Source organism: Dermacentor andersoni, chromosome 2 (genome assembly GCF_023375885.2).
Source record: "Dermacentor andersoni chromosome 2, qqDerAnde1_hic_scaffold, whole genome shotgun sequence".
In the NCBI taxonomy this organism is placed as follows: domain Eukaryota; kingdom Metazoa; phylum Arthropoda; class Arachnida; order Ixodida; family Ixodidae; genus Dermacentor; species Dermacentor andersoni.
Genome location: NC_092815.1, coordinates 205,561,863 through 205,633,951, shown reverse-complemented (window position 1 = coordinate 205,633,951; position 72,089 = coordinate 205,561,863). Strand labels below are relative to the sequence as shown.

At 47.9% G+C, this 72,089-nt stretch overlaps 1 protein-coding gene and 4 long non-coding RNA genes across 6 annotated transcripts in view; 4 read left to right on the top strand and 1 right to left on the bottom strand.

Annotated features, from left to right (window-relative positions):
• The window catches only part of LOC126540127 (nod factor export ATP-binding protein I-like), an 80,654-nt gene extending 75,492 nt beyond the window's left edge, over positions 1 to 5,162 (top strand). Inside the window, exons 4-6 of the mRNA XM_072286215.1 lie at positions 161 to 314; positions 2,529 to 2,683; positions 5,045 to 5,162. Coding sequence (XP_072142316.1) covers positions 161 to 314; positions 2,529 to 2,683; positions 5,045 to 5,162 — 427 coding nt within the window. The remainder of the gene's footprint in view (positions 1 to 160; positions 315 to 2,528; positions 2,684 to 5,044) is intronic.
• Positions 5,163 to 16,564: 11,402 nt separating this feature from the next.
• LOC129387155 (uncharacterized) lies at positions 16,565 to 18,831 on the top strand. 2 transcript variants are annotated; one of them, XR_008614443.2, is made up of 3 exons: positions 16,565 to 16,582; positions 17,732 to 18,651; positions 18,720 to 18,831. It is a non-coding gene; the product is annotated as an uncharacterized lncRNA (long non-coding RNA). The 2 variants fall into 2 exon arrangements; XR_008614445.2 differs by lacking the exon at positions 16,565 to 16,582 and adding an exon at positions 16,716 to 16,963.
• Positions 17,128 to 20,365, bottom strand: LOC129387156 (uncharacterized). The gene is made up of 2 exons (XR_008614447.1): positions 20,108 to 20,365; positions 17,128 to 17,331 (listed from the first exon to the last, which is right to left on the bottom strand). It is a non-coding gene; the product is annotated as an uncharacterized lncRNA (long non-coding RNA).
• Positions 20,366 to 43,293: 22,928 nt separating this feature from the next.
• LOC129387157 (uncharacterized) lies at positions 43,294 to 47,175 on the top strand. The gene is made up of 3 exons (XR_008614448.2): positions 43,294 to 43,401; positions 45,677 to 45,819; positions 46,784 to 47,175. It is a non-coding gene; the product is annotated as an uncharacterized lncRNA (long non-coding RNA).
• Positions 47,176 to 47,606: 431 nt separating this feature from the next.
• On the top strand, positions 47,607 to 52,666 carry LOC126540217 (uncharacterized). Its single transcript, XR_007601487.3, has 2 exons — positions 47,607 to 47,988; positions 50,519 to 52,666. It is a non-coding gene; the product is annotated as an uncharacterized lncRNA (long non-coding RNA).
• Positions 52,667 to 72,089: the final 19,423 nt, after the last annotated feature.

Sequence of the window (72,089 nt, the reverse complement as noted above, 5' to 3'; positions counted from 1 at the left end):
GTCGACCAGCCCCGTATATTTCTTTTGTCTATGTTTTTATACTCCGTTTGACCTCGAGCGTGTCTAGTACGCGTCTGCAGTCAGAGATGCAGTTGTGCCAAACGTATATTACTGATCGTGGCGGCCTCTCAATCGCGCCTTGGAAACCTCGCGCATGCAGCTACGGCCTCCTAGGCGCCAGCGGCTGCGGCAAGACGAGCCTGCTGAAGTGCCTGGTCGGCCTGTGCAAGCCGAACTCTGGCATGGTGCTGGTGTTCGGCAAGCAGCTGCACCGAGGACTCGTGCCTGGACCGGCCGTGGGGTTTATGCCGCAGGTGCGCTACTAGACGCAAGTCCACAACCCTTTACACGAAGCGTGCCTGTTCCAGTGTGTACGACATGCGTGGTTTCTGCGAAAATCAACGCTGACACTTTTTTTTTTGCAGCTGATGAGTTCACGAAAGAAGCCGTAACCGCGGGTGTTACCAGACTTAAGGTTAGACGCGTGTTTCGTGTCGACCGCGAGCCTCTTCGACAGCATCCTCTGCGCAGAGCAAGCCGTGTTGGTCTACGAAGAGCCGCTAGACTAACTGGTGCACGTTCAGCATGGCGAGCAGTGCAGACGCGACGGACGGCAGGATAACTGATGGAGAACAAAGTACAATGCATGTATTGTCTGTATAGCATGTTCCGCAGTCTGCGCTGTTCGTCATGCTACAGTTAAAACTCGATGGGACGAAACCCGATTTTATGAAGTTTCCTATCCAACGAAGAAATTTACAATCTCGGCAGGTATCCATAGGATTATAGGGTTCAGTGTTATCATCAACCCGAATGAACGAAACAAACTTGGCCAAACTCGATTTAACGAAGTTTTCCCTGAAATAAGTGAGTAACAAAGAGGTGACTTCTTTCTAATTTTGACGCATACGGATTCTTCTAGCGTGTGCTCTAAAGCTATGGCGTTAAAACATCTAGGCGCCGTGGTCACATCCGTAGCTTTGTTTTATAGAGGCTGCACGCCGTGTCCATGGACGTAACAGCCGACTCAACATCGCTTCGATAAGGGTGGCGACGGTTGCTTTCGTTATTTCATGGTTTATGCGGCAGATGGCTGGATTAGTGGCAAATACAATGCCGCGCGGTAGCCTTTGCGTGTCGCTACGTCACAATTTTGAGATTTTGAAAGACCGAAAACTGACTTTCTCGATTTTATGAGCTTCCCGATTTAACGGAATAATTCGAGCGCGCTCATCCCTTCGTTAAATATAGTTTCAACTGTATTACAATTGCAGGCATCGTAATACAGAGCCATGACGCATCCAAGAAACCTTTTGGGAGAGTGATAACCACGGCTCAGTGCAACTAGAGTGCAGCTGTTTAGCGTTGGGCTTTCTGCTTCAAAATCTCAGTGCTCACTAAGCATGGTCATTGCCTTCCGACCCAAGAACGTGACGTGGCATGCGCCGATGTGCTAAATTCTTGCATGCTCAGACCTTAAGATGAACTTGAAAGCATAATGGCGGGCACAGGCGACATGCAGCCGGGTGCATTGCATCCTTGAAGCGCACCGACAAATTCGTTGCTGTTGCGGGTTCTTGCTCGCACGCGTGCTATTGGGACGAGCATCGCGAACGTCGGGCCGCCCGTTCGAAGAATTTGTTTAAACGAGTGACCAAAGGAACGCGCGAAATAGAAGGAATGGCAGGCGTGAAATTGGATTGGGTTCACAGGGCTTTTCGGTGAGCCAACAGAACTGAACATTGACGCAAGAATGCTCCTCTGTGCACTCGCACCATCCCCCGCGGTGCCACTGAGAAGCGTGAGAGGCTCTGTAGAAAACTTTCCATGCAGTAGCAAGCGTTTATTTCGGCCGCAGTAAAACGCTCCAGTAAAATCATATATCGGTGCGCCCGAGCGAGCACCAGAATAAGGCGTTGATGGTGTTATGTTCTAACGCGACTACACTGACTACAGCGCTGTTTGCGTACGGTCGAACTGCAATATATTTTTGACATTACATGACATTCGAATGTTACATGACATTTCGAATGAGTATAGTGCCGTTTTGAATTGTTCGCTTGTTTTAAAAGGCATTAGTAAACTATGCGTAAGAACACTGTGCACTCGTCGCGAGTGTTTATGTGCTGCGCATTTTGTTTATCTGCATGTATCAGACTCTCGTGCTTGAAGAGTCGGGCGAGCAATTCCTAAGACAGCGGCTCGTATGTACAACACACAAGCACGCGTGGCACAAGTCTGGAGCGCTGCAACAGAAACGATCTAACGCGCATGCGTCATACATCAAATTTCATGTCCTGCGTAGTATTCATTTAGGCGACTGCTATATGCGAGCAAGGTTTTCGTGAGAGAACGGAAACGGTAATTCTTCAAACACCTGTGGTCGGCCATCTAACGCGCGACACGCACAGTACGTGTGTAAAGTAGAACATCAGCGGTATACCTTCTGTGCCATATCGTACTCTCTAGTTTGTATATATATACAGGGAGGCTGAACATGCGCGCCATTTTGTGCCGGTGTGGTGCAGGAGCTCGCTCTGCACGAGGACTTCACCATCGCGGAGAACATGTACTTCTTTGGCCAGCTGCTGGGAATGCCGTGGGAACTCATCTACACCAGGATCAACTTTCTCTGCTCTTTCTTCCAGCTGCTGCCCGCCAACCGATTCGTCGAGAACCTCAGGTACAGCTCCACACTGGATTTTACGATGTTTGCGCTGACGCATTTCGCGATGCAGATTGCGATCACGGACTTTATCAGTTTGACGAACGCGAAGCAGTGCTGAGACGCAACAACGCCGGCATACATTGTGGGCCTTGCTTTCAACTTCTTTTCATTTGCAACTAATATCTCTCGAGTACTTCGTGCGAAAACCTGTTTCCTTGCGTAAACTATAGTCGCGCTGCTGCAAGGGCCGTGTGCATGAAGCTTTAGTTTGTAAGTGCTGTTTGCCATTGGCCGGCCGTCTTCGATTGTAATTATGTCGGACATCACGATTTGCTGCCGTCTGGTCTTGGAATTTTTGTGAGTACGGGCGCAGAACTGGTGCAAGTTCGGTGCTCTAACGCTCCATGAGCACTAGACATCGGTGCACAATGGTCTACGGGCAGTTGTAACTTTATGCATTCTGTGATACCACATCGTTAACTGTGTCACCGCGGCTGGATAATAAATAAGGTGCGGCCGGCCGTGTGCATCGAAAATGCTGTCTTCCGCCGCTTCGCCTCCAGTCGGGAACTGTAGTCTGATACATCGGCATAGAGGGATGCGTGAGGAACGCGCTGCGAACGCCGACGCCCGTGGAAACCGACACGTCCTGTCCCCGAGAGCTAGCGCCATTCGGCCTAGCCAAGTGGCCGAATATGCAACCATGGCTGAGACATTCGCTCCCATTATGTCCCGCCTGATGCACTTGATGTCCGACTTAATTTCTGCTTTCAAGGTATACCCTTACAGTATCAATAATACGTAGCAGGGACGATAATGGCACAAACGCTGGGTTTGCATTTACACAGGGTCCTGAATATTTGGCTGCGCGGTTCAAAGAAAGATGTTGCGCATGCACCGCTGCGCTGTTCTTGCTCAAATTTTGCAGAACGGTCGCATTTTGCCGTCGACTTCGTTTAGTATAATACTTGGCGCACTTGATTGCCTGATTTCTGAGAAAAAAGGGGCAATTTGCCTGCGCTCATGGGAATGCGAGCTGCTGCCACGACAGCGCAAGCATAAACATGTGTCGCCACTTGTCGCCTTCTGCAGAAGGCAGCGTTTCAGAAAAGGCACTCGCCGGTTCCAGGAGAGAACCGGTTTCACGGTCGCTGCGAGCGGACGCGCCGTGTATAGGCTCCTGATTCAAAGTCCACAGCGACCGGACATTTCGACCTGAGACTCTCAACATCGCCACCATCGTATCCGGGAAGGTGAGCTGCCCATTTTGAGCCCACCCTGTTGTCGCTATGCCACCCGGGTCGGATTTTCCGGCCTTTTCTCTGTCTCCCCGGTGCACGCCGGAGCTAGGCCTTTTTTTGGCCTCGCGTCCGTGGCGCCCCACAGTCCACTCAGCCATGGAGTAACCAAGTAAACGGCACTGGCACGGAGACCGTCCTGCGTCTCCGCAACCAGTGCCGCCCGGCGACTGCGATGACCCCACAAGGGCGGCGACGGCCGTTCAACCGCCGAGAAATACCGAGCTGCGGCGCCGCCAGCCGCGCAGCGCAATACGACGCGCGCCTCTCCCGCAACTCCCGCGGGGAGACCTCAAAATCGTAGTCCGACCACGCGGCGGTTTGGACGTGACCAAGGAGACCCCTCGCACGCTCTTCGCAGCAATCTTGGATTCGACGAAAATCACCCTGCAGAAAGAGCTCGCTCAGGACCAGGTGCGGCTGCATCCATGAAACAATACCTTGACGATCACCACTACAGAGGAGGCTCGGGCTAATGCCCAAATCACGCCAATTCGCATCGGTACAAGATCAACTGATGTCTCCGCCTACCTCGCTCCGCCCGATGATGCCGTGAAGGGCGTCATTGACATGGCCCACAGTCGTGAGTAACACGGTGAAATCCTAAAAGGACTTCTTCCCTTTAATCCTGAACTACACATTATTGACGCTCGGCCCTTCGGAAAAAAGCGATCCATTATTGTCACTTTCGCCACCGGCCCTCTGCCCAAAGCTGTCCGCTTCTGGGCGGGTATTCCCACTTGCTTTCCTCATTGACCCAAAACGGAGGCTTGCTATAACCGGCGCCGCGTCGGACACTACCAGGATGCCTGTCTCGCTCCAGCTAGCGGATGTTGCTACTATTGCGGTGACAAACACACGCCGACGGAACCCCCAACCTGTACACCCAAGTGCATAGTCTGTGCGGACGTGCATCATACTGGGAATATTCAATGTAAGTACCGGTACGCCCGCCCGCCACCACGCACTACCCAGCCAACCGCCGGACGCCAGACAAGAACCCGGGAGCAGAAGTCAGTCCCGCGAAAAAGCCATCGCGCAGTGCAAGCACTGCACGCTCCGCCTCACGTGATCGTAGCCACAAGACCCGGCAGGACCTCACCTGGGCTGACCGTGCAAGGAGATCGCCGCCTGCCCCCGCCGAGAAAGTTCTGGACCACAATGAAGGGGAGCTCCGTACCTGCGGGAGGAGGTAAGACGCCTCACAGCCCTCCCTCAGAGCTCATTTCCCTCTCCTACTCTTTCTCACTCAACTTCACCTCCTACTCTATCACAAACCAACACCGCTCCCTCTCAATCACCCCCCTCAAAAAAAGAAAGACGTATCACTCCCTTACCCCCCCCCCCCCCCCCCCCCTCCGGGCTGATCGATGTCGACTCCAAACTGAAAGACCTCTCCGAGCAATTCGACAAAAAACTCAAAGATATTGAGGTTTGCCTCGAAAGCAAATTAAATACCCTCACCTCTGACCTCACCACGAAAATGGAGGCGCACATGGAACGCTGTATGGAATCAATACTCCAGAAGAAGGTCGACCTCCTCGACGCCTCACGCAGCTCCTTCCGCTCTCTACCCCCCTTTTCCCCACAACACAACCAACCGCCACGGAACCCCACATCCCGATAGACGCCAGGCTAACCCATCTCATCCATCCCCCTACGCTCCAATATGGCGGGACGGGGCAACAATAACTCCCTTCACATCATAAACTGGAACGGACGCGTCTTCCGGGGCAAGCGCGCGCCCCTGCAGCTTCTACTTCCTACACTTTCCCCAACGCCGCAGGTCTTTCTTCTCCAGGATACCGCCAATCAGGCCACACTCCCCAGTTGCAGCTCCACACACTCTGACACCGCCAACCGACCCAGGGCGTCCAAACTTGTGCACCGCACTCTCTAACACACAAGACACATTACATCACGTCAGAGATGCCCTGTGTGATAACCGAAATTGTCCATCCCACGCATACACTCCCATCCATTTTTATTGCCAATATCTACCACCCCCCATCCCAACCGATGGCCTTGTTGGACTCTCCCCTCCGAGAGCTGCACCGCCTAACAGGGAAGCACCCCGTACTAATCGGTGGGGATTTCAACAGTCAGCACACTGACTGGGGATACAAAACAACCACATACTGAGGTCGCAGGCTATGGCTACTCATGCAGAACCTCCAACTTTCCGTCCACAACAACTTTCAGACGCCTACGCGAATCGGCAACAGTGTCAGCATGTACGTACACTAGTCCGGATCTGGTGATCAGCCGCTTCCTCCGTGATGTGACCTGGACGAAAACACAACACATACTGGGCAGGGATCATAACATGATAGAAGTCACCGTCCCATTCAACCTACCCCGGCACACCTACGTGACACACAAACTCATTAACTGGGACGCTCTCCGCACCGCGCGGACTGCCCTCCTTGACAACCCCCTAACCGACATCAACGACTGTGTAGACTCTCTTCAAACTGACATCCAACACCATACGCAGCAGATTGAAACCACCACAGACACTCCAATACAAGACACCGGACTCGCCCACCTCTGGGAGGCCTACCACAGCCTCCTAGAAATGTGGAAAAGGGGTAAAAATAACAGCACACTCAAACGCTTAGCCGCAATCCCAAATTCAACTACATTCGGAATATCTCTGCCGCTCCAATTGGGGGCAAATATGTGACGGCATCGCCGGCAAACTGAGCACCAAACGGGCTTGGCACCTCCTCCGACTCCTCATCCGACATAACAGAGGCGGAGCTCAGAGCAGCCCTCATGACTCTTCGCGCCAATTCCACGCCCGGCCCTGACCAGGTCACCAGCACAACGCTTCTTAATCTGGACAATCAATCGATTACTCGCATCACGGACTACTTCAACCAGTGCTAGAAAGAGGGCACCCTCCCCCAGTCCTGGCGACACGCGAAGGTAATCTTCATTCCGAAGCCCAACAAACCACTTACACTCAAAAACCTTCGCCCAATCTCGCTAACCTCGTGTCTCGGAAAGCTTTTCGAGCATGTGTTATCAGCGAGGCTCCCGCAGCACATGGCAGACCGTGACTTATACCCTCACAGCATGGCGGCATTCCGCCCCCATTTGTCCACACTAGACGCCATGTTGCAAATCACCCATGACATCCTCGATCCGCTCATTCCACGCTACACTAAGGCAGTCTTGGCTTGGGATTTATCCAAAGCCTTTGATCGCGTTAAACATCACGCGATCATGACTGCACTCTCCCCACTGAATGTGGGCGCACGTACGTACACCTACATTCAGGCATTTCTCACAGCACGCACGGCTGAGCTTCACTTCGGCCCGCTCACCATCCCCACATATTCTCTAAAAAGCGTAGGCACCCCACAAGACTCCGTCCTCTCACCTTTCTTATTTAATATCACTATCATCCCCCTAGCACGACAATTGGCAACCGTTCCTCACCTGAAACATACTCTCTACGCTGACAACATTACGCTGATAGCGCAATACAGGACACCATCCAAGCAGCCACCAATCTGACCCAAAACTATGCAGTTAGCATAGGACTTTTTTTCCCAGAGAAGTCCGGGCTGCTGTGCATTCATCCCGAGAACCGCAACTCGCCCTGCTCCACCATTGTTATCGAACTGGACGGCAGACCGGTACCAGAGGTCGAAACCCTCAGGACACTTGGTATGCACATCCAGAGTGATGGGAAGCACACGACTACGCTCCAGAGACTCGGGCAGGTAGTAGGGGCGATCTCGCACCTCTCTGGCTACCACAAAGGCATGAAAGAGCGTGATCTATGCCGCCTTGTTCATACCTTTGTACTCAGCCGTGTACTCTACTCCAGCCCCTGTCTCAAGCTCTCTCGCCGTGAAACTGACGCCATGGACGCTCTCATTCGCCGGCCATATAATGTCGCCCTCCACGTTCCCATAAGTACACCTACCGACCGACTCTTACAATTAGGCTTCCAAAACACAATCGGGGAACTTGTAGACGCGCACCGTCAAGCACAATACCTTCCGTCTCACACAAACCAACACCGGCCGGTACATCCTGCATTCCCTAGGAATCCGAATACGAGCCAATGATACGACATTACGCCCCATATCAAAACCCTTTGCTCATTAAGCCACTCCCCCGTAACATCCACCCCGACCACCACGATAAGCACCGCAGAGCTCGAGCTACAGTACTCCTCCGTTATTACAGCTCGGAACCGGACGCCGTATGGGTAGACGCAGCCTGAAAGGGTGATGAAGCGGTCGGTGCCATGGTGGATCACACTCTCTCTCCGATCGGAACGCACTCACTCCCCCCAGACACTTCTCCCGAAGCTGCAGAGGAAGCCGCCATTGCCCTAGCCATCATCAACACAGAAGCACGGTATATTTTATCAGACTCCAAAACTGCAAGCCTAAATTTTGCACGCGGCCGAGTCTCCGTCTCTGCTTCTTCCATACTGGACTCGTCCGTTGCACCCCCGTCCCGTCATGTGGAGCTGATTTGGGTGCCCGTGCACTGCGGGAATCCTGGCAACGAGGTCGCCAACCTCTTAGCCCGAGGTTTTTTAAACCGGGCTCTTGCGGCCTCCGATCCGGGATTCACGAAGGAACGCGCGCACACTTTCAACGAGCTGACGAATGCCTCCAAGGCCGTATCAGCTGTACCCTTGGTACCCGTTCTGTACCCTTGTACCCGTTCTCTTGGTACCCGTTCTGTAAACCTAATGGTCCAACGGTTATCTAACCGGCGCATGACATGACCTGTACAGCTCCGTTTTTTCCTCTTGATGTCAATTAGAATATCGTATATACTCGTTTGCTCTCTGATCCAAACCGCTCTCTTTCTGTCTCTTAACGTTATGCCTAGGAATCTTCGTTCCATCGCTCTTTGCGGGGTCCTTAACTTGTTCCCAAGCTTCTTTGTCAGTCTCCAAGTTTCTGCCCCATATGTCAGCACTGGTAAAATGCACTGATTGTACACCTTCCTTTTCAATGATAATGGTAAGCTTCCAGCCAGGAGCTGACAATGTCTGCCGTATGCGATCCAACCCATTTTTATTCTTTTATGAATTCCCTTCTCATGATCAGCGTTCCCTGTGAATAATTGAGCTAGGTAAACGTACTCTTTCACAGACTCTAGAGGCTGACAGGCGATCTTGAACTCTTGTTCCCTTGCCCGGTTATTCATCATTATCTTTGTCTTCTGCATATTTATCTTCAACCCCACTCTTACACTCTCTCTGTTAAGGTTCTCAATCATTTGTTGTAACTCGTCTGTATTGTTGCTGAATAGAACAATGTCTTCGGCAAATCGAATGTTGCTGAGATATTCGTCGTCGATCCTTATTCCTAAGCCTTCCCAGTTTAAGTAAAACTTCATTTGGGCCTAGTTGGTACATAATTCTGAACTTAACGTTACAGCGCAAACACCGAAGACGAACCACAAAAAGAAAGACACGACACAGCGCCAGTGTGTGTCGTGTTTTTCTTTTTGTGGTTCGTCTTAGGTGTTTGCAGAGTAACGTTAACTTCCCAGTTTAATAGCTTGAATACTTTTTCCAAGCACGCAGTGAATAGCATTGGAGAGATTGTGTCTCCCTGTCTGACCCCTTTGTTTATAGGTATCTTCCTGCTTTTCTTGTGTAGAATTAAGGTAGCTGTAGAACGTCTGTAGATATTTTCCACGGTATTTACGTAAGCGTTCTGTACTCCTTGATTAAGTAATGCATTAATGCATCTATTACTACTGGTATCTCTACTGAATCAAATGCCTTTTAGTAATCTATGAAAGCCATATAGAGAGGCTTATTGTACTCTGCGGATTTCTCCATAACCTGATTAATGACAAGGATGTGATCCATTGTAGAGTATCCCTTCCTGAAGCCACCCTGTTCCATTGGTTGACTAAAGTGCAGTGTTGCCCTTATTCCATTGGAGATTATATTGGTAAATATTTCATATATTACTGGGAGCAAGCTAATGACCCGGGCCTATAAATTTTCAATTATTTAACGTTTCCCTTTTTGTGGATTAGTATAATGTTTGCATTCTTCCAGTTTTCTGGGACCCTTAATTACAGTCGATAGACACTTCGTATAAAGAGCAGCCAGTTTTCCGAGCATTATGTCTCCTCCATCTTTGACTAAATCGACTGTTATTCCCTCATCTCCTGCCACTCTTCCTCGGTTTATGTCTTGCAAGGCATTCCTGTCCTCATCGCTAGTTATAGGAGGAGTTTCTGTATCCTGTTCATTACTGTTTGTAATGGGGGTATCCTGACTCCTCTGGGTACTGTAGAGGTCAGTATGGAATTCTTCCGCTGCTTTTACTATATCTTCGAGATTGCTGATATGATATTATCCTGCTTATCTTTCAGTGCATACACCTTGGTTTGTAATAGGCCAAGTTTCGTTCTCACTGATTTCAGGCTGCGTCCATTTTTTACGGCTTCAGTTTTTCTCACGTTACAGTTTCAAATATCACTTATTTTTTCGTTGATCAGTTCTGAAAGTTTCGCGGATTCCATCTGATCTCTTGAGTTGGACACTTTCATTCTTTGTCGTTTCTTTATTAGGTCCTTTGTTACTTGGGAGAGCTTGCCTAGTGCTTGCCTTAGTGCCTTGCCTCCCACTTCAATTGCAGCCTCTGAAACCAGCCTAGTTAAGGTTTCATTCATTATCTCTATGCCACCTTCATCTTTCTGTTCTAAGGCTGCATATTTGTTTGCAAGTACCAGCCTGAATTTGTCTGCTTTTATCCTTACTGCCTCTAGGTTTACCTGTTTCTTGTTGACCATTGTTACTCTTTGTGTTTTCAAATTGAGGTAAATCGTAGCCTCACTAACCTATGATCAGTGCACTTTACCCTACCTATCACTTCTACATCCTGCACTATGCTGGGATCGGCAGAAAGTGTGCAGTCAATGTCATTTCTTGTTTCACCATTAGGGCTTTTCCAGGTCCACTTTCTGTTGCTACACTTTCTGGAAAAGGTGTTCATTGTTCGCAGGTTCTTTCTTTCTGCGAATTCTACCAGAACCTCTCCTCTAGCGTTCCTAGAATCGATGCGTAGTTACCAATTGCTTCTTCACCAGCCTGCATTTTCCCCACTTTTGCATTGAAGTCGCCCATTACTTCAGTATACTGAGTTTGCACTTTTCTCATCGCTAATTCAACATCTTCATAAAACTCATCTACTTCATCGTCATCATGGCTGGATGTTGGAGCGTAGGCTTGTACTACCTTCAGTCTATACCTCTTATTAAGTTTAATTACGACTACGGCTACCCTCTCATTAATGCTGTAGAATTCGTCGATGTTGCCCGCTATATCCTTATGGATTAGGAATTCTACCCAGCATTTCTTCTTATCTAGGAGACCTCCATAGCAGAGGACATGTCCTTTATCTAGCAATGTATAAGCCTCACCAGTTATTCTAATCTCACTAAGGCCGATGATATTCCAAACAATGTCTGATAGTTCCTCAGAGTCCTGCTAAGCTAGCCTCACTCGACATAGTTCGGCAATTAAAGGTTGACAGGGTCAGCTGCCATTGGCGGCCTGTGCGGACCCAGAGATCCTTAGCACCCTCTGCTGCGTTAGAGGTCTGACCGCCGCCTTGGTCAGGTGCTCCGCAGTTGCTGGGGACTGAGGGCCATGGGTTTATTGAAGGAATCATTTGGGAGGTAGTGGCCGAATACTACACCAGGGAGGCCAATTCGTGTTCCGGTGAAGGAGTGTCATTGTTCAATCTTAGTGGGCCTTCCTGATTTGGTTGTACCTCGATTAGTATAGCCCCACTCGCTCTCGGCGTCTTTTGCCGGTGTCAGGCGTCACTCCAAGCCTGCAGATGTAGTGCACTGGAACAGGTGAATTTCCAAGTTCACCATTGTCTAATAATAATAAAAAAAAAGTTATAGGAGGATTCGAACTTCCGGCTATGCCAACCCAGCATTCGCCATAGCTCAGTCAGATAATCCCCTAGGCGGCGAGGCTACATTATCGCCGACAAGTACAGCCCAGAGGGCCCTACGTGTCTAAAAACTTGTTATTTACCCACGATAAATGTGTTAACGATAGATGTGGGTAACTCAATATAGAACGATTTCTAAACGGTCCTGGCCTCGCTGTTCCGGAATCGCACGTGCGCAGACGGCTGCGAACTCGGCTAGGCAAACCCTACAGGCGTACCGACGACCTTTCACAGTTGCGAATACATGCTCGTGATCTACAGGAGTACACACGGAAACCCGCGAAAACGAATAGAAGTGCAAATGTAGAAGAAATAACTGGACGCAAACTGCGACATTATTCTTCTTTTTTACTTAATGAAAATCTGTATGTGAACTTTGCAACTGTTGTCGTTACGTAATTTTCTTTCTTATTGTTTGCGTGCTGCTGCAGACCTCATCCCCTTTTCTCTTCCTTTAGCGCTACAATATTTTTTCAGGGGGAAGGGGGCCTCTCACTATAAAGTCGGCGCGAGGCATGTTGGCAGAGTCAGTTTAAGTCCATTTAGTATATCTCAAGTGCCCGAAAACATGCTTGAATTATCCGCGGTATACGGGTTTTGATGACCGCGGCAGGTGGTACGGCACAGTATTTCTCAATGGTTCTAACATCGTGGCTTCGGAGTCTCCCGTACGCAAGCGGCCATGAACGCGGCTAGATACACGATACATTTTCGGCGGGATTGAACCGCGAATAAAAGTAGTTAAAAAGAAAAAGAAAATAAGAAAACGAAAATACTTTCAGCGCTTAGTGCGAAATCACTGGTCGCGTCTGGAGTGAGGTACTCCAAACAGTTCACGGTCTAGGCTGTCTGTCTCATGCATCGCAGAAGCCTTTCAGAACGGCACGGAACTGGTACTGATGCACCGTGCAAGGCTTAGACACGCGCAGTAAAAATCAGGACCCTGTGTTGCACAAAGCAGCCATAATTACGACCATAGGCGCCGTCTACGGGGGGGGGGGGGGGGGGGGGAGGGGGCGGGGGGGGGCCCGAGCCCCCTCCGGAGTTTTCCAGGGGGAGGGAGGGGGATGAGCTCCACCGAATGATGACGAAGCCCCCCCCCCCCTCCCTCCACACACACAGACACACAGACACCTAAAGTGCCATTACCAGAACTTTGTCACCCACATAATTTGGGGTTTCTTTTGACTTTCCTAGCCCTTCTCACTTGAAATATTACTGGCGCTATTAGCTTACGGCATGATCGTTGGCGCGGACGCGCACGGCTTTTAATTAATACTTTTGCTTTATTTCTGCAAATCCTGAAAATAGGAGGGCAAGCGCATTAGAAGCACCAGCGCTGGCTACCTCGTCCGTATTTGCTCACTTCGTCATTGTTTTAAATTGCCACTGTAAACACTGTGCACATGCACAATATATTTAAATATACACACAGGACAAAGTTCATTATATTTCTGAAAGAGATAGAGGTAGCCAATTAAAAATTATTTCTAAAGGTATCGATAGCCTATGCCTAATATGTTGCTGTATGTTCACCACACGTCAAATTGCTTTGCGCGCTTTGTTGAGCATGAAAAAATACCTATAGACTTCAGTGACCCCTTCACCAGTCTTTTATGAATAGTGTGTGAAATTCACATTAATGTTGTGTGTCCCAGTGTTGCTTCTCTTTCCAGTAAGCAATGCTAAGGACTCATGAAAAAATAACACATTTCTAATTATTTACATTTCTTGGGAATGGAAACATCGTCAGTTGCACGCAAAGGTCATATATATATATATATATATATATATATATATATATATATATATATATATATATATATATATATATATATATATATATACACGATGTCCCAAACTATCATGCGCCAAGATTAAAAAAAAAGCAATGCGTTACTCGAAGAAAACCTACTGCATATTGTTTACAGTACTGCGCAGTAGCTGCCGGCAATTGTTTCGTTACTGACATGTAATAACTTAGTTGTAATGAATTATCTAACTCGAGACTTACTATCCTGATTATCAAAATGATATTGAGGCATGTGAAGGCACAGCCGAGGGACATCTACTGCGGTATTTTCAGCGACGTGCTTATTGCATACTAATTTTTTTCCCGACGGATAAATAAATGCCGCGAAATATGAAAAAATATCGCGTGACTGCGCACCCACGCGCATCTAAAGCAGTGCCCTCGAACAGGCTGCCTCTGAGTTATCCAGAACTCCGAGTCATCCAGAAGAAAGTAAAGGAAATAAAGAAAAAAATCGTGATCGAGCTGGTGCCTTATCTGCCGCGCCCCTGCCGAAGTAACACGTCGCGTTTGGTGTTAGTTGAAAATCAAGCTGTGATGGCTGTTGTCTTAGCGTAGATAAAGTGCACGGATTTCTTTTTTTTTCACAATACCTATCACCACAAAAGCGAATTGTCAACGTCAGTGCAAAGGTTTAAAGGTGGGTCGTGTTTGTTGGTCGAAACACGACCCACCTTAAAACCTAAATATATATATATATATATATATATATATATATATATATATATATATATATATATATATATATATATATATATATATATATATATATGTATCAGTCATGGAAGTGTGGCGGTATATACCAAACGCATCGACTGTCATCAGGAATTATGGAAACCTGAGTCCAACCTGCAGCTTTAAGAAACAGCGGTGGAGGACTCCCTCTTTGAGTCCTAGCCTACGCACGGATGTTCTGGCAATTATGGCCTCAAACCCTCATGTTAGCGTGCGGGTCGTGGCCGCCCAGGTACCATCGGTGCCAGTACCAGTGGTCGCTCAATGTATGGTTCGAAATTTTCGCCGGTGGTGTAATCAGTCCTATCCTCTTCGATCACACACTGACTGGACGGCGTTACCTGAACGAAATCCTTTAAGGAGTGGTGGATGAGTTTCTCAACGATGTCGCGCTGTCACGTCTTCCACTTTTGTGGTATCGGCAAGATGGGGCACCCGCACACAGCAGCTGGCGAGCACGAAAATGGCTGGATCCGACTTTTCATGCGCAATAAATTGGAAGGCACGAGCCTGTAAATTGGCCGGCTAGATCACATGACTTTTCTCCGCTCGATTTTTCTTTCGGGTTACGTGAAAGACAATGCCTCATTTACTAGATGCCCGCCGCGTTGCTCACTTTCCCATTGTAGCGGCGGTTGCCTTAGTTGAAGTTAGTTCAGCATAAATGCCGTGAGGCGGCGCTCGTTGCCTTTTCAACTTCCGGCGGATGTTGGAGCGGCGGCTGAATGCATCCGCCGGCACGTTGTATGCGCGGGCGTCTGTTAGCAAGCGTTATCGCGAGCCTCCGAGACTGTGACAGATGCCATGTTAATCTCAGAGGCCGCAGCACGTGATTGCAAGTTGCAGGCGTTCGCCATGAGAGGCGCTCGTTGCCTTTTCGCGGAGGAGAGAAAAGGGAGAGGGCCCGGAACCGAGCTACCGGACAACGCGGCAGGCATCTAGTAAAGGAGGCATTGGTGAAAAATCGTGCTTACATGGTCGACATGGACGTCAGATTAGTTCAAGGCAAGTATAACGGATGTCTGCCGTAGAATTTTGGCGTCGGTCATGAAGAAAGCCACTGAAGATGTGATAAAACGGACACAGTACTGAGTCGCTGCAAAAGGAGACCTATTCGAACACGTCCTCTAGGCAGCAGCTGGTGTACAACGGAGCATACCAATTCATAGATAACAGGGACACACTGGACTCTGATGATTTTTTTTCTTTTGTGCAGAGATCCTGATTGCCAATTCGGCTCATTTAGAAGTGGTATATTTACTTTCTTGAACGCATTGGTTTTGCATTGTCTTTACACGTTGGTCGCTTCCTGGTCTGTTTAATTCGCTTTTATTTTTTTTCACAAATCTGTTCTTGCAGCACGTACAGGCTTTCATGAAAAATAAAATGGTCACTTTAATTTGGCTTTGGTCCGGAACAAATTTCTGGCACGAAATATAACTTCACGCGCACACTTTAGATGCGGTGCGAGCAATGCCGGGATTTGGAGACATTCTATGCCTATTTCATTGCTTTTTGCCTTTCGTGCGTGGTCAAAGCGGCACTTCGTCAGCGTTATTTAGTTTTTTTTTATCTAAGTCGGCCTTGAGTGACACCACATTTAGGTGCCATTTTAGAGTGCCTACAAATGCCTCATTGACACTTTGAACATTAGGACAGTACTTCTAGAGTTAGATAATTCATCGGAATTACTGAATTAAATTTGTATAACGAAAGATTTACTGCCGGCTACTCCACTGTACTGTAACCGGTGACCGGTGTAACCGGTGTAACCGGTAACCGGTGACCTGTACTCCACTGTAACAAGTACAGGTCACCGTATGCGTTGTCATCTAAAAACGCATACCTGAGGTTTTATGAAGGTGGTGGGTTTACAGAAAGCGATCACTAAGTCCGTGACTTATGCAAATCACGAACTACGCATTCATTTAATAAAGGATGACGCGAATTTCGGTTTCGAATCTGTTTTTTTGGATGCGTAGTAGTTTCGTACAGTTTAGGTTTGACATGCGATCGCGCGTCGACATCGGACGCTATGGCACACTCGTGCCTTCTGTGCCACCGAAGCCCCGAAGTGCCCAGGCATATACCTTCACATGTAAGTAAACGAATGTATCTCCTTGTTGAGAATATCACAAAAGTAGGCAGCTCTTGCGGGGCATCACGATCGTTTGAGAAGCGTCACAGTAGAGCATTTTTCTACATGCGGAGCGGCGTTTTTATTTGCAGGTTTCCCTTCAGTAGGAAATTGCTGGACAGGCGGACCAGCGCACCGGAATTGTACTGGCGAAGCCACAAGCAACTCAAAGAATCTGTTTAATTGTTGCACTTTGAACAATCATGCTTCTACAAAGGCCACAGCAGAAAAACAGCCTGATGCCGAGTATTTCTGTGCCACGAAGTAATCAAGAGGTGAGTGCCTAATGCGGACGAAATCGAGTGCATCGAGACTTAGAACGACAGAAAGCTGAGCTAGTTGGTAAGGATTCATTATGCAAAACAGAGGTGAGGCGTGCAGACAGGACACAAGAGTAGAGAAGTGGGCGGCGCTCGTGTTGCATGTTTGCTTGTAAATACTCTATTCTTGTGTCCTGTCTGCACGCCTCACCTCCGTTTTGCATAACGAGTGTATCAACCCACATATTAATAGCGTAGGCGTTTTATTAACTGTGCAATATTTTCAACACTTCCTTGCATGCCATTTCATGTGGAATATCTTTTTTGGTCACAAATTTGTGCAGCGAATCTATTTGCATGATCGACTTCGGGCCTGTAGGTCCGTTCACTTGCACTTGATGCTGAGTCTTTTACATGTATCCATAAACTGCAGATATGCACATCAGATCCCTGCGAGCATTTTCAAAATTCAGTTATTTTAGACAACAGGCACATATGCAATACTGACATAATCTCAAATACCACTAAGCAGCTGGGACACATTTTTGTTGACCATACTCGCAGGTAAAATAAGTAGATTATGTGGACAGCTCCAGCTCATTTTCCTTAAATCAGTGTGTACAAGGGGTATGCAAAAATAATTTTTTTCTCGCGCACCGATTCTTTTGCTGTATAAGCAAGAGAACCCACCACGTTAGTGTAACATATCTTGTACATCACACTAATAAGTGCTTTAATTTACCAAGTGAGATGAGTTACTTTTATGGATCATTCAGTCATATCACACTGCAAGCTGCATTCATCGATCTTCAATTGGATTTCGCATGAAACATGTTTCCCTTTTATGCAGATATGCAATGGCAAGCCCTTCCGTGTGTTCCAAAGGTAAAATTTAAGCTCGAAATTAAAGAAGACATTTCTAGTCAGAAACAAGCAAAAATGGTGAATGCAGAGTATCAGAAGCCCAAGGTACAGAAATTATGAGAAGTGTTGAATGATTTTAAGGAAAGAATGGTATTTGAAGATGCAAGATTCTTTAGTGGAAATCAAGCAAGTCAGTATAGGTAGAATACTCTGAGAAATTATGCGAGTAATGGGATAGCACACAATGGGTCAGGAAATGCGTTGTTTTTCTGAAAAACTAAAGCTGATGACTGTCATATCATGAGTCACTTTAGCATCATGAGACTGCTGTTTGATAAATTCAGAAACAAACCAAAAAGCAAGCCATGCAAAAATAAAAAAAAAACTATTTAATGATGCTCTCTCCACACTGGGATAAATAATAAGAAACGGATCACGTCTAATGTGGACATATCAGACACCTTGTGAAACACTAAAAGAAAAATTCAGTTTCAAGCTATGGCACTTGCCGCATAGATGTGGGGGGCCTTGCACCAATAGTAATAGTTACCACTGCATCTAGAAATTTAATCATTCATGCAGACAAGGATGATTCTTTATATTTTTGGCTACCACTTCAAATGCCTCCACTAAGTGTTACAATGCTGCATGCAGCCATACTAAGGATCTCACAGCAACACTTGCAGGTGAACAGCAAAAGCAGTCAAAGTGCTGGTGTATTCTGGACACTGTCTTTGAAAACTTTTAGGCAAGAACAGTGCAAGAAACAGACATAAGAACTGCATTTATTTCTATAATTCCCCATTTGAATGGCCTTTTCTTTTTCCTTCGACAATGCCTTCGCCTAGCCACAGCAGCTCCCTCATACAGACTCCGCAAGCCAAGAGGCCGTGGAGGCAAATGCAGGTAAGAGGCAAGAAGCAATAGCACTGGTATCGACATTCATCTAATTTCTTTTTTTTTCTTTCGTTTAGACAGCCAGCACACCTCGAACAGCCACCTTGACTGCGGGTGTGTCACCCTAGTCGCCAAGGAAACATTTGAGGGAAAGCGACAGGCGATGTGAACAGCCACTTCTCCATGTAAACGATACTCTTTCTCTCGGATGATTCCTACGTTCGCCACGCCAGCACACTTCTGCACAAAGATGCCGCGGAGGCACGTGCAGGTCAGAGGCAAGAAGCAGTGGCACTGGTGTCGACATTCGCCCAATTTCTTTTTCTTACACTGAGGCAGCCAGCACACCTCGAACAGCCACCTTAACTGCGGGTGTGTTAGTCGATTCCTGTTGTACATATGCTCATAATAAACTTCAGTAAACTTGAACTTGATAATAAACTTGAAGGCAAATGGGACATTGATGCATTGTTTTTTGTTTATTGTACACATACAATATATGTTATACTTTGCAGTGCTACAGAGCGTATTTTGAAGCTTCCCCCTATATTTTGCACCTTTAATTACATATGTGTTGTGTGGCCCTCAATTCAGTTCATGTTGTAGCAGATGTTTTGTCTGTGTATCGCACATTGGCTTAAGCTCGTGATATCCACATACTTCTCTCACATATACAAAATAAAGTTCTATGTAGTCCTCAGTGTTACAACAAAAAATGAAAGTAAACAATCCGATCGTGGAATTGTGTTTATTACAGTCATTCCTATGACAGTTACTGACAAGTTGACAACTTGAACTGGTCAATCCGTCCATAGCCTCCTCTATTTTTCAAAAATAAAGGAGGCTATGATCCATCATGGCAAGGAATTGTATGTATACATAAAAAAAAAGGGGGGGGGGTATAACAGGATTAGGGCGGTACGAAAAAAATTTACCAACACCGTCCTCTAGACCCATTCCGTTAAGGTACCGTAACAAAGCGCATTAATATGATGAAGTTCATACAACCAACTCTGATATTACTACACACGCCAGGCGACGCGAGCTACATTTGCCATGACGCATTCGCGACTGCACCGGATGCCCTCCATATTATTCTCATTAATCGTGCCAACTGCACCGAGGCAAAAGAAAGATCATGGGCGCAGGTGCCTTTAAAGTATCTCGACCTTGCGAGGCACTGCTGCGCGTGCCAGCGGAGCTGTCCGTGCGAACACTCCCCGGCACACACCTGCCTCGGCGGCCCCAACCTACGTACCGTTCTGCTTCGAGCTTTGATCCCCCCACTGTCCCTTGGGTGCCCTGGAGTTCCTGTGCCGCCTGCTTTATTATAATCTCAGGTGCTCTCCTGAGACTTCCGTTTGTCGGCTACATGTGCCCTACAGCTGGATCAGTACTTATAATAATAAAGAAACCCGATCTATCGTCGCTACGATAGATCGCGAAAGCGGCTTTTGCAACATACCGCGCCCGTGCGAAGAGAATTACGGAACGCCAACGAAGAATCTGACCACAGCTTCGAGCTCGTAACCTCGTCGAGTACGTGACACTCCTGCAACAGGCATGACCGCTGAAAACCGCATACCGCCGGAAACTTCAACAGGATCATCCCTCGGTTGCATAACTGCCACCTGTACGGCCAACATAGACCACACCCACACCGTCCCGCAACATAGAATAAAGAACCAACTTATAAAGCCTAAACACACGGCTGCACGCACACATCACGACACTACTAGCGAGGCGCCATGCTGCTACGCTGCTACGGTTGCCGGATTAAAACTGACTACTGTCACCAAGTCTAGCAAGCGTCTCAGGAGCTGGCAACCTCGGCGTGTAGCAACATGGCGGCGCTCTTGCGGTTCCCGATTTCAATGCATGGGCCCTATGGGTAGCTTGTCCTCTAGAGTCAGTATAGTAACTCTATGAAAAAGGTTCCCCGTTGAGCACATTATCTCCCGCTAGAGGCGCCGTAGTAAGCGCAATTTTAACCTACAAACTTTCTTCAACAGTAAACGAAGCGTTTTTATTGCATGATAAAGACTACAAAATTATAATTCCTAATTTTACATTGTACTTTTCATTACCAACTTTGTTGTTTTTTGTCATTTTAAGCGCAAAATAGCGTTCAGCATCATCGACCTCCCACGTGACCTCTGGCCTGAATTTAAAATTTTTACCGGTATGTTCGCGTGCGCGACAGGTACGGATTCCTTGGTTCGTACATTGGTTGGTTATTTTGTGCTAACACCAGTTTACTGCGCTTCGATGTCTCGCGTTGTTTAATTTGGGGTGTAAGTCTGAAAGCTAGGTTTCAGTCGTGAGCCATGTGGAACACGTCTGCATCGAAATGGGAGCCGGATCCAGCTGCAACTGGGGACAGCAATACCGGTGAGTCGTTTAACATCACTGCTTCAATCGCTATGTAATTTATTCGTCTCGTTAACTTACAGGCGGAGGTAAGTTAACGAACTAGATGCTGCATTACATAAGGGCAGTCAGGACCCTCCGTTGCTGTTTCCGAAATAAACTTTCAGTTGCGAGGCCATCATTATACACACATTCACGAAAGAGAAACGATATCGGAACGCGCGTCACATTTTTCATCTCGTTGTAGCCGTAGCGATAAGTGACTGAGTTGCCTTATCAATATATTTTTTTTTCGAGTCCGCCGGCAACTTCTTTCGTTCACAGAACCGAATAACCTTTTGATAAACTGAAGCTAAAGTACTGAATTTAATGTATTAAACAGTTGCACACATGATAATTCACCCATATTTCGTACCTGTTGGTTCCAAATGTTCTTGCTGTTCAGTTTGGCTTACCTCAGGACATCTATTTTTGCAGTAGTGAAGCGGTGCATCACGTTCATGCACAAAAAGAATGCATCATTTCTAATAGCTTCATGTCTTTCATCTCTTTGCTTGTGAAATCAGCAGTGTGATCTCCTGTAGTGTATAAACGAGCGCACAAATGTACTTATTTGTGATCTTAATAATACTTAAGCTGTTGACATGCATTGTAGTTACGCAGACATCAATTTTACGGAGAGTAACCATATTTATTTACCATGCTGCTTAAGCACCCTAGAACAAACAGTGTACATTTGCATGTGTTCTGTAGTCACAAACCATTGCAATGTATATGTCGCACCTTTACGCATTTTATATTGCTAAATTGTGCTTATTCAATTTCTGATGCAGTCAAAATTTCTGTTCCAGACATGCAGTAATGAGGATGGCACCAGTATAAAGCAACACACTCCATGCACTAAACAGAAGCTGCTGCCTGCTACAACAAGGTCATTGTGTGGACTTTGGCTGCTACTACAAGGTAAACAACACCTGGTTCAGAAATAAATCTGCTTGATATATGCTGTATTGGCTTGCTAGTCTTGAGATACATGTCAGTTGTTTGTAGCAGATGATATGAACATTTGTTCATGTTTACAGTTCAGCATAATTAGTTCGAACATAAAAGAAAACACTACACGAGTTTGGATAATCTCTGCTGTATCTCATGTGCCATTGTTCTGCCCCAACAGAGTCTGTGCCAAGTACATCTTGGTCATCACGGGAGCCCCCATCTACACCAACAGGAATGGGCTGGAGCTGAATTTGCAAGACCACAAACAAGGAAGCCATTCCAGAATTATTTGGATGAGATATCAAATCTACGGACGACTGTTTCAAGAGTGAAAAGAGCCTACGCCATCATTCCACCAGCACGGATATTGGCCGAGTCATCCAGGTACCTCAACAACCAAAATTATTTGTCTTCAGATGTACCTGCAACCTCTGAATAAGCACAGATGACGCTGGCTAAGAGTGTTCTGTCAGCTTGCCCTTCCTTAGTGAGCTTCCTGGCCTTGCCAGTTCTTGCCAAGTATAATTTTGTTTCAATGAATGCAAGCTTTTTCATTCCACACTTTTGTTAGAGATCATTCCTATTCCTCATACAAACAATAAAGGTCAACCGATTCTTTGCTCATACTTAAAGGGAAGCTGAAACACTTTTCGAAAAAAATGAGTTCTCTGCGGCATTCTACAGTTTTGAGTCCCCTGAACACGAATATCTGGTTCAAAAAGGGCGGAAACAAACGCAAGCGGCTGTTTTTCCAAGAAAACGCGCACCAGCGCCTCAGGGCATCGCGCGAACGCCGCTGTTGCCCGTGATTGGTCGGGGCCGCTGTGATGTCGTTGGCGGTAGTCGCCGGTCGGCGCCGCCGCATGTCTCCGTTTCAGAGCGTAGCCACTACCTTGGCGTAGCACCATCCCTTTCTCTCTGGTAGCACGCGGTTCTGCTGTTCTGGCTTCATAGCTGAGTTGCAAGATTGAACGTTCTCGCTGTCTCCGACAGCTTGTATTGTCCCCGTACATGTTTGAACCCACAGCCGATACGGAAAACGATGGCGGCAACAGAGTCAACGACGATATTGAGTGTGCCAACAGCGAGAGCGATGTGTGCACCTTCTCGCGCGCTGGAAATCTTAGCTGGTACGTATGTTTTTTTTTTTTCATGTAGCTGCACTTTGCAATGACGGGAGAAAAAATGCGCTAAAGTGTCACTGGGAACATGCTGCTGGAAGAATGCCGAAGCACTAACTTCTCATTAGATTTACACGGGTGCAATTCCGCGATGTCAAGCACCTTGCCGCTGCTTGTCTAAAGTCCCGTGGTTTTTTCAGCGTTGTTACACGATCGCGAACATAAGTGGCGCGTTTCAAAGCGCGCACATGCAGTGCTGTGAGGTACAGTCATGGAAGTTGCTTATCATACACATCCAGAGATGACCAGAGGTATTATATGTGCAATATTCATACTATGGTTCGACGACTTTGTGAGTGTGGCTCGATCAAGAATCGGTATGCGTGCTCCATGCTAGTGTTGACATAAAGATATTAGGCAGTTGTAGCACCGCCGTGTGGTAAACACGATAACTGAACCGTACGTCGAATGTCACTAGGCAAGCCTACACTCCATTTGATACCTCAGGTGCATCGCTGTGGAAGCTACGCTCGAAGTCCAGTCACCAAAATTTATTACTGCGCGCGTTTCCGTCTATGCTTCGCAGCGTGCCAGCGGCGTTTGCTCGCGCGAGCATGCACGTGAAGCTGCCGCGACGGGCTGCAATTAAAAAATACCGAAAAGAATTTTTTTTTAAAAGAACGTGTTAGCAGCCGTATAAGTACGCGGATGGTTTCTATGGGTAAATTCTTTGTTTTTTTTTTCGTTCCGAACTGAGCTTATATATGGAAAGCTTTCTGAAAAATCGGGTCAAGAAACACCGAACTTTTTCTAAGTGCGAACGCAGCCACTGCAAGAAGTATCTAAAGCCTCCACAGCGTTGCACCTGATGTATGAAACGGAGTATAGCAACGCTAGCAACAACGCGTTTTCGCATTTGTCGTAAGGCGCTATCCGGCTACGCTAAAACTGTGTTACCATACGTTAATGGCTGCAAATGTTCGTATTTCTCCAGTGCATCAATGTGGGCCTAATCACGCTTTCATTAAACTAGGTGCACCTGCATGTGCTGCGTATTGATGGAAGATGAAGAGAACTGCTTGTGCTGCCAGGAGGTGCAAGAGATTAGGAAAAAACAGAAGCGCACGCAGTGTGTAACAAGTTCAAGACAATTCAGCACTGTGTGCCCCAGCAGGGCAGTACTGGAAGTGGCACTTGCCCAGAAAGGAGTCGAACCGGCTGGACAAGGCAAGAAGTTTACACACAGGTGTGAAAATGATATGGCCAATGGAAAGAGAGTGATGCAAAAGCAATTTTTTTTTACAGGCAGTTGAGGTATGCAGCATACCGCCAGTATGTCTGGCTAGTATGGAAAAAGTTGGGAAAGAAGAACCGTCGAATTCTGCCAAGCTGTGTACTTGAAGTTGTTCGGGCTTCAGTCGCCCCGGTTTAATTGGAATACCGATTGCCCGCATCGTTGTCAAGCTCCGACGATAGTCACTGTCGCGGAAATGGTCCGAGCACAGCACAGTTGATTTCGTCGGCACGAACTTATCTCTCCTCACCGCACGTACCCACTGCGCTGCAAGCTTCTTTTCCTTCGGGAATTTGTGAAACACCACATCGTCTCGCCCGCCTGTGTTCGCGCAGCCGAATGCTGCACAGAACGAGGGCATGTTGAGCGCCTTTGGCTGTAGGCACTCACGCAGCACAGAAGGAAAGAACAGTTTACGAAAATCGCAAAACAAACGTGAGCGGCGGCGGCGGATTTATCGTAGCGTCGTTCAGTAAAGCGCAGGACGGAAAGAGGCATGCCAGCACATGTCAGCACGCCGGTCCGCAGCTCGGTTGGCTCGGTCTCCGCCCATGACGTCACTCTCGCCGGTTCTCTCCTCTGCCAGCGTCCTCACCCGGCGCTCCGGGAAGCGATGGGGGCGTGTCCGCGCGGGTGATTTAGAAAGCGATTTCCGCCCGTTATATTAACAAAACGAAAAAAAAATTTCGGAACCGTAAATCATTAGGTCTGTTCTTCCCAATCCCAGCAATTCATAGAAATTGAAAACCGTTTCAGCTTCCCTACTAGCCAGTCACTGGCTAGTAGCATAACATATGTGTAGCAGTTCTTTCTAGTGTATGTTGCCATGTGCAATTCCTCTCCTGAAATAGCTGATGCAGCATTGGCGTGTGTCTTGCAATAACCTTTACACTGTGTGCTAAGTAGCATTTAACTTTTGTTAATGTTTTTGGCTTTCAATGCTTGCAAGGTAGAGTGACTTCTTTCTTGAATGCAAGCTTTCTCATTCCCATATTGAATTCCTAGTCTCATTCAGGATTGTTATTCTTGCTCGACAGCCTGTGTTTTTGTGAAAGCTACATTGAAGTGATTGATTGCAGAATCTGGTTTGGGCACTGTCCGACTTGGTACTTGTCACCGTGTTACATTTCTCATATGTGGGAGCCTGGTCAGTTGCATTGGGAAACAGTCTCTCGAGGCAAGCACCTGCTCCTACAGTCGGCACAGTGACATAAACTGCGAATTTACACGCACACCGTGGTTGGTGCTCCCCGTTCCGTCCTTTCCTGCCGCTGCTGTGTGTAAATTTTGCTTGTGGTCTTCCTCGGCCATGATTTGGCGTCAACGGAGACTCTCATACATAATTACATGGTTCTAAGTGTATGAAGTTGATATCCACATGTGTGGAAAGGCCTGCAAAAGTGACTGCAACATAGTGATGTTCACAAAACCGACCATGCCCATATATAGAGAATGTGGGGGACCAAGTGTGAGTTACACATTAGTGGCATGCAAAAGAACAAAAAGAAACATGCAGGTTGGAAAGGCGGTAACGCTAAAATGCCGGGCACTCCATGTCGCTGTTGGCTGTGGCAGCAGATGCTTGCGTCACCCGATTGCTTCGCAATGAAAGCTGCTCATATTCAACGCCGACTGTCGGTGCAAACATGTGGGACACACTGTCCAATCTGCTTGCGCTGCTGGTTGTTGCTTGTTACCAGACTGCAGTGTGCGATGAAGGCAAGCACTATGCCTACAGTCGGACGGTTGAATGTGCCGCAAGCAACCCGTGTGCATGTATGCTCACTGTTGTCATGTAGATCGTAGCCAATGCATAGTGCCAATGTATAGATTGAGCATTATGTTAGAGTATGCTGAAGTGATTTGATTGCATAATCTTGTTTCAATGTTGTCCCACTTGGTCATGGTTGCCGTGTTACATTTCTGGGATGTGGCAGCCTGTTCAGTTGTATTGGCCAATGGCCTCTCGAGGTAAGCACCTGCTCCTGCAGTCCACACAGTGACACAAACTCTCTGTTTACATGTAGTGTGATTGGTGCTCCCTGTTTGTCCTTTCCGGCTGCAGCCGTGGGTAAAGCATGCTTGTGGCCTTCTTTGGCCATGATTTGTCGTGAACAGAGACTATCATACATGATTACATGGTTTGAAGTGTATGAAGTTGATATCCACATCGGTGGAAAGGCCTGTAAAAGTGGCTGCGAAATGGCGATTCCCACAAAACAGACCACATCCATATTGAGAGCAGGTGGGGCACCAAGTGTGAGCAACACATTAGTGGCCACCGAAAGAACAAAAAGAAACGTGCATGTAGGAAAGGAGGTAACACTAGGATGCCGGGTAGTTCATGTCGCTGTGTTGGCTATGGCAGCAGGTGCCTGCGTCACCCGATTGATTCGCAGTACAAGTTACTGTGACTGTCAGTGTAAACAGGTGGGGCACTGTCCAATCTGCTTGTGCTGCTGGTTGTCACTCGTTACTAGACCACCATGTGCGACGTAGGCAAGCACTGTGCCTGAAGTCGGATAGCTGAATAAGCTGTATGCAATTTGTAGTGCGTGAATGCCCACTGTTGTCATATGGATCTTAGCCAATGTACAGTGTATTGTCTGAACCTTATGCGGTGATTGAACCTTAGCGGCCCCAGAAAGAACAAAAAGAAACGTGCAGGTTGGAAAGGCGGGAACGCTAAAATGCCGTTTAGTCCATGTCGCTGTGTTGGTTGCGGCAGCAGATGCCTTGCGTCACCCGATTGCTTCGCAATGTAAGTTACGGCGACTGTTAAAGCAAACAGGTGGTGCACTGCCCAATTTGCTTGCGCTACTGATTGTCGCTCGTTACCAGATCGCCATGTGCGGCGACGAAAGTGAGCAGTTTACGAGCTCGCGTTAATGGTTTCAGCGCATCTCGACATGCAAATTTTATTTCTGATATTGTATGAGAAGGTGCACTGCTTTTCTTCTGCCAATAAAGTCGCACGTCCTGTTCACTCACTTGTGGCTTGTTTGTATGGGCGTCAGTAGAGGCTCTTTAGTCTCCTGGCCATTAAAACGCGGCAGCTGAGGCATGCCGCAAAGCCAGCGAGGCGAGCACGGCGCGTACCCAGCGTACGGCACCGGTATAAAGCAGCCATATTGAATATTGTACTAAAAAAAAAAAAAGACATTTCCGCTTTCTGTTTAAGTAGCGCCATCTGTCGGGCCCCCCACTAAGTTCCATGCGCTGCCGCTTCTTATTTTCGAACCCCTGTGGAAGGTACAGTTTCCCTTCTCTAAAATTGTTCTTTATTCTATGTGGGCTGCGCGGGAATCGAACCGGGGTCACTTAAGTGTGAGGCGGAGACGCTACCACTTCGCCACAAGCTCGATGCTTCGAAGTGGTACAAAAGCGCCTCTAGTGAATGCGGTGTTGTCTTAGAAACGTGCCGTAGTAAGTTATATTGCGGTGTATATCGGTAATTATGAGCATCTAACTTACAGAAGTTGCAGTTACACGAGTAGCGAAGTACGTTTCCGCTACATTTCTTCTGCGCTTTCCGCACACGCAGAGCCATCTTGCGGCAAACACAGAAGACCCCCTCCTCTCAATGTACGGCGCTGCCCCGACGGGTGGCGCGCCGCGCGCGCATTGGGAATACCAGACAGTTGGTGACAAAGTAGAATAAATTTAATTTATAAAGGTAAGGGGGAGAAAGACAGAATTCACTCGTATGGACGACCGCACGCCAAGTTTCATCCTAGACGCCAGCGCTCGTTTCTCCCCTGGCGGAACGATTTCGCCTCCAACGGGTGTAGGTTTCCGCCGCCGCTTCCCTTCACGATCGCGCCCGCGTTGAGTTCGCGCTGCGCGTGAACCGTCTCTTGTTTGCGACGGCGCCTCTTCGTATGACCGGACATTCTTATTATGTTGTTAACTGTCACGACAGCAATGTAAACATGAAAGGTTTGATGCCACCAGTGAAATTCTGCCGATTCACAAGGAAATAGTACGAAAAAAGCACACGACAGACATGGATTACTGCGGTGCGCCGAGCAAAGTAAACAACTGGCAAACGAAGCGAGCTCGTTCATTGATCACTCCTAAGTGTATGACGGTTTTTATATCTAACCCACATGAATTTAAGAATTACTCGGTACATAATCCCTTTATTCATATAAAAACATTAAGTTGTTCGACGAGCGCTTGTCCTGTCTTCTTTCTCGTGTTTCGTTTGTGTGTGCGCTGCCCAACAATGAAAACCACTTCTGTTTTATGCGCTAGCAGTGGCCGAAGTTCACGCATGCCGAGAAATTGAATATGTGCACGATGCATTGAGCATGACCGGAGTTCATTCCCGCTTCACCACTGCACCGATCGATCGAGTTACTGGACGATACACGCCCGCGTCTTGGTCGCGCCGGCATTGCTGAAGCGGGAATGATTACTAATACTTTCAACTTCCGCCTCTTGAGCACTGTTAAAAAATGGCCAAGCTGTCTACATTGCTGCCTCTATTCCATATTGTAGGGGACGTACTAGTTAAAGTTGTGTGCGCATGTCGTACTTGTGCTATGCAGCGATATATTTTGTTTATTTCCGCACAGTGTCGATGGAAGACCGTTGTCGCCATCAGAGACAACACGGATTTGTAGCAAACATCTTGTGAGAAACTGCAAAAATGACTTTAGCTCGTATGTGCCGTATGCATGTGCTGCATCGTATGTGCTGACGATTTTTCCAGCGACCTGCTCAGCGTCACTTACATGGTTGAGCAGACGCTGCCCTTTCGCTGCATTGCAGCCATAAAAATAATCGTCAAGCGTACCGATCTTCTTAAAGGCAAATAGAAGCGTGTAGTCTGTTTCACACTTAGGGGAAAACTCGGAACGTATTGCATTGCGATGCGGCAAGCAATGGAGTCGTGCGGCGGCAGCAGCTCGAGCAGGCGCAGCCGATCGAGGGGCGGAGTCGTGATCTGCGTCGTCTGCTACGGCGGCGCGCGCTGGCCGCATTGTCGGGAAGCGTGCTACTGTCAGTGGCAGTGTACCGATTTCATCGGTACTGCGGGAACTGAGCTGATATTCTTTACTAAACGTTGTGCGGCGCCAAACTCTGAGCCGTCATTAGCGATAATGGAGTTCCACAAACTTCTTTTGACAGCATGCTTCGTTTGTTCTTTCGAAAGGGTGGGGTACTGAGCGCGTGCACGTATATTTCTTCACTGTGTGTGCTACCGTAATAAGCAGCGACAAGATGCACCAAGATGTGCGCGCAACGTGCTCAGTCTTTGTTTGACTCGAAAGGAAAACAAAGCACTTAACAATGATAACTATGGGGGTCGAACACGATGAAACAAACGGATACGATTAAAGGAATGTTTTAGGTTAAGACAATGAGCTGGAAGTGATTTTTCTCGACAATTATTCACTACACCAGACAGACCCTGCCCGCCGGCGGGGAATTGGACACGTCACGCTCGGAACTTCAGTTAGTATATCGTCATGTCCCCAGCGGCAGCGATGACAGCGCTCATCCTGGAAGGCAGTGAAGTGTAGAATGACTTGATCAGGGATCTGTTCATTCGCAGCACGTCTCAGTCGCTGACGATGGTGGATCGAAGCCTATCCTCGGGCGACTGATAGAGGGGATGGTGCGGCAGCGATACTTCAACGAGCCCCAGACATTTTAAATGATGTTGGCGCCCGGGGATTGAGGCGACCACTCCAAGAGAGTGACTGCGCGCTCTTCCAGCAGTTCTTGCACAACGCGAGCAGTGTGGATCGGCGACCTATCGCGTTAGAATATATAGTCGCCTTCCAGAAACGGGCCGTCAAGAATGTATGGAATCAGTACGTCGTCTATGACTGCCCTGCAGCGATGAACTTACCTTCGAGGCGTATCAGTGGGCGCCGCACAACGCTTAGTAAAGAATACCGGCTCGTTTCACGCAGTAACGATGAGGTGGGCGCCCTGCAACTGACAGTAGACGGTTTCCCGACAATGCGGTCAGCGCGCGCCGCCGTAGCAGACGACGCCGTTCAAGATCCCGCCCCTCGAGCACCTGCGCGAGCTGCTGCCGCCGCTTGACTCAAGCGCTCGCCGCATCCCGATGCAATGCGCTCCGAGTTTCCCCCTAAATGTGAAACAAACTGTACATCGCCCTTCGAATGAAATGTCCACGCGCACACACGTAGGCACACACCACGCGCGGCACGAAACGTGCCCAAACACGCGCAGTGCAGGAGGCAATCAAGGCGGTGCGAACGAGAGATGGGAGAGGGGTACCATTCGCTAAAAGAATTTTGCTTCGCATGCGGCGCTCTTAACGCCGGCGCAGCAGCGCCGCTCTCGGTGCCGTTCTTGTCCATAGACCGTTGACCATTACATCGGTAATATACAGGCTAGCAATGCAGGCAATCAAATTAAAGTTTCAAGCATGGGCAGAGAATAATGGCATTTCGGGAGAGCTTCAGGATGGCTTCAGAATAGGTAGGCGTTTGGATGATAACTTGTTTGTTCTTACTCAGTGTATTGAAATATCAAAAGCAGAAAGCAGACCGTTGTATGTGGCCTTTTTAGACATTACAGGTGGCTACAACAACGTAGACCGCAACATTTTGTGGGATATTCTGGAAAGGGAAGGCTTAGGTAACGATTGTCTACAGCTTTTGAGAGAGATTTACCTAGAAAATACCGTTTGCATTGAATGGGAAGGGATGAGGAGCGAGGAGAAAGTTCATAACAAGGGACTGAGGCAGGGGTGCCCTTCATCCCCGCTGCTGTTTATGATGTGCATGGTGAGGATGGAGAGGGCGCTAGACGGAAGTAATATCGGCTTTAATCCCTCATACAAACAAGCGGGTACAGTAATAGAGCAGCAACTCCCAGGTTTATTTTATGCGGACGACATTGTGTTGCTAGCTAACAAGCAAAGTGATTTGCAACGTCTGGCTAATATCTGTGGACAGGAAGGCAACAAGTTAGGTTTGAAGTTTAGTGTTAGAAAATCAGGTGTTATGGTATTCAATGAAAACAGTGAACAGACAGTGGAGATACAGGGCCAAGAAATACCTCGGGTAATAGATTATAAATACCTTGGTATATGGATAAACGAAGGCAGTATATATATGGAAACACAGGAAAAAACCATAACAGTAAAGGGGAAGAGAAATGCAGCCATAATGAAGCACAGAGCGCTATGGGGATACAATAGGTACGAGGTCCTTCGAGGTATGTGGAAAGGTGTAATGGTTCCAGGACTTACTTTTGGAAATGCGGTTGTTTGCTATAAATCAGGGGTACAATCAGGACTCGACGGGAACCAAAGGTCAGTGGGTCGCCTCGCATTGGGCGCTCACGGAAAGACTACAAATGAAGCTGTGCAGGGTGATATGGGCTGGACTAGTTTTGAAGTGAGGGAAGCTCGCAGTAAAATTGAGTATGAAGAACGGCTGAGGAATATGGAAGAAAGTAATTGGGCTGGGAGAGTGTTCAGGTATCTGTACAGGAAAAACATTGATTCACAGTGGAGGAAAAGAACTAGGAAGCTTACCGCAACTATGTGGCCTGTAGGGTGGACAACACAGCAACAAAGAAGGTCAAGCGGAAAGTCAAAGAGGCTGAATTAATCTCATGGGTGGCGGCAATGGAAAAGAAACCTGCCATGAGTAACTACTTAAGAGGAAAAAACGAAATCAGGAAAGAAACCATTTATGATAACTCAAAGGGAAGCTCATTACTTTTCGAAGCGAGATCGGGATGTCTTAGAACACGCACATATAAAGCGAGGTATAAGAACGAGGAAGAAGCATGTGCTTGCTGCGGTAAAAGCTAGGGAAACTACGGAGCATGTTTTATTAGAATGTGAAGACGTCTACCCAGCGGTCGATTTAGGCATCACTGGCCTCCTTGAAGCCCTTGGGTTCAGAGGGAGCAGTGGTAAAGCAAACATGTCCGCAATAGACATTAGTAAGAGGCGACTGGAGGATTGGTGGAAGAAAAGTAGGGAAACGACAAAAGACGGAGACGTACAAAAGCACAGTTCGCAATAGGGGATCAGAAAATTTGGGCGTGGTAGTTCAGAGTGGTTTTTTTTTTCATTGTTTAACCTAGGTAGGATATTAGGCAGTATAGTAGCAAGAGCTTGGTGGCGCAACCCACCGCCCCGTTCCAAAGGGGACGCTCATAATATCCATCCATCCATCCATCGGGGCTGTGCGGGGACCGGTGCGAGGCGCGTCGCGGCCCCGACTCCCTCTCCCCTGACGACGCTTCGCCGTGCTCCCTCACGGGTTGCAGAATCAAGCGTCGTTCCTTTCTTTAGATCACTATCTATATATCTCTCTGCCCGTGCCGATCACGACGTTTGGCTGGCGTAGATCGTTTCCCCCTCCGAGACACCGAGTTCTTTGGTTCGTTCCGCTTGCTCAGGCGCACGTTTCGTTGCCGCGCCGAACGCTGCGTTGCTCGACGCTCACCGCGTGATTGGTGGGTGCAAAGTCCGATGCGGGGCGCCTCGTAAGTGTTCGCTGCGCCGTAGCGCATTGTCTTACACCCCTTGGTGGGTCGACGGGAACGCTGTCGCGTTTCACTCTTGAAGGCGAAGCTTAAGCGTCCTCCAATTTTTTAAGCCCTCAGTTGTACAAAGGATTCGCAAACCAGCCAATCACACATGCGAGTTCACATCATTGTAACCAATAGCACAACCACCTTCGTGCCGCACACGGCATTGGTGGAAACAGTGGCACTCTTTAGAACACGCCAGGGGATAGGATTTCTCAAAGACACGTGCCACCTCCCTCTCCCCTACGTTGGGCTGCGAGTATCGGCCCCTGATGTCTTCCCTCTTTTCACCTGCAAACGGCCGCCATGCAAGCTGCCGAGAATGTTCCGTGAAATCACGGATTATTGACTGCATATCCGCCGGACAGCGGGCTACCCTGCCAGTACTGAGAAATGTGTCTCCCGTGCAGCTGTGTGCCGGTTCGCTTGAAATACAAACACCATAATTGGGATCCGATGGCAATCGCACACAAAAGCATTCATCGGCCATAGCCGGCTAAGTGGTTTAAAGATAGCTACCGCCATCTTCACGGGCATTCTTAGCAGCGCACGCGGATGCCAAACATCAAACCGGCTGGGCAGCGTCGCGTCGCCGAACTTCCGTGACCGAGACCGTCGACGGGAATTTTGAGAAGTGCATGGGCATTAGCGGTGGCGGTGACCTCAAGCACCCCCATACTTTCATCTTCACGCTTGAGTGTTGCCCGCGTCCCCTCTTCGCGGAACCCACATGCGTGGCTCATTTCCAGTTATTGGCCGATACAGCAGGTGTGAGCTCGTCCTGCGATTTGCTGTAGTCGCCTAAACTGGGCCACAAAATAACAGCAAGGTCAAGTCCCTAATCTCAAACTGACTGACATGCAGTGTTGCGTGGTCACCCTTCGTCCCACTGGCGTTCCCTTTGCGCTGCATGTGCTGCCTGCGAGATTCCTCGTCTCACGAAGCCAACGACAGAGCAAAGGCGACCTCTAGGAGGGCTCGTAAGCCGTGGGTCTTGATTACGTTGCTTGCCCGTAGGCAACGCTGTGGTAAGCGTGCGTCAAGTCTGCTGCTTCATTGTAAACTGCTCACTATGGTTGCGGGATTGTTATAAGCGCTGTCCAGAAGCTTCCATGAGCTTTAACGCGCAAGCGTAATGCCCCACCTGTGAAATCGGCTAGATTATGCCTGTCGCCGCGAGAGAAGCCAGCGCCGGAGGAGGAAGGCGCCTTGAGGGGGAGAAGACAATCGCGCGCTGGGGAAATTATGGAGGAGCGCGCCGAGAGCACGGAAAAGCTCAGTTGGTGTTTCAGCGCTCGTCCTGTTGTGTTTGTTTTCGATTCCTGTTTTCGTCTTCGCGCTATTTCAAGTTGTAGCTAGAGGAAAGTCTAGGTGGCGTTGAGCGAAGCGGGGAAGGAGAAAGGAGGCGAGGCGTCGCGGAGGAGGAGTGTAGGTGGAGGCGCGCTGGGTTGATTGACGTCCTCTGGCAGTTGCTACGGGTTCTGTGAGCGCTGTGGACGTACCGGGTTCGTCTCGTGATCGAGAGGCCGAGCGAGAAGGCCGGAGCAGCGACGCAAGCGTCGACAGGACGAGCGCCAGTCGACCGACCCCGAAGTCGTCGCCAAGGGCCGGGCACGAGCTGAACAAGTCCGGGAAACGGCGCGGGCTTGGCATAACCAGGAGACTCCAGAAGAGGAACAAGAAGGGGAAGATAGTGTGAATACTACATTACCAAATTGCTTGAAATAACATATACTGTGCATTTCCTTACAGTGCCTTACCACATTTCCTAATGACACTTTACACTTAATAAAAATCGAAATACGGACATAAAACATACAAAAGTAAGTCTTGAAAGAATCCTCAAAACTGACACACAGTCAAAGCATTTTCAAAACAACATTATACGTGCAAAGCACAAAAAAGAGTAGAATCCTATACACTCACTCCGAACTCACCTTCACCAAGTGAAATGTCAAATTAACCTTTTTATGAAGCGTTGGAGTTTCGAAGCTCACCGAATCTACTCGGTAGATTGTCTGAAGTTCACACGGGATTCTGCACACTTACCGAGCAGTCGGCGGCTCATTACCGTCGTCCGCTGTAATGAAGTGTGCTGAAACCACTTTAGTCTAGGGCTCTTACTATGCGAAAGTGTAACTGGCTAGCTAGTGCAATCGGCGAATGCCTGTCGTCTGTTCAAAGCCGCGAAGGAAGCGGAGGAGGAAGGCGCCTGGAAGTGACGAGAATCGCTCGCTGGGGAAAGTACGAAGGAGTGCGCGGCAAAGCGACGCCACCTATAAGCGGAAATATAGAGGAAAGTCAAGGTGACGTTGGGCGAAGGGGAAAGGAGAAACGAGGCGATTCGTCGCGGAGGAGGAAGGTAGGCGGAGGCGGCTGGGTTGACTTCCTCTGGCAGTTGCTACATGTTTTGTTTGCGGTGCGGACGTACCGCGTGCGTGCGAGTGAAAGCGTACGACGGTGAGCCGAAGATGGTGGCCCAATATCGCCTGCGCAAGGCATGAAAGAGGGAAAGCGCGCTGTATTCTCACTGGGGGATGGGGGAGGGGCGTTCTACTCCGATGGCTGCGGCGTATGGCGCGGCCGCGTGAGCCCTGCCGTGAATACCATCTGCGATGCGCACAGTGTAGGCGTCTACGCGCACTGAGGGCCGATAGCTTCGGCTGCGCTATAGACGTTTTCATCGGGCGAGGAAGAAAGTGTGCACGGCGAACCTTTCCTCCTTTCTGGTTTGTGCGATCCGGTGCGGCGCTGCTTGAAAGTATTGCTGTCGCGTGCTGCGGAACGATTTCGAGATGTTTTAGATCGTACTTTGTAAAATTTACGCAATATGCCTTCATACAAGGTCGTCAGGGAAGCCTTTCGGTGACAGTACGCGGAAATATCTCTTGGGGGCGCAAACATGCTACGCGCATTATCAGCCGTGGTGTGTGTATGTGTGGTCAACTGTTTTGCGTATATCGGTTTTAATTCAACGAAGAGAACCGGCGTCTCTGTATTACCAGCATGAAATTGTAAATCTGCTCACTATCTGATTCAGGCACGTACCCAGGGGGGGGGGGGGGGTGCAGGGGGGCCCGGCCCCCCTCCTCCGAAATTAAGCGGCACAACCCCCCCCCTCCCCATCCGCCCACGCCACTACTCCTCACACGCATTCCTAAAGCGCCGACAAATCAATCCACTCGGGGATAAACATTTTGCTGCCTTTTACAGCGAAAGCAGTGTATGGCTAACTTCCGTAGTTTTTTTCGGCGTCCGGTAACAGAAAAAATCATCCTGTGGGCCGATCCTGGTGATAGTGCAAAAAGGGTCCAAGATCAATGGCACATACCCCTGTGGACTCGGGAACCTATAACGCGCCTTTCAGAATCTTCGGGATGGGCCCTCGTATCGGGAGTTCTTAACGCCTGTTTCACCTTCACCGCGGTTCGGCCCGGCATTGCACTATACCGTCGGGATGGACCCACGTATGGGGAGCGCTTAGCGCCTGCTTCACTTCCGGCGCGGGTGGGCCCGGCATTGCAATATCTTCGGGATCGGCCCGCGTATGGGGAGCGCTTAGCGCCTGCTTCACTTCCGGCGCGGGTGGGCCCGGCATTGCAATATCTTCGGGATCGGCCCGCGTATGGGGAGCGCTTAGCGCCTGCTTCACTTCCGGCGCGGGTGGGCCCGGCATTGCAATATCTTCGGGATCGGCCCGCGTATGGGGAGCGCTTAGCGCCTGCTTCACTTCCGGCGCGGGTGGGCCCGGCATTGCAATATCTTCGGGATCGGCCCGCGTATGGGGAGCGCTTAGCGCCTGCTTCACTTCCGGCGCGGGTGGGCCCGGCATTGCAATATCTTCGGGATCGGCCCGCGTATGGGGAGCGCTTAGCGCCTGCTTCACTTCCGGCGCGGGTGGGCCCGGCATTGCAATATCTTCGGGATCGGCCCGCGTATGGGGAGCGCTTAGCGCCTGCTTCACTTCCGGCGCGGGTGGGCCCGGCATTGCAATATCTTCGGGATCGGCCCGCGTATGGGGAGCGCTTAGCGCCTGCTTCACTTCCGGCGCGGGTGGGCCCGGCATTGCAATATCTTCGGGATCGGCCCGCGTATGGGGAGCGCTTAGCGCCTGCTTCACTTCCGGCGCGGGTGGGCCCGGCATTGCAATATCTTCGGGATCGGCCCGCGATTGGGGAGCGCTTAGCGCCTGCTTCACTTCCGGCGCGGGTGGGCCCGGCATTGCAATATCTTCGGGATCGGCCCACGTATGGGGAGTGCTTAACGCCTGCTTCACCTTTGTCGCGGGTCGGCCCGGCGTTGCACTACTTCGGGATTGGCCCTCGTATGCGGGGTGCTTAACGCCTGCTTCACCTCTTCCGAGGGTCGGCCCGGTGTTGCACTATCTTCAGGCCGACCCGCAGCGGCGGTGAAACACTTTGCTTTTCGTTTGAGAGCGTTGACTGCCGTCAGCTTTCGCTGCCATTCCATCTTCACAGAGTGGGACGGTTGTCAAGTTTTTCACTCCTTTTGGATGGTGGTAGTTATCGGCATCTCCTGAGGGGTGGGTGCCAGTTTTCTCATCGATTCGGTGCCCGTGCGAATAACTCAATATGAATTCAGTTGTCACCATCTATTGCAGCAGGCAGGGCATAGTTTATTGTTTTAATTATAATATTTTATTTTATTTATAATGTCCAACACAATTTTTAAGTCGCCATCTATTCAACGATCACGCACATCGCTGTTGCTACGTTAGTTTCACCTTCTTTGTTTAGACTGATCCAGGGGCCACAGAAAGGGACTCGGTTCATAGTCAGCTGGTCTGTATGCTAGTGGAACGAGTTGTGGCCGGAGAAAACGCCAGTTGCGTTTAACGTTTCCTTTTGCTTCATTATTTCCTCGAGTGACGGCTCGCCGCGACGCTGGCAGATCCTCGGAGCCATAGACCCGCGATACTCGTTAGATGAGGCGGAAAATAAATTACTGCGAAATAGCGTCCATCATTAGACCCTGCAATAACCGTTCAACTCATAAGCAATATGACTGTCACCACTTACCTTGTCTGGTTTTTGCCTAATTGTACAACACGTATCGTGCAAAATTGCCAACTGGAAATAACAGTCGCAAGGAGATGAGAAGTTAAGCGATCTACTAAGGGCGAAAGCAAAGGCAACAGCCAAACAGGGAGGAAAAGCGAAAATTGTTCGTGAAAATATTTATGGATCAATATTTTTTTATTTAAAAAGGAAGTAGAGAAAACGCCGCAGGAAGTGGAGAATAATTCCGTGTGTTTTGAATGATTGTTCTACAGTTACTAATCGAACCGCCTGACGTAGCTAGCTCCCTGTTGTGCTAATGGAGGTGTTTTTCTAACCTTCCGCGGTGGGCGCAGTACGTCTGGAACCGCATCGTCCTGCGCTCTACGCGGTTGTACGGGACTGGTCACCACGCATCGTTACGCAACTTCCTAAATAACAACACGAGTCGGTTGTGGCACTTGGCAGAGCAGTAAAGGAGAGATCCAAAAGAACTGTGATTGCTCCTCAAATATACATTTCTCTATAATTCTTCCAGAGCGAATTAAAAAAACGCTACTAGAAATCTTTATTTTGCACATTCGATGGATAACTTGTTCTTGGCAAGGTTCTTCCTGCGCATCTTTCATGCGCGAGTCCATTTGATGCGCTTCTTTGTTTGCCAACTAAACAGGTGTATCTCACAGGCGTACCTGTGAGATACACGTTATTTCAATTCTCCTTTGCGGGTTTACTACGCGTCGTTATGGCGAATGGTGGGCATTATTCACATTTGTACTAGTAAAAGTACCCTCCCCCTCATTTGCATAGAAAAGTTACCTTGGGTTGCCCCCCCCCCCTTAAGAAAAAAATATCCTGCGTACGTGCCTGATCTGATCGCTTGGCGTATATATAGGGACTAAAACATAGGAGCGCAGGCTCGTGTACGAACAACCTAAGACAACCACGCTACATCTATGCAGCAGGCGCTATCAAGTATTTGTGATACACCGCCATCGTTCTCACGCGTTTCAAGTCTAGTAGGCTTGAAATCACTACATGTCTACGCTAGCCTCCTGCATGAGGACGATGGCGCTGCTCAACACAGCGATCACTGCGGTTGGTGAACCAGCATGATGCATATATAAGCTATGTGCTTCGGCATTGCCTCTTTGCCCTGTAAAGCCATAATATCGGAGATGGATCGCATAAAAAGAATTCGATGGCTATTTTTCAGGATGAAATTTCCGTAATACGTGTGAGTGCGTCGTAGAGAATATAACGAACACAACCGAAAATAAAAAAAATTGGTTATCATCCTCTTTCTCGAAAAAGAAAGAGAAAACGGGCTAACGCCGCAGTACGTCTTCGCATAGTCACGCCGCACAACGTTTATAGATCTATAAACGTTGATTCCGCATGCTTGGACCATGCGCAATATAGAACAATGATATCTGTAATCCAGCACCTACCACTGCTTAGGATGCTCACGCAGTTTGTAAACGGTGGCTTTGCTGGAGAAGTATAGTTCACACTTTAAGGTATGCTGTTATTACTAACCAAAACTATTTTATTCATGGGTGGAAACCTCATCAACTGAACCAAGTCGTCACACAATGTAATCGGCAGCTAACAGTTTGAACGCTTGTCAAAGTATAACAGCACAGCTCCTATCGTAGCAGAACGGTATACCCACGCTGTTACCATCGTCGCGTATGTTTCATTGCTACTAAACCGCAACTTAGACCTAGAGGATAATAGTGCAATAAGGTCACGTTAGTGATTGGAGCATTTGGAAATACACAACTGATCTCCGATGCTGATTATAGGCTCAAACATGCGCGTGCACATCGCGCTGCGTGCTCCGTCCGCTTTAACGCCAGCAGAAAGTCCGGCCATACCGACTTGAAGAACTTCAGTACGTCTCACAGCACCGTTTACCACGTAGAAGACGCCGCGTCACAGTAAATAGACCGCACGAGCGCGAAAGCAAACGCCAGATACTACCGCCGAGCGTATACCTGCCATGCAAGACGGAGCGCTCGCCCAAGCCAGCATGCCGACTGCCCATAGATGGCGCCACTGCGTAGCAATATGGTGTCATATTGAGTGAGCAACGACTACCGGTGAGCAACGACTACCGGGTTTAATGTATGCGGACGATATTGTACTGTTAGCAGATAGCCAGTAAGATTTGCAATCTCTGGTAAATTACTCTGGAGACGAAGGAGACAGTCTAGGTTTCAGTTTTAGAGCAACTAAGTTCGGTGGGATCTTTTTCAACGATACAACTGATAAGGAGCTTACAATACAAGGCCATGAAATACCCCAAGTGGCTGAATACAAATATCTCGGGGTATGGATAAACAAAGGGCAGAGGTACACGGAAAAGGAAGAACAGTCTCTCATAGCAAAAGGGCGAAGAGATGCCGGGATAATGTAAGATATGGCATTGGGGGGGTACAACAGGTACGAGGTACTGAGAGGTATTTGGAAGGGAGTAATGGCGCCGGGGCTTACTTTCGAGAATGCGGTCCTGTGCTTAAGGGCAGAAGTTCAGTCGAGACTAGAAGTAAATCAGAGAGCTGTTGGAAGATTAGCACTAAGTGCCCACGGGAAAACCACAAACGAAGCAGTACAAGGGGATATGGTCTGGGCATCGTTCGAAGCACGGGAAGGGAAGCTCAGAGTAAAATGGTATACGACAAACGCCTGAGGAAATTGGATGATAACAGGTGGGAAGCTAAGGTATTTAAATACCTATACAGAAAGAGCGTTGACTCACAAAGCGGAAATGAACTAAGAAGCTAACCAGTAAGTATGCCAGACACGAGGGCGGAGACAGACAGAGCATTAAAGGACAGGTTAAAAACGCGGAAGGTAAAAATTGGATAAATCAATGGAAAAGAAGCATAGTGTTGAATTATATCGAGACTGGAAACAGCAGATCTGGAAGGAAGCGTTTTATGATAACTCAAGAGGCAGTGCCCTTCTCTTTGAAGCAAGGTCAGGATGTCTTAGAACGCGGAGCTATAAAAAGAAATTTAACGAAGAAGAAAACACATGTACTGTGTGTGGTAAATCTGTAGAAACAATAGAACGCCTCATACTAAAATGTGATGGTATCCATCCCGATGTCGATGCCGGGCACAGTCACGCTTCCTGAGGCCCTAGGGTTGAGAGATAACAATAGTCATGTAAAAAAATATGCGGTGGAAATTAGCAAAAAGTGATTGGAGGATTGGTGGCTCGAAAGCAGAGGGGTGGCATAAGGTTGAATGTGTAGAAAGACGTATTTAAAGAAAATGGCGAATTTTAATAAATTCCAACACAGTTAAACAAAAATAAAAACTGAGTATGGTGGCAACTGCCATCACCCCGTTTCAAAGGGGACGCTCCTGCCATCCATCCATCCATGGTGACGCCCATGAAACAACGGTCTAAGCACCCATGCGCTTGCGCGTGACTCGCGTTTAGTGAAACGTCACTGTTACCTTCAAAGTTACTGTAAAAACGTCACTGTAATTCTTCAAAGTTATGTGGGGTGGTATTATGTGAGCAATTCAGCTAGATTATGTAAGATTAGTCTAGGTTCTTTGTTGTGCGTTAGGTTCTCTCTAAAGATGTGCGTTTGTCTTTGTGGCTTGTAATGGTACGTCCACACTAGCGACAAAAACGCGCGCGACACACCGCGCGCGGCGAGCGGTGCTGTCGCGCGCGGCAAGATTCACGAAAAGCGACAGCAACGCGCGGCAAACGCGCGAATGGGTGCGAGACCCATTTTTCGCGGCAGACGCAAAACGACCACCAATCAGAAGCGAGCCGCTTTACGAGCCGCGCTCTTGTGGCGCCACCTGTCGCACAAGCAAAGAATCATAATCTATGGGCTCTGAGACTGAACAGTGACACGCGCGCCGTAAAATCTCAGAGGCCATTTCCAGTCAAGGGGGCTGTTTTTGTTAAGCCTTACCACACCGCCACTGAGTCGTCCACGAAGAATTCGCCTCGCAATGAAGGCGTTTTTGGAAACCGTTCGCGAATATGCGTGCCTCTATGATAAATCGAGCGTCGGACAAGGAGCTGCGCGCCAACCGCTGGCACATTATGGACAGCAGTTTGGCATGACAGGTGAGTAATTGGTGAAGGCGGGGAAGCAGAGTGTGCGCCTGGCCCTCAGTGTCCCTGTACCGCACCCAAAACTTTCTCGTCCGCTTTCTGGCACGTCGGCGTCACACAAGTAAAGAACAAACAAGTATTATAGTGTTCACAGTCACCAGTAGCTCCTCGTCCGTATCCGACATGCCTGAGCGTGGCCGGCAGTGGCGCAAAAAAACACAGACACTTACGATGGAAGACGAAATGGGCAGAACGGAGAGCGCGTTGTCACGAGAAGTATCGAATGGAACGAGACAACGCGGGACTCCACGGGCCGCTGCCGCGTGGAGCCCGCACGCGTCTGCCGCGCGGGCGCTTGCCGCGTGCGGCGTGTCGCGCGCGTTTTTGTCGCTAGTGTGGGCGTACCATAACAGTGATCAGACGCGCGAGATTTGGTCCATTAATGCTCAAACAGCTATAGTAGTAACAATATTTACTAAAAAGCGACATATAGAATATCCTAAATACAAAAAAAATCTATTTCGATGTGCCCCAAAGGGCAAAATGTGGTTTGCTTTAAAGGGTCCCCCGTTTTCGTTCGTTAATTCGGTGTCATGATTACGTGAACTGGCACCTAACAGAGGTGTCGATCGGTGAGAAGGCATCGGCTTAAGACCAAATTTTTTGTCAAGGACATAGCGTCGTTCCTGGTTCGTCTGTAAATTGTGGGGAATTGTTCGGTGCGACAACCTTTGCCCGCACTGCCGGGAAAGAACACTCTAAAAACTAGGAAGGGTATCGCAGGAGTGAAGCTGCCGGTTCACTCTTCAACGCGTCGTTTTACTCTCGCAAAATGTCGGGGAGAGTGAAATGCATTGTTCACTCTGTCACCAAGGAGAGAGTGAAATGTGCTTTTCACTCTCCCCTTCAGAGAGAGAGGGTGAAAAAACTCTTGCGACAATAGAAAAGAGAGACTCTTGCGGCAATAGAAAACAAAACGTAGCGTAATCTTCTGCTTCAACTGTAGGTGGCTGGCCCCGAACATGGCAATGTATCATTCATGCACGCTGAGCAAAGAACACATCGTTTTGCTTCTAAGAGAACAGGCCGCCGCAGTTCAAAGGAACGCGTAGCGAGCGCTCTACTTTTTCACTCGGAGTGGCTCCACCGCGCGCGCGCGCGCTCAAGATCGGGGAACAACACAGCACCGGAGAAAGCTGACCGTCCGCCGAGCAGCACAGCAGCAGCAAAGGCCAGCCAAGGGACATCGTATGTCAGCTATCTCGCGTCGCCACGAAAACACGACAGTCGTTCGTCATGCCTTGGATATAACAGCAAATCCTCCACGGTAAGTGAATTCTAACTTAGGTGCACATTGTCCGTATATGTCATGCTATCGCCAGGAAGTCGTCGCTGCGCTTAGCCGACGCGATTGACAAAGGACTAGGCATACGCGCTGTGTCTCTCGATGTCAATCGAAAAAGCCAGTCGTCGCTATAACTGCATGTGATTTTATCACTTTGTCGTTGTCCGTAAGAGCTTTAAAGATCGCAAACGCTGCCAGAACTATGGTATGTTCAATAAGACGCCAGGCGAGATGACGCTTAAAATGGTTCGCTCACCAGCCTGTGATTCCGAGCCTATGCGGAGCGTGATTAGCGTGCGTTTTGTGTGTTTGAATTTATTCAGTTTGGCAGTATACTGTGTACGGAACGCTGTTGAACTAAGGAATCACACAACAGAAGGTGTCATTTTGCTGGCAGCATGCTTTTTTTTTATAAATAAACCGCGCGCTTGACGGTGTCTTGCGCAGGGGGAATCTGCGACCACTGAAGTTACGTGCACCACCAGTGCTAGTTAGAAACTTTGCCGCAGGCATTCAGCTGCATGCTGCAAGAGGTCAGTTGAGCGCGTTATCTTGAACTTACTGAAAACGCATGAGGAATCCATGTTTTATGCTGAAAAAAGTATAAACCCCATATAAGCGATCTTGCGCGCGGCAGCTACAGGCGACGCGATGGAGATGGCTGTCGCGTTCGCTCGTCGCCTACAAGTCGTACTCCGTGCGAGCGACGATTTTGAGCGACGCCTCCCCGGTGTTGTCGGCATGAGGGCTGCAGTCACGCGTGACGCGTGCTTTAGTAATTTACGTTGATGTATTTTACTATAAAAAGTAGCATAAAATATTTCCGGAGGTCTTGCAGTACGTTCTTATCCTTGCACGTATAAAAATTGAATCATTTGCTCGTTCCGCGCGACAATCGGTAGTATTTGAGCGATGTATGTACATCCAGTTCCGGCTTCGCGCTATTGGCTAGTCGCTCATAGCACTTCTGGGCGACGAGCAACGATTTCTAGATTTCCAGAACCGAGCCATCTGTTCAAGCGACGGCCCGTTTTGTCGCTCGAAGCCGTCGCTCGTCGCCGTCGCGCACTAAATCGCTCTCACAGTGTTTATCCCTAAGGCTGAACTGTTTTTGCTCATGTTGAAATGGTGTGATTATACGTCTGGTTTTGTCTCCTGTTGCGGTTTTCGTGCACGGTGCGAAACTGAAAGGATGCTTATGTCTACGAACTCGGTGAATTGTCGAGCAGCTAGTTACGCATCGGCATCGAATATAACGGCTGCTGTGTGGAATTACAATTGCAGGGGCGCTTTGCATACGCTTATTGTTTTGGACATGCCTGTGCATTTGCTAATATGAGTTGGCGTGTCAGAGATATGTCATATGAACAGCTAAATCAGCCTTCCTCTGGGGGTTACAAGCGTAATGTGTGCATTTTGCTATAGCATGGCAGATCAAGATGTGTTTATCGCTTGAATATTTTTAGTAGAGAAATAAAATATCAAAATAAAATGTTGCTTTAATTCCGTGTTACCAGTCTGTCGTACACAGAACAATAGCTTGGTGTATGAAACTAATAACTGCGGTTTAACTGCAACTTTTACATGCCTACAAGAATTTAAAATGCTAGATTTCAAACTGCAGCAGTAGTCGGGTCTGTCAAAAATGAACTCCACTGCGCACCTCATGCATGAAAATAAGTTCATGCCTTTTAGTAAGCTTAGATGCAGGCCGCAGTGAACTTGTTAGTATTGAAATGTGGGTAAGCTTGCCATAACAAGCCTTGTTGCCCTTTTTTATAGGCACATCCATATATCCATTGAGCTGAAGGACAATATTTTCATCCCTACTGAGCATCATGTTTGCAGCTATAATCCTCAAATTATGGCTTCAGCAGTGGCACAACCAGGGATGGTGTGGGGGGGGGGGGGGGGGGCACACTGGGCACGTGCTTAGGATGTGTCACAAGTGGTGTTTGCGATACACCAGACTCATGACAGACCTATGACATCTGAAAATAACCAATATTCTATTCATTAGCAGGAGTATTCTAAGATTCATGAAAAACAAGGATGAACTGTGGTTTATTTGTTTTTTTGCTTAAATCTAAAAATTGAAGTTAGTTTAGCAGTTGACTGTTGCAGTCATTTGGATGTTTTGCATGCATTTCACTAGGAAGACTAAGAGCTAAGACTTTTTTATTGCCATGGCCTTGACTGTCTTGATGTTGTTTTGCACCATGCCCTTGTGTTGACTTTTGCATACGATATTTTTCAGGCACCCGCTTTATATAACGCAAGAAGGCAGCTGCAAGGACACGAGGATGTGAAAGAGCCAATGCAGCGCGACTTCACGTAGTGCAGAGGAGCCAATGCCAAAAAATCAAAATACATTGGCATGTTATTTGGACAAGAAAACTAGTATGTGGGTATATTGGGTGTACCATTTGACCAAATGTCAACAAAATCAAGATACAGTATGTTACACGAAGATGAAAATTGTCACGTGCTCCAGGCACTCATCTTAACATGGTATATTTATGTAAGGTCTCTGATTGGAAAGTCAAATCAAGTATGCTCTCTGGAGACAAACACATAGCAGCAAGTGTCATTGAAAAGTTAAAAATGTGTTTTAAGAAAGCTGATCAGTTCTGAGAAGTGACTGCTTTTTGTCTTGCCTCTCAACAGATATATCCATGTGATAAAAAATAGTGGTACAATGAAATTGCATATTTGCTTAGCGACATGATACATACTTGCAATGAGCACGGTGCCTGTGTTTACTATAAAAAGCAACAGCCCATGCTTGGTTAGGTTAGGCCCACTACAACATGCAGGCATGGGTGATTGGCGCTTTTTTTATTTCTGTGTCGTGAGGTTTATTGACGTGCGTATAGGTGCAGTGGCACGCAGTGTGGCTAGTACAAAAAAGGGGGGGGGGGGGGGGCAGATATATGTAGCTCACTGTACACGACACAGGGCAAAGGAAATCCGTGTTCAGCAACTATGTTAAATGCCATGTACGTAAATTTTACAACGCTACTCGTTCGAAGCGCGCACAGGTGCATATTGAAGAAAAGTTTCCAGGGTAGATAATTCGTAATTTACACTAATTTTGCTCTAACCACGAGACAAATAATTTGAATATACTGCACGGAAAAGCCTAGAGCGAATTAAATTGTGTGTCAGCTTCGTGTGTATACATATAGTCTTTCCTATGCATTAGGTTTTTTTGCGTAATGCATTAACAGTTGACAGCCTATCTTATGATGTGTACTCTGTTTACATTACAGTTGTTTATTAGTTTACTCGTTTGTTTTGCGACTGATGAAATGCCGGCATATATATATTTTCAACATTTGACATAACCCTGTATGTCTTGCAGGGACAACCCAGGACATGCATTTCTCAGCACCCAGTCAACTGCCAAAAGTGACTCAAACACAGGCCACCAGTAAGTGGACATCAGTTGCAATTTCACATTATGCAGTTGGCGGCTGCCTTGTACGGAGGCTTTTTTTTTTAATGAGATGGTGATGTCGTTCTAAAGTACATTTTGACTACAAAGGTGCGATCATGTCTCACAGAGGCATATATGGTTGCTATTTTCTGCGAGGGACGTGTTCTCGTGTTCGTGAAGCATTTGTGTTTGGCAGTATTGTCGCCCAATGAGTCGGATATAAACACTAACTCGCCACTGCCGGCAAGTAGTTGCGAGAAACGCATTATGACGCTGTAAAGTTATTTCATTAATTCGAAGGAAAGTTTTGTAGCAGGAAAAAAGGTTGCTATTCCAGGCAAACATGTCTTTTTCTCACAGGTTATTTAGCCAAACTGTGGATGCATGAAATTCGTGACTTATGAATAGATTTTAATTTATTCTTTAGTAATGCTTCTAAAAGAGACTAGAAATAGCATGTGACTACCTCTGCAATCAGCAGACCATACATTTACAGTCATAAGTGGCAGTTCCATGCAGTCTCGCACTTTATATAACCTTTCCTTTCAGCAACATTGGAACTGGTGGCTGCGTTTTCAGAAGGAGAAGTGCACTTGACACTGTATATGTATGTGTGAATTCGGTTTTCTTTGTATGTGTCGGCTCACTGACAAACAGTGCAAAAATCTGTTGTACCATGAGCCTGACGACGCCTTCTGCTGCTAGAAATGCGGCACTTCATATTTTATAGTACTGCATGACATTTAAATCAAAGCTACCACATAACATGATCAAGAAAACTAACCGCTGTTATAGCTGTTTTCCTCAAAGAACGCTTGTCCTTTATGGGCTGTGTTAATCTGAGCTCTCCACCGATGTATCAGTAGTATTATCCCTTATTGAGTGAGAGATTGGGGGCAATTAATCGTGTTAGTGTTTAAGTGGTGTCCTAATTATGTGCATTTGTTCCAACAAAGTTGTCTAGATTACTTTATTGTGTAGTGTAAAGCTTATGAAACCATCAGCAACTACTGAGTTGCTAACACGCATATGGATTTGTCACTATACAGGTGGAACTCGGGTGTACCACTGCAGTGCTGCGGAAATTGGCTTCACCAGCGGCTTTGCAACAGCTGTTTCGCAGCATGTCGGTATGTGTTAATTTATAATTATGTTGGGATGGGCTAGTATTATGGACCACTGCTACTCTGTATTGTGACAGATCCATATGATAAGGGATGTAATGGGCACAGCGAAAACCTTTGAATTTTTTACTATGGTACATAAACAGGCTCTCCTTTTCGTCACTGGAGCAGGAGAGAAGGGCATGCAGGCACTCCTGAATGTACATATATTTCAAAACATGAGAGAGACATATACACACACACACACACACACACACACACACACACACACACACACACACACACACACACACACACACACACACACACACACACACACACACACACACACACACACACACACACACACACACACACACACACACACACACACACACACACACACACACACACACACACACACACACACACACACACACACACACACACACACACACACACACACACACACACACACACACACACACACACACACACACACAATTAAACTAAAGGCAGGGACGTTCCATCTTTCATCTTGAATTGAATTGTGCAGCGCAAAAATACAACACAGACCACAGAGAAGCACGCATGTTAACAGGTTTGATACACACGTTAGTTCAACAGATTTGATACTTAAAGTGTGCTATTTTACACAAGGGGGAAGGGAAAGGGGAGAAAATCTGGAAAAAAAGGAAACGTGCCAAAAAGCATGAGAAGCATCGCGCAGCCAGGATCACCAGCAGGACATCTAAAAAGCACTCTGATAAAATTACATACAGGACAACCTTACGTATAGTTTGTTTCAATCAACTCGGATCACATGCAGCCATTACTGCAATCAAGGTGTTTCCTTATGTCATATGAGGGAATGATGTGGGCCCAAAAAACTGTTTAGAGCTGAAGGATTATGTTCCATTCTAGCCTCATTGCCTGCTTTTTTATCATATTGTTATCAGCTGCTTATGTTAGGGACAAAAAGTAAGAGTACGAACTGTTTTCCGATTCGCCATTCCACACAACATGTCTTTGTGACTATATGTACATGCAGATGATCCATAGTTGAAAAATATTCAGTACAGTAGAATCTCATTACAAGATGCACTTGGTTGTAAGAGACATCTGAAAATGGTTAGGTTGGTTTTCCGATGTTTGCCACGTTAACAATAGTGTATACAAGAGACACCTTTGTTACTAAGGATGACTTTTTAAGTATTCACTACTTCGAAGGGACACAACCCAGACACATTCACTTTGTGCACCTTGTGTGCTCCGAAGGGCGTAAAGATCACGCAATCCTTACACAAGTCAATCGCGCATGTCTCTTTTAGCATGAACCAGAAAAGGAGGGCAACGAGGACAGTGCAGGGCAGAAAGTGTCGGCAGTTGAAGCTGACGAGCGTCTAAGAGCACCTCAAAGGTACTGCGAGCAACAAGGCTTGCAAAGTGAAGTGTTTAAATTCCAGAAGTTGGGAAGGAAGCTAACACAATCTACAGTCACTAAAAAGCTGTGAATGTCTTCTTTAAAGGGCCCCTAAACCACCGAGGTTGAAATTTAGTTGCGGTGTTGCAGTTCTACACAATAAGGCAATGAACAGGTAGCCACAAGAATTTTTCGAAACGGTGCAGTAATAGTGGAGCTACGTGTGTTTGATTATCGAAAAGTAGTCCCCACTCATTTTACTCTTTCATCTGGTACACGCCATATGGACAGTATCGTCTTTTCCTTGCCTAGTACACCTCCAAATGTTACGGGACAGGCCAACACCAACGAGCTCTGTTGCTGCCGCGCTGGCCTGTCGTCCTGCGAGGGGTGGCGCTAATACAACGGAACTGTATGGTGACTCGTGTTGAAGAGCCTCATAGGGAGACCCTTCTGTTGGCGTTTCTGTTCTTTGCCCCCATTGGCTGCCCACAATGGCATCGCACGCAACGCGACGAGGAAGAAGGAGTGTGTGTATTTGCTTGCAGGCCTTGCCGGCAGTCGTACACTTTCGTTCGACCAATCGACAGCACCGGAAACTGGTGACATCATCAGAGACAGCCTGGTGACGTCAGGACAAACTGGGGGGTGCAGGATAGGTCCCGAGAGGCGCACGGGGTCATTTTCTTCATATTGTGGTGCTCTGGCAGTGCTACGCACTCTGGCATTTGGCTTCGTCGATCGTGATGGCATTCTGATTTCGATACGTGTGTTTACTTGAAATGTTCAAAAAATGTCGAGAAGTGGTTTAGGGGCTCTTTAAGCCACCCTGAGCATTTATTCCTTCAGATATATCAAAACATACTTTAGTGATGATGCATGATAAATTGATCTAGTCTGGCTCCTCAGTGTCTCAAAATTTTTGGTTTCGAGAGACATGTTTCCCGTGCCTCTTGAATATCTTCTGATGAGGCTTTACTGTAATATACACAAACAATTGTGTAACTCCTCCTGCAAGTATTATTCATTAAGCCCGGTCACTTATGTGCAAAGCTTGTGGTTAAGTCTTGATGTCCGTACTTTTTAGAGCTATGTTTATTAATTCATGCTGTTCTTATTGGTTCTTCGATACAGGAGACAATGCCTACGAAATTATTGGCCCTGATCATGAGAGCCCTCAAGGGGCAAACAACATCTCTGTTGCAGAAGTGAGCCCGATACCACTTGGAAGTTACCATGACAGATGACACGGCAGCAATAGATACAGAGACTGCCATGTCTGCTGCAGCTGCAACAGTGTACGAGGCAAGCAGCAGCGCGTCAGCATCAGCAGCAGTGTCAGAAGGAACCACACCAGGCCTGGTAGAGCAACATGTGTGCTATCACTGACTTTTTTTGTAGTGGATACAACTCATTTGCTCAACATACAAAAGCTTTTCACCACGACTGTGAGCCAGTGTTATTGTGCAGCAAGTGCAAGACTAAGTTAGGTGTTATAACACAGTACAAGCATCACTTTAATATATGCAAATGCAAACATATTACAGTTGTTGCCTCCCCAGCCAGCCCACATAGTGACAACAATGTGGAACACATGGTGGGACACACCTCTCCCCCATTACAAGATAGTAGAGACTGTCAGTGTTGTTGCTAGATTGACTGGTCTTTGTAGGCAACTAGAAGGACAACACAGGTGTCATAAGATTGTTGTTGATGTTGTTGTTGAAGAGGTAAAAAAGAAGTTTGATGCAGCTGAAGTGCCAACTGATATTGAGCAAATCAAAAGCAACCACCTGAGAAAGCAACACTATCGAAATTTGGGTATCTATGTGCCGCCAACTCTGGTAAGAATGGCATAGGACAGAAGGGTGATGAAAATCACACAGACACTGCTGTTGCATCACTGGCCACAGTGAGCAGCGACTTGTAGGGCAAGAGAGTCAACTGAAACTAACATTATGATATAGTGTCATGCTCCCATGTGACCACTTTTCAATTTATTTTGCAAGATACAGCTCAACCTCCAGAAACGAGACTGCAACTTGTCTGTAAAAAAGCTTTCACAAAAAATTATTCATAACACTATTAACATAGCAGTATCTTTTTTTTTTGTGTCGGTTCGAGGTTCCCGGCTGTCCATTAATGCAAAAATTGAGGAAAAAAAGAACATGTGTCGTACTTACACCTTTTTAACAAGTACGAGGGGGACAGAACTTTTCTAGTCATGCATCTTCATCATACTATCAAGTTTTTAAATGCCTTTTATAATTATTATTACCAGTTATATCTGAGTGCATTGTATGCATGTAGCAGGTGTAAAATCAGGTCAGTTGGATCAGATGCCTTATCTGCAAGCGAGCCCTATATTCAAGAAATTTGCATTAAAATAGTTACGTTAGAGACGCAGTCTTTCAGCACTTTATTGCCTGTGGTTTAAGCATTGCTCAATACTTTTGTGGGTGGCAATTTCAACCGGCACAGCACTGCGCTTTGCCACAGTCACATTTGTCTTCAAAGCGGTGTTTACCATTTGTGTTGATCTGTTTGTGTATGCATAGAGCAAGTTTTAATTTATATTTTTCTGCATTCTTGTGCTTGCACTAAGCTTGTATAAGGCAGTTACAAAATGTGCGTCACTATAACGAACTGTTCTGTTGAGCTTACACTTGCAAATAATCGTGTTCAGATGGCCGCACTTCTATGCGGGTGCACCGCTAGCTTTGTGTATGTTCTCATGTTTGTATAAAGCTTATATAAGCTAGTTAGAAAATGTATGTCACTAAGCATTGTGATATTCTTTAAAGAACTGCTTGGTTGGTTTTACACTTGTGAATTAGTATTGAGGCGGTGGTATTCCCATGTATGCCCACTGCTAGCTTTCTGTGTCCTCGCGTGTTTGTATTAAGTTTCTACAAGGGAGTTACAGCATGTACGTCACTAAACGCTGTGATATTTTTTAAAGAACTGCTTTGTTGGTTTTACACCTGTGAGTAATAGTACTCGGGTGGCACTAGTCATGTGTAGGTACACAGGGACCATTTGTATACATTATGCTCATGTAAAGCAGTTACAAAGTGTATGTCACTAATTACTGTGATATTTGTTGAATTGCTGTGATGGTTTTACACATGTGAATAATAGTGGTCAGGACACAGTACTTGCTGTGTATAGTTGAATTTATACACTGCCAAGACATGGGCTGTATACGTACCAAAAGAAATGTATGTCATTATGTTGTTGTGATTATTACTGTTTGGATTTTATTAAACTGTAATAAAATTGTTTCTTGTATCTATTGAGGTATGGCAATTTGTCATGCAACCAAACTGAGGACCTGCACTTGTGCATACAAATAAACAGCTAATTTAAGAGTATACTGCTCATATTCTGCTAAACCAGTTTAACAAATCTTGTACTACAATGCTGGAAAAATGACAGCTGACTCGGATGTACAGAAAAAGTTCTGCACTGGCTGAAGGACTGCCCCACACTGGAGTTTGTAATGTTGCGTTTATTGGAGTAGAACAGAAAGTGCACTTCTATTAAAAATTCGACAGTCGGTGCAGAAACATAAGGCAGACGAGCGGATGTGGCACATTTTTTTCAGGGCCCTCCATGCCTACTACTGCATTTCTAGTCTTCCTGTGCTCTGCGTATAAGCCCCTGTTCAGCCAAGGTTTTTACTCCATGACAGTTGTTCTACTGGGTTCGTAGCAATATTGAAGAAAAAAATTCAATGGTTTTCAAGGACTTTCGAGGCCCCGACACAGTAACTTCAAGGACCTCGTGCAATGTGTGTAGTAGTTTGGACAGGGAATAACTTGTTCAAGAACACCGTTAACTTTAATGCAAACAAAAGAAAACAAAACAAATTGCATTTCAGTGATTTCAAACATTTGAAAGACTGCTAATTTGCCTTTCCCCGCCCGCCACTAAACGCACACAAGGAAGCATTTCAAGAAAGCGCTCAAAGTTTTTCTGCAATAGCACAATTAACTACTTGGACCTGCAACATTTGCAGTTTTTGAATACTGTTTGGTTTGACAGTGTATGTGATGTCATCTGTTGCCTCAGCTTTTTTCACCATCAAATAAGCAATAGTCATTTCTAATTTCTTTTTATTGTGTCTGTCGATCACAATTTACTCTTCACGGCTTCTCTTCGAATGCCTCAACTGTTGAGCTTCCTGCTTCTGCTCCTCCAAGCACATTTGTCGCCGGTTCCATGTGCATAAAACTGGTATCTGCAGCTCCTTTGTAATTTCAACTTTAAGGATGTCGCTTTCCTTCTATTACCTCCAGAGACAATTTTCTGTGACATGCGAAAGAGTGTCACAGAAGGGAAAAAAAGCGCTTGGCAATGTCTGCTAAGTCTAGCCAAGTGTACAAGTTTAAGGACTTTCCAGTACTTCTAAAAATTCAAGGGTTTTCAATGCCTTGAAAATGGCATTTTAGAAATAAAGGATTTTCAAGGATCGCTACAAACCCTGGATTCTAGCACCTAAATAATTTTACAAGCTTATTTTGGCATGGAGTTAGGAAATTCATGCCTTCTAGCTAACGCTGCACTATCTCTGTACAGTGAAGCCACGAGAGCGCAACTATTTTGGAGTAAAGAAAAATACCGAAAGCTTTTAATACCACTTTTCTTTTTTTCTATGGAGCTTCGTATTGCCTAGTTAAGTTTACGAATGTGCCTGGTTTTGGCGGGCGTTTCTTCGACATTTTCTGGAAGAAGCAGATGTCTAGCCCCCGTATTCAGAAATGTATCTTAATACAAAGCTCATGCTTGACTTGATATAAACGACGCCTGGTGCGAACGTCCCCCAAGACGCTCACTGCCTTTCTTTTGGTGCGTTCACGACTTGCGTCGTTTAGATCAAGTCAAGCATGGGCTTCAAGTTGTGATGCATTTCTGCATAAAGGGGTAAGCGTGCACAATTCCGGGCAACGCACTGTGCCATTGACACTGAGAGAAAACGGGGAAAACAGAGTTAACCACTCATGCTCCTAAACTTTCGCGTACCTGTGGAGTGCGTGTATCGTGGAAGAAGAAACAGCGCAAACACAAGGACGAAAAAAAGCATCAACCACACCAGCGCTTCGTGGTGTGGCATGTTTTTGCGTCGTCCTTGTGTTGCGCTGTTTCTTCTGAAATGCTCAACCAACTAGCCGGCAAGTCCATCCTGTGCATATATAAATTGGACACACGCATGAGTGTAGATGGTCTTCGAAGCTTTTAGAACGAGCACTGCCGCAGGATACGAGCAGTGCACGCGTAACAAGTGGACACATTAGTCATATAAACATGCGTGCCAATGCATTTGACGCGCCTATCGGCATAAGCAGTCTCCAAATGCTGGAATGCATGCGCTTCAAAACGCTAACGATCCGCTGCTAATGCAGGACAACAGCTCACAGCGGACTGAACCAAACTCTAAACTAATGCACTTGAAAAGAACGCCTACACGGCAGCGTGAGGCACGTCGAAATGCCTGGTACTGGCGTCGCAGTTGCTCACCAGTATACGCGCGAATTAAATTCACATACGTGGATGGTTGGCGCAATACTTTGTATCCGCGTATTTTGGAGAACATGGACTGGAGAAGCACTCGATCATGAGCTGAACGGCACATTTGTTATTTTCCTGCGGTGACGACAAGCCGTGAATAGTTCTCACGTTGTCGTCTACGTTGTCTTCCTTCGTTAGTCGTAGCAAGGAATGGAAATGACGCAAACGCACACGTATTCCAGTACACAACAGCACAGCACACTGCAGAGAAACCCCACCCACCAGAGCCGATTCATCAAATACGTTTGGTATATATATAACCTCTAAAAGAACACGACTGGGCGTGGCGGCGCTGTGGTGTAATGGTTATGATGTGTGTTTTGAATTGTACAAATGCGAGTGTACGCGGGTTCGAATTCACGTGATGTATGGAGCATTGTGATTCTTGATAAGTATGCGATTCCCTTGACAATTTTATTCTAATTAGATTGTGTGACTCCTGATTGTGAAATTTGCGAAGATATTTGCAGATTGAGTGTTAATTCGTTTTTTTCTCTCCTCAGTGGCGTTCGTGACGCATACGCATAGGCCGCTTCAGAGCAGTCACGCCTCACGGTAGACAGCAAATAGCCAGGAAAAAATGACTTTAAAATCCTGCATAACTTTGCTCACGCCTATTCTGAAGGCCGCTTGGAATCGGGCCAGTGTCTCTGAGGAGCCGCCTAGGGAACAGTATATCAGCGGCCCTAATTTGATCTGATTTCCTGCCTGCATGCGTGACCAGGACTTGGCTAAGAGGGTATTGGGAAGAGTACAAGCACTATGTTTCGGGGTGTAGAAGTACTCGGTCTGGCGGTGTACTATTAACCCTGCGGGGAGAGTATTAGCACTCTGCGGAAGAGTACTAGCACTCCCTGTGGGAAGAGTATTATCACTCTGCGGAAGAGTACTAGCAATCCCTTGCGGTGGAGTAACAAAACTCTGTCAGGAGGAGTTGACCTACTCTCTCTCAGAGAGGGTCGATCTACTCTCGAAAAGAGAGTGAAATATGGGACAAGCAGCTACTCCCTCAAAGAGAGTGCCCGGCACTCCCTTAGTTTTTAGAGTGAAGGAAAGATGGTCGTGACCACCTGAGACAGTAGTGATTAGCTCTGCTGTGCGGTGCGCTTTCGTCCTCGGCGGTCACTTGTGGACCCGACACTGACCGGCAGTTGCGCGTGGCTCGCAGCGGCGGCCAAAAGCGGCGCGTGTCCCTGGCCGTGGCGCTGATCCACTCGCCGCCCTTCCTGATCCTGGACGAACCCACGGTGGGACTGGACCCGGTGCTGCGAGACGCTATCTGGCGCTACTTTGTGGTGCTGTCGCGCGAGCAGGCCACCACCATCGTGGTCACCACGCACTTCATCGAGGAGATCGCCGACGCCGCTCTCGTGAGCGTTCTTTTGCATTTGTACTCGCCTGTGAGACACTGCAGAACGAGGCCAAGGCGTTCGCAGTGTCCCTACGTGAATGCGAGCATCGGAGGAGCTTGCCGTCTTCGAAAGCAACCTTCGCGCATCGTCTCACTTGAGATACTGCGTCTTGTATGCTTAGCAACAGCTCGCAAACCCGGCGCAAACACAGGGAACTGTTCTTTGCATCCTGGAATATCTAGAGCTCGCACACTTACATTCAGAGTTGGACTCTGCAAAGTCATTTGACAGCGAAGTTCTTTGAATATTCACCTGGTCGACGGCTGCTGCCTGTTCTAGTAGGGCCTTGTCGGGCCACTCCCGACGCAGTTGACCACGCTGCCTTCAACCTATCGAACACGAGTGCTTGCGATGTGAAAACAGGGAGATAATGAACGAGGAAGGTACGCCTTCTTGAAGAAATCGTTACTCAGCAAGGTTCCTGGTACAAAATCTTGTCTGACCGTTTCTGACCAGGAACCTCATAAAAAAAGCGATAGCATTTGCACTAAACAGCAGAACTGAAAAAGAATGCCTGCGCAAGAAGCATGTTGTTCCAGATGACCACAGTTTCAACAGCCATTTCAAAAAGTGACCGGTAGATATGGTGTTCCCGTTGTTTCTTTTTTACTTTTTTCTCCCTGAAGAACTCGTACGAATGCCTCGACCTGTCAAGTGTGCTTTCAATAAAGAAGCGCGCGCAAAAAAAAGAAAAAAAGAAAAAAAGAACGCTATACGCGTTTTGTTCACTACAAAACTGCACGGTACGTCCTCAGTCAGAAAAATCTCTTAGGCCAGAATTGTTCGTAATATCAAATTCCTCCCGATCTTGAAGCTGGACGTAATGTTTGCGAAGGCAACCAGCCAATGACAGAGCACGTACCAGCAATAAATCCCTTTGTGAATTCGCCCTTTTACAGCGCATTTCGCTAATCTGTGGCAAGTGCTGCTCCGGTCAAACAGTCAAGTGCACCAACTACCGCACAGGAAGCACCGCGCAACACTGTAGTACTGTCCTTGTATATGCCCCCAAAAGTGAGGCAGAGTTGCGCAAAGGTCCCCCATTTCGTTTTAAAACCGCGTGATAAGGTCACCCCTCGCACTCGCAGGAGCCAAACTTAGCATTGCGGCAATAAAGCCTAAACGCCGTTCTATTTCTTTTCAGTGTGTAAAGGTACGTCGGACGTACGCGCGAATACTTATTAATGATACGCCGGACGTTTCTGTAAGGTCGCTCTGATTGTTCGTGTGCTTAAGTGTCACGAATCGGGCCACGTGCGGTGTGTATAGAGAGGGGGTTCACTCCCCCCCCCATGTCAGCGGGGCAACCGTTTCTGTATTATGTGGGGTCACGGACCGCGCGGTTTTCGGTGACGCGTCGCGGCAGAGGCCAGGCGGGCGAGTGCCGATTCCGGGAAGTCGGTATTGTGCGCAAGGGGTTGGCAGTCTGCCGACGGTCGCACGAGTCTGCACAGTCCTGCCTGGAAAGGGACCGCTGTACGCGGTATCGTGGGTCTGCCGCCCGAGTGCCTGACTAATTGGAGGCGCCGGCGAGGTTAAGAAGGGCTTAACAAACTTGACCCCGTGCCGCATATACGGAGAAGGAATCTATTCTTCTACGCGTCCGGAACGAAATCGCCAGCCGTGTTGTTGGGTGCGACTGCCTGTGGGGTGTCGAAGGTCAGCTTACAGTGCACGCTGTAGGGGTGCGGTGTACACGTGAAGAGTGCATTCGGACGGCGGCGTCTTGTAAACACGCACTCGGAGAACTTTGTCTTGTAGACAATAAGTTTGAAGGACAAGTAGGGCCATCCGTCTCCCACACGACCAAACTTTGAGTACAGCGGCACTACGTGGTGTCGATGCCCCTGCTTCCGAGACATTTGCGGCCTAGACGCCGTTGGGATTTGAGGCGGTCTAGCGATAACTTGTTCGGGCCTGGCGTGTTTTGCTGAGCCCGTCACTAACTAAGTAGAAACGAGAGGGCAACGGAGTTTTGGGGAAAAAGGAAAAGAGCTTTGTTTTCCAATATGTTTATTTTTAAGAGTAAGCCCATCCCTCTGGGTTGTGGCTTAACAAACGGTTGACTCTGATTGGCAACTGAACCTGTGGGACGGGCCAACGGCCCTACCGCCTTTTTTTTCTTTGTATATTTGGGCTATAAAAATCGGGACGACATGCTGTCCCTCAGACTTGGCTGAAATCAGGATTGCTGATAGATCAGTGAGCCTCCGTACTATGTACGTTAAAACGAGTCTGGGCTCTAACAGTCATTGAGACAGTCGATGAGTGAGACTTTGTTTCTCAATTATTCATGTTTGTAATGTATTTGTTTTACCTGCCATGTATATAGAAAAGTTCAACTATAAATATTTCTTGTACATCTGATCTGCATCATTTCCTGCCTGCGTTTGATCAACAACTGCCGATCATCGTCCGAGAAGCTTCAAGTTCCAGCGGTGAAGCGAGGACAGAGAACGAACGAAACTTTACTGTTTCCATTTGAACTTTCTAAAGATACGGCGGATTCTTATGGACATATCTCTTCTGCAAAGGCGCATCCAGTGACGATTCGCACTACCTCCAGAGTACAGAAGTTTGAATGTGTACATACATATGCTACCGTAATCATAGGTGGGATTCTGCGCAACCAAGAGAGGAATCCACGCACCGTAGCTCATTTCGATGGCAATTACAGTCAGCGTGGCTGAGTGCTCAGCATTCGAACCAATGAGGCGTTTGGAAGTCGCTCTATGGGTTAAATACTGTCACGTGGTAGTGACGGTAAAGAACACAGTAGCAGTACTGTGAAAGATAAAGCTAACCTTTATTGGGCGAACCTGTGCCCACAAGAACAGGCTACACTTAAAGCACAAACGATAGCGGCGAACACAGCCGGCGATCGTCAAAAATCTGATCAGCGGGTCAAGCGCGGCTGCTTTTATACATATGTCGTCGAATGTTCCAGAGTAATCGCTGGAACCCGCGTATTTTCCACAAAGTTCTACACTATTCGCGTTGAGTATACATGCAATCACCTTACACAAGGTTCGGTGAAAGGCAGTGGATGGAACCATCGATAACATTCCAGAAACTTCCGATACATGCAGGCGCGTCCTGCGCTGTGCGATAACATCTGTTAGGTGGTGACAAGCGGTCATGCGGAATAGATAAACAAGTATTCATGTCAATATCCTCCTCTTAAAAAAGCATCGACCCGATGCTGCAAACAAACGAAAGTGATAAACAAAAACACCCATAGCAAAGAAACAACAAATAAGGAAGTTCGTCAGCGTGCGTAAAAGGGCTGTGAATGCGAAATGCCGTCTGGCACGACTTTATAGTCTAGTGCGCCAATACGTCGGATGACCTTGTAGGGTCCGAAATAGCGTCGCAATAGTTTCTCACAGAGTCCTCGTCGGCGTATCGGGTTGCAAACCCAAACACAGTCGCCGGGTTTGGGTTTGCACCCAAACCCGGCGTATCGGAGACTGTAGTGTCGGCTGTCGGTACGCTGCTGGTTTTTGATCCTTAGGCTGGCGAGCTGTCGGGCTTCTTCGGCGCGCTGGAGATAGGTAGCGACGTCAAGATTCTCCTTGTCAGTGACGTGCGGCAGCATGGCGTCGAGCGTTGTTGTCGGGTTCCTGCCGTAAACTAGCTTGAACGGCGTGATCTGCGTTGTTTTTTGCACCGCCGTGTTGTAAGCGAATGTTACGTACGGCAGGGCGGCATCCCAGGTCTTGTGTTCGACGTCGACGTACATTGCTAGCATGTCGGCGAGGGTCTTCTTCAGCCACTCCGTCAGACCATTCGTCTGTGGGTGGTAGGCCGTTGTCCTCCTGGGCCTTGTCTGACTGTATTGCAGAATGGCTTGGGTGAGCTCCGCTGTAAAGGCCGTTCCTCTGTCGGTGATAAGGACTTCTGGGGAGCCATGTCGCAGCAGGATGTTTTCGACAAAGAATTTCACCACTTCGGCTGCGCTATTTCGGCTGCGCTATTTTTCGGCAGTGCTTTAGTTTCAGCGAAGCGGGTGAGGTAGTCCGTCGCCACGACGATACACTTATTTCCGGTTGTTGACGTCGGAAAGGGCCCCAACAAGTCCATTTCGATCTGCTGGAATGGTCGGCAAGGAGGCTCGATTGGCTGTAGTGATTCTGCTGGCCTTGTCGGTGGTGTCTTGCGTCGCTGACTGTATCGGCATGTCCTGACATAACGGGCGACGTCGGCGGTCAGACGCGGCCAATAATACCTTTCCTGTATCCTCGATAGTGCCCGGGAAAATCCGAGGTGTCCAGCGGTCGGATCGTCATGGATTGTATTCGCGTGCAATATTTCTGGACGCAGTGCGGACGGAACAATAAGGTAGTTGGCGCGGACTGGTGAGAAGTTCTTCACGAGCAGGTTGTTTTGTAGCGTGAACGAAGACATTCCGAGCTTAAATTCCCTAGGGACAACGTCGGTGTTCCCTTCCAAGTACTCCACAAGGCCTTTTAGCTCCGGGTCTGCTCGTTGCTGTTTAGTGAAGTGTTCCGCGCTGATTATTCCGAGGAAGGCGTCGTCGTCTTCGTCGTCTTGCAGTGGGGAATCGATGGGGGCGCGTGATAGGCCGTCGGCGTCAGTGTTTCCGTCCGGACTTGTAGATTGCCGTGACGTAATATTCTTGCAGTCTGCGGCTCCACCGCATTAGCCGTCCTGAAGGGTCTTCTGAATTAGTTAGCCAACACAACGCGTGATGGTCGCGGACTGTAGTAGCTTCGATGAGGCGGTCGGACGGAGAACCTACGGCATGAGGCCTAAACGGCCAGGGCGCGCAGCGCCGCAAAGAGCCGGACTGCTCAAGTCGGGGACGAGACAAAGAATCATTTTATTCCAGCGATAGGAAACACAGCTGGCAACTTACAGCGTTTGGCGCTGAGTGGCGTCCTGACGTAAGCGATCCGAACCCGAAACTGGAAGCCGACACAGGATATTACATCACCCCTCCCTTGAGAGAAAAATGCGCCACTCGCTCTCCTCGCAACAAAGCAAGTCATGAGTTAAAGAAGAACACATGTTAGCACTGTCACACGCGTGTTTGGTGATGACATCTTTATACAATAGAAAATTCAAGCACATGTACCTATCAGACATTTTTGTTGTTCTAAGCGGACATCTTTGGCTTCCCCATTTCAAGAGAAATACACAACATGAAGACTGAAAATAAACATGATTGCACTACAGTTCTGAAAAGCTTTAGTACCCGTCTTGGGAAGATGACGAGATGCACACTTGCACACACAGATCACACATGAAAAAGAGTTCATAGAGTACAAAAAATAGACAGTGCGAACATCTGTGTGTCCCCTGACACAGCACTGATGTGTGGCTCATTCGCCCTGAGCCTGACTCGAGACACCTCTGTGGCTGTCGTGGATTGGAGACTGTGCGTATGAAGCACTTTACACTACCAAGAGGTTGGGATATTCCCCTCGTAAGGATGCTAAAGAGCTAAGTAATGTTCAAAAACTTTTTGGCATGAAAGACGAATTCGTATGACGGTCAGTACCGTAGTGGTGTGTACTGCACGTGTATGCTACAAGAAGCGTAAGGTATCCCCTATACCAGCAGTAACTGGAGGAAAAGGTGGGGAAACCATGAAGGGATGGGTAGTCACTGGAGTGACTCTTTTCAGTGAATTTTTCAAGAAAATCCTGTCGTGCAGGGCATTTCACAAGTTCAAATGCATTCCAACGTTTCCCATTTTCAAGCTTGAAAGTATTGCGATCTACGCTACGGTAAATCTTAAATGGACCCGAGTATTTAGGACCGCACGTTCTCAAGTTAAGTACTCGGACAAGATCTCCTGGACGAAATTGAGGGCATTTTGTTGCGCGCCAACGGTGCACGTACGTCTTAACACTTTTGGCGTAAGAGCCGAATTCGCATGCAACCACTTTAATAGTCTGGAAGCTGTACTCAGTATCCTGATCCCAGACAAAAGGTTGTCCTCGCTTTAGCAGTTTTTTAAGCGATTCTACCAATTCAGCGTACTGCGGGATCAGTTTAGAGTAGTATCCCGTGAGACCAAGCAATGAATGCAGCGACTTCTTTCCAGTTGGCTGCGGTGCATCAACAATTAACTTCACTTTGTTTGCCGGCGGCGAAATGCCGTTTGCATTGAACCTATGTGCAAGAAAAGTGAGCTCTGGGACACTGTATACACACTTTAGGTCTATGCCAGCAGCTGAGACTCTGGAAAGCGCAGCTTGCAGATTTTTATCGTGCTCAGCTTGTGTGCGGCCCCAAATCAAAACATCACTTGGGCAGCACAAGGTACCTGGACAGTCTTTTGAAACAGATGACATTATCTGCTGAACAGCGGAGGGCGCAGATGCCAATTCGCAACACACTCGCTTAAAGCGAAAGAGACCGTCGTGAGTAATGAATGTAGTGAGCTCACGGCTTCTGTTGGACAATAGAACCTGATGATAAGCGGACAGTAAGTCCAACTTACTGAACACAGTAGCACCAGCGAGTCGATGCAACAGTTCGTCAGCCCTCGGTAGTGCAAAGTATCTATGACGATAGCCTTGTTGGGTTCTCTAAGATCGACGCAATGTCGAAGAAAATTGTCTTTCTTCCGAATCACGACGAGCGGAGAAATCCACTCGGACGCTGAGACTCATTCGATGATATCAGCCGATTCCAGCCGTTGCAGTTCGGCGGAGACTTGCTCACGGAGAACCATCTGTAGATGACGCAGTTTCGCTGAGACTGGTTGCACTGAAGTTCGGAGACGAACGTCGTGGATGAAGCCCTTTACAAGTCCCAATTGTCCTGAGAACAGATGGGCGAACTCTGTTGGAGCGTTGTGTGGAAGAGACGGAAGCTGAACGCTTGGGTCAGCTGGAACACCTTACACTTGTTCACATGTGAGCGAAGACCCTTGAATGTCAATGCCCAAATCTTGAATTGCAAGCACAGACGGGTCTGTAGTGGCCGATTCTGTATAAGCGGTAGCGGAAACAAGCTGCGTTTGAGCAGGGGACTGTCGATGCGTTCGATTCTTCGAACGGCGCACTGAAGCGCAATTCCCACTTTTTCGCACGCACGGCAGGTAACGTGCTTGGCCCGGCATCCTGGATTGGATGCGATGTGGTGAGGTGAACCACATCGGTAGCAATGGACTGCGATGTCTCGACTGGCTTCGAGGAGTTCGGGCCGTGTGCCATGTTGGCCGGCCTCCCCAGATCGTGATTTTCCGCCATGCCGTCGAGCGTCATCTTGAAGCCGCCTGGTCGAGGGAGAATGGCGGGAACCGCCATCTTGCACGCCCGGGCCAGGAAGGTGATGGTTGTCGACGCCATCTTGGCGTTGCGTCGAGACGCGCTGAACAGACGAGCTGTTGAAGACGAAGTTCTTTGTGAACTTGCTGTACACTAGGTCCAATTTCCTGGGCTTTTTTGAGCGTGAGGGACGATCCTTCATGGAGTAACCTTTCTCGTATCCTTGCTGATGCGACGCCGTGCAGGATTTGGTCGCGAAGGGACTCGTCGTGCCAAGCGCCGAACGCACAAGCAGGCGCTAGCCTTTGTAGCGCGGTGACGAAGTCCTGAAAGGTTTCCCCGAGTAGTTGCTTCCTGTCCCTGAACATAATGCGGTGCACCAGGGGATTGGTGCTTTCTTTGTAATGGTGGTTGAAGATACGAAGAATCTCTTCGAACGTAGATGTCAGGACCGTTGGCGACGCGAGGTCGTAGTGGAGATGCTGCCCCTCGAAGCCCAAGTTACTGAGTAAAATGGCTTTCTTCCTGTCGTCTTGTAGTGCCTCGCCTCCTGTTGCCCCGAGAAACGTGCAAAAGTAACGTTTCCACGTGAGCCACGGTACCGCAGGAGTACCGGATAGCGCCAGGAAAGGCGGCGCGGGGGGTACGAACGCCATGCTGGGCACCGAGAACAAAGGCGGGGGAGCTGAAGTGGACGAAGCCGAAGTAGACGTAGCGTCTTGCATGCCGGAAGCAGGAGAGCAGTAGAAGTAGAACGGCAAGGGCACGTAGGAAGTAAGGTCAACGGTTTACCTCGTCGCCAGTTTACCTCGTCGCACCCCGGCCTAAACAGCCGGGGCGCGCAGCGCCGCAATGAAGAGCCGGACTGCTCAAGTCGGGGACGAGACAAAGAATCATTTTATTCCAGAGAGGGGAAACACAGCTGGCAACTTAAAGCGTTTGGCGCTTAGTGGCGCCCTGACGTAAACGACCCGAAACCGAAACTGGAAGCCGACACCGGATATTACACTGACGACTTTGAATGGCCTGCCATATAGGTAAGGGCGGAATTTTGCTGTAGCCCAAACGACGGCGAGGCATTCCTTTTCGGTCGTAGAATAATTGCCTTCTGCTTTTGACAGCGACCGGCTAGCATAAGATATCACCCGTACATGTCCGTCTTTCCTCTGGACTAGGACGGCACCGAAGCCTAGGCTACTGGCGTCAGTGTGGATTTCAGTATCGGCGTCTTCGAAGTGCGGAAGTACCGGCGGCGACTGCATGCGTGGTTTGAGTTCTTCAAATGCGTCGGCCTGCGGCGTTTCCCACTTGAACTCGACATCACATTTGGTTAGATGTGCAAGCGGCTAAGCAATGCTTGAAAAGTCCTTGAGAAAGCGCATGTAGTAGGCACATGCCAAGGAATCTACGCACTGCTTTTTTGTCGATGGGCTGCAGGAACTTTGCGATGGCTGTTGAATTGCCGGTTCCGGATTTCCAGAGCTTCCTCGATGCTCGTGGCCTCGTGAAGAAACTCTTCGATGGTTTTCGGTGGATTTCATATCATTCTGGCGAAAAGTGCTTTGTTGACGCCACGCATGAGTAGGCGAAGCTTTTTCTCCTCGGACATTTCGAGGTCGGCGTGGCGGAACAGGTGCATCATCTCCTCGGTGAAGATCGCTATGTTCTCGTTGGGTAGTTGTACTCGGGCTTCTAGCATAGCTTCGGCCCTTTCCTTACGCACGACACCCGTAAAGGTCCGCAGGAAGGCGCTACGAAACAGGTCCCAGGTCGTCAGGGTCGACTTCCGGTTCTCAAACCTCGTCGTCGTGGCTTCTTCTAAGGCGACGTATACATGCCGCAGCTTGTCGTCGGAGTCCCAGTTGTTGTAAGTCACGATTTTTTAATATATCTCGAGCCAGGTTTCTGGATCTTCAGACGATGATCCATGAAAGGTTGGTAGGTCCAAAGGTTGTTGCAGCTGAATGGGGGACGCTGGGGCAGCCATTGGGGTTTCTGACTTGGGCTTGATCCCTCTGCTCTTCTCGGGAAGAGGTCCGTATTCCGATCGTAATCCTTGCTGCGTACGGCTTGCTCGCTGGTCCTTGGCGACGTCGGTGTGGTCTTCGGGTTTCGGGCTTGGATCGCGGCTTTGCGGGGGCGTTCGGTACATGAACGCACTAGCACCTCTACCAGATGCCACGTGGTAGTGACTTTAAAGAGCACAGTAGCAATACTTGTGAAAGACAGAACTAGGCTTCTGTTGGCTGATGTTGTAAGAGACTTTGTCTAAAACGTGGATATGGCTACACAAATAACGCGTTCCTGAAGTAAGATCTTCATAAAAGGTTTTCATTTACCCATATTATATCTTCCAATAAAGTTTACTCACCTACAGTGCATAACCAAGTGAACAAAAACAAGAACAAACGACAAACTGTTGCAAAGCGAGCGCGCATCTTGCCGTCTGTCCTCCAAATTCAACGGCCCGCTGATATTTTCTACGTTTCATATAATTGTACATGCAATGACAAGCTCTCATAATTAAACAAAACTTGTTTTTGTGTAATAATAAAGCTAAAATAGCTTTTTACATGCTGATTTAGTAAAGAATGAATCATTGTCAGAGGCAGAACTGAGCTTGCCAGGCTAGTCTTCAAGGTTCTCTGACTCTCCGAGAACGATGCCAATCTGAAGTCACAATATACTGGCATTCGCAAGCATACCACAGCGTAGCAGGGCCAGATTCCCCTCTAGGTAATATAGTGAGAAACTCTATGTATTTATCCAAAGATGTAACCATTATGTGAAGAGTACATGAAGTAATATTCTGAAATTGAGGACTAGCCACTCTGAAAAAAAAAATAGAACGTTGGCTCCAGTCTCAGGCTTCCCTTCGGTCCGTGTTGATCATCAATTCTCCATTACTTCATGAATCCTTCGTTTTGATTCAATGAAATTATGCCCTCTTGTACTGATATCACTTATCAGCTCAGCCATATCCATCATATCTCGCGTTGCTTCACCGATGGTGCACTTTAATCAGACTCACTTTGGCGCGCTCCAGCTCGCCACGCCTGCACGCGTCGTCTCCAAAGACCCAGCTGGCCGTCGCCCATTAAAAAATGGGGCTGTGATGCCTACTTTCTTCAGATAACTGCTATAATATACCACGAATATTTCTAGGACCCTTCATTGCTTTGTACAAAATGCCGTTTGAGTCACTGCGCCACTTACAATGATATTGGCGGCCCACAAGTGGCCTTGCTTTCACGGCGTTGCGCCGTGACTACGCTTCGCAGCACATCCTTCGCAGCTTCGACCGTAGTACTACCTCGTACGGAAGTGTTTGCGGATGCTGGCGGTATAATATTCAGCGGACCAATTGCAATGTATGCTCACTGACGTGGAGAGGCAAAGCAGAAGGGTGGGTCTAAAATTTAATCTGCAGAAAACTAAAGCAATGTTTAACAGTCTCGGAAGAGAACAGCAGTTTACGATAGGTAGCGATGCACTGGAAATGGTAAGGGAACACATCTACTTAGGACAGGTAGTGACCGCAGATCCAGATCATGAGACTGAAATAATCAGAAGAATAAGAATGGGCTGGGGTGCGTTTGGCAGGCATTCTCAGATCATGAACAGCAGGTTGCCATTATCCCTCACGAGAAAAGTGTATAACAGCTGTGTCTTACCAGTACTCACGTACGGGGCAGAAATCTGGAGGCTTACGAAAAGGGTTCTACTTAAATTGAGGACGACGCAACGAGCTATGGAAAGAATAATGATAGGTGTAACGTTAAGGGATAAGAAAAGAGCAGATTGGGTGAGGGAACAAACGCGAGTTAATGACATCTTAGTTGAAATAAAGAAAAGGAAATGGGCATGGGCAGGACATGGAATGAGGCGGAAAGATAACCGATGGTCATTAAAGGTTACGGACTGGATTCCAAGGGAAGGGAAGCGAAGCAGGGGACGTCAGAAAGTTAGGTGGGCGGATGAGATTAAGAAGTTTGCAGGGACAACATGGCCACATTTAGTACATGACCGGGGTAGTTGGAGAAGTATGGGAGAGGCCTTAGCCCTGCAGTGGGCGTAACCAGGCTGATGATGATGATGATGATGATGATGATGGTGGTGGTATAGTTCGTTTCTTCGACCAAGGCGTCATTGGCTTTGATGAATACTTCGTTGCTTACGCGAGTGATGTCCTTATTAAGACGGAATGCAATTACTTAGCTACTAAAAAGGGGGAGTCTAAATATTCTGGGCAGTAAAATAATTCCGCTCCCTACTTAGTCCGTCTTCGCTTGAAATCGTGGCTGGCAACAACGGTATTTGTTAGTTGGCATTTTTCAGCTCAGTCGTTCGGCACGGAACGCTTAAAAATTTACGGTTTGTGCGATCTGCTGCTCAGTCTGCAAAATTACGGCGCGGGAGAATTTTCACGCTCACTCGTATTGTGGGCGAGTGCTGCCATCGACGTGGAGCGCAATGAGGGTTCACGTGGGCACAGGTCTTTTTACCTTAACGTGCCCTACTTTGAGGCAGTTAAAAGAACAGGTATAGTAAATTCTATAGCAACGATACACCTAACCCATTAAAAGAAAAAAAGAAACATTGGTTGTTTACCAAGCATCGAAGAAGCTTAACTGTGGTGCGGTGAACTTAATTTTGTCCAGGTTTTATATTGTTCTAGCCGGTGGGCTCTAACTATGTGCCCTGGAAACCTACTCTAGCATTTTGCAAGGAAATACAGAGTCATTGAACTCTGAGAAACAACAAAGTTTAAGTATTTTCTTTTTACTGTGGTGCAAAGTGAACACTTTAGTTGATACTTGCATGGCAAACTGCCTCATACATAGTCATTGAAGTCTGAGGAACAACAAAATTTAAGCATTTTCTTTTTGCTGTGGAGCAAAGTGAATGTTTGCGTTGGTGCTTGCATGCAAACTGCCCCATACGTAGTGATTGAAGTCTGAGGAACAACAAGGTTTAAGCATTTTCTTTTTCTGTGCAGCAAAATGAATGCTTGCGTTGGTGCTTGCATATAAACTGCTCAATACGTAGGGATTGAAGTCTGAAGAACAACGAAGATTAAGCATTTTCTTTTTCCTGTGAAGCAAAGTGAACGCTTGAGCTGGTGCTTGCATGCAAACTTCCCCATAGGTAGTGAAGGATGCTTGAGGAACAATGAAGTTTAAGCATTTTCTTTTTCCTGTGGAGCAAAGTGAACGCTTGAGTTGGTGGTTGCACAGAAACTGCCCCGTGCGTAGTGTTGAAGTCTGAGGAACAACGACCTATAAGCATTTTCTTTTTCCTGTGGAGCAAAGTGAATGCTTGCGTTGGTGCTTGCACGAAAACTGCCCCATACGTAGTGACTTATGTCTGAGGAACAACAAGGTTTAAACATTTTCTTTTTCCTGTGGAGCAACGTGAACGCTTGAGTTCGTGGTTGCATGCAAACTGCCCCGAAAAAAAGAACACTTCACTCTCAGGCTAAGAACACGATAACGAAAGGCGCGAAACCAAAGTTAGCAACGCTGCCTTCGTTGTCTTCAAATAGTCTACAAGACCACCTATCTCGAGCACGCGGGTGCAAACGCCCTAACCCTTTTCGAGTTCGATTTGTGAGTGGGCGTCGGCTGATGTCGATCAAACTGTTCGCGCAGGTGGGAATCATGCGCAACGCCAAGATCTGGTGCGAGAAGCCGCCTGAGGAGCTAATCAGCTTGTACGGACCGGGCACGCTGTCCGACGCCTACCTCAAGGTGAGCTCTCGCACTGTCGCTGTGCAGGATGTGCAGCACCACGCTTCCCGTTTCTCGCTCTTCCCTCGCGGGGGAGAGGAATCCGAGGGACTCTTGTTTTTAGCCAAGTAAAGAACCCGTGAAGTCGAGAGACAATGAAGCGAAGGAAAGTATTTGGAGGGACACTAAAGCCAAATCAGCTGAGATTGATAAAACGTTTTTTTAAAAGTGTGTAATCGTTAATTCCGCAGTAATAGGTTGAATATTAGAAGAGGAAATGGCGGTCAAAGTTACAATTTCGAAATTTGCGCTGAAGCCCTGGGGCCTGGGCATTAGTGTGACGTCACGGATTGCAAGGTATTGTGTCGCAGTCCGGCCATCGTGGTTCAGTAAAAGTTCTTGAATCTTCCTATGTTCAGTCTTTCGCTCTTTTAGAATACAATGTCAGCTATATTGGCCGGTAAGTATTTAACTAGATCCGAGGAGACAGCGTCAGAGTTTATCACGCTACGGCAAGCTTGGGCGGGAATTTCCAGGAGGCGTCGCTCACGTTCTTTTGTTATGGCCTCATTTTTTTTTTGGCTTACCAAGCGTCTTCTGGCAGTAAGAGTTGTATTTCTGTTATTGTGAAAGGATAATTTGCTAACCCGTGTCAAACCACATTTCCGTTGGTAACCCTTTAAGCTTTCCTCTGAGGCAAACTGTTCTTTCTTTTACTAAAATGTCAATCCAAGTAAAGGGTTGCCTTTGCGTGAATTCTAATATACCCAATCAAGAAAAAGGAAAACAAGGGTCGAAGTACTGACGAGTTACCACCGGAGGGATCGAATAACTGTGGCTCTCGTAACGTGTGCGGTGCCCTGCCAACGGCTTTCCTCACGTTCACTTTTCAAGTTCTGATGCATACCAGATATACACGTGCGACCTGAAATTGTGAGTATCCGTTGTGTCGGAGGATGTCGAACATTCACTTGTCCACAGGCGTTCCGTAATACGTGATTTTGCCGGCCAGCCACTTGGTTATTCTCCCTTTACCTCTACCTCACCGCATCGAGGCTTCCCAAGTCGAGACTCTCGCTACGCAATGAACGAGAAGGATCAGGCGAACAGAGGAGCTTTATTTAGTAACAACCGCGTTAGGCCAGCAATAATTCCGATGAAAGCGCGTAATGATTGTTTTTTTACTGAAACTACGGGACACTTAAGGCGCACTCCAGCCGCCGCCGTGCTGTCACCATAAGGACAATGATGCGTATCTGGAAAAGCTCGGACGGTCTCGAGAGGTGCGCAGCGGGTTCGGCTGCAAATGCGGCGCTGCTGGCGTGAGCGTTGTGTGCGTACGCGATAACGCTCTTGCGTAACAGCTCCGTCCGTATATCCTCACCGTGACGCATGCACTGGTCTGAGCAGAACAGACAGCCCAGCCACCTTTTGGGCATGGATGGTGCTTTTCAGTCGGTCTCATGTCGTGCGCCCTCTATAGGTGCGATGCTAGGTCGCTGTTCCTGCTGCCAGGTAGCAGATGTCTAATGGGCTGCGTCGCCGTATATCGCCTTCGCGTATTGCTAAAACACCGCGCGGGGAGCTCGAACACGGCGCTAAACCATGCAATTTTTCAATGCTTCGCGAATGGGCAAAACTGCCAATTTTGCTGACACGCGTCCTTATATACATAAGGGTTGACTTATGAATACGTGAAATGACGGAAAAGAAAAGCATACCGTCGCTGGAAAGCAAATCAACAACCTCAACTAGTTAAGCTGACGGCATCTAGCGTTGACAAGAGCGAGTTACTATACCCCCTCACTCATGAAACAACTCGGACAGCCTCAAGATTAGCACGAGAGGTGGAGCTGGGGAGTAGACGAGATGTCAGCGTTACTGCGGAAGCAGAGCGGCTGAACGTGATGAGCCAGCCCAAACAACATTTTGGGCCCAAACAACAGGGCCCAAAATGAGCCAACTAGAATTGTCAGCTGTTCGTCACAAAGCGCCGTAAAAGCGCGTAGATTTGCAGTATACAGTGCGTGGCAGCGCCGAACGCGAGTTCCCTCCGCTTTTGGCGGAGGAGAAGGTCACGTGCAGTCTTCCGTCCGGCAGGTGTGCCGCCGCCTGGACTTCCCCGACGAGAAGGACCCCTCGCCGCCTCCGCAGCCGGTGCAGCCACTCGAGGTGGAGCTGGCCAGCATTCCGGACGCCATGTTGACTTGGAAGAACTGGGCATCGGTGCGCTCCGTCACCCGTGTTCGGGCACTGGTCGCCAAGAACCTGCTCAAGATCATGCGCCGACTCGTGTGCGTGCACGGTGGCTTGCGCCATTGCGAATGTCTGAAAGTTGAGCGAAGTGAAAAAAAAAGCCATTATACAGAAAGCTTACGTCCTATGCCCGTAAACGATCTCAAATTAATGTGAAAGGCAGGAAAACCCGCCCGCGCGCAGCAGCACGCCGTAGGAAGGAAAATGTGGTATATGGCGCAGAGCGAATAGATCAGCACAGTGAAGTGTTTTTTGTCTTATGTCTGTTTCACTCATGTATGTATATATATTGTTGTAACATCAAAACAGGGCTTGTAGAGCAGGAGGCACACTCTATCACATAACTTGGGAGCGCGAACGAAACGACGCATTCCGCGATCATAAACCCCCGAGTGCGGAGCATTGGGAGAGCCGGCTCGTCAGCTGCGAACTCGCCGTCCAAAGAAGGATGGTGGAGCACGCTAGGGACGCGGCCAAACTCAGTGGAGCCCTG